The 71700-nt window shown below is 45.3% G+C and overlaps 2 long non-coding RNA genes across 8 annotated transcripts; both read left to right on the forward strand.

Annotated features, from left to right (window-relative positions):
- Positions 1-1205: 1205 nt before the first annotated feature.
- On the forward strand, positions 1206-40421 carry LOC101679792. 5 transcript variants are annotated; one of them, XR_006603887.1, is made up of 4 exons: positions 1206-1375; positions 28410-28593; positions 36301-36413; positions 39881-40421. It is a non-coding gene; the product is annotated as an uncharacterized LOC101679792 (long non-coding RNA). The 5 variants fall into 5 exon arrangements; XR_199993.3 differs by lacking the exon at positions 1206-1375 and adding an exon at positions 26297-26363; XR_006603889.1 differs by lacking the exons at positions 1206-1375; positions 39881-40421 and adding exons at positions 26297-26363; positions 37733-37797.
- On the forward strand, positions 4546-11060 carry LOC123389299. Of its 3 annotated transcripts, none has more exons than XR_006603891.1 (4): positions 4546-7628; positions 7866-8024; positions 9303-9417; positions 10920-11060. It is a non-coding gene; the product is annotated as an uncharacterized LOC123389299 (long non-coding RNA). The 3 variants fall into 3 exon arrangements; XR_006603892.1 differs by having other exon boundaries at positions 4546-6610; XR_006603890.1 differs by having other exon boundaries at positions 4546-8024.
- Positions 40422-71700: the final 31279 nt, after the last annotated feature.

A 71700-nucleotide genomic window follows, 5' to 3' on the forward strand; every position in this document is an offset into this window, starting at 1 on the left:
TGTGTGTGTGTGCGTGTGTGTGTGTGCGCGTGCGTGCGTGTGTGTGTGTGTGTGTGTGTGTGTGTAAGGAGGGGTGGGGATCAGGGGCAGGCTGAGGCAGGAGGAGCAACAGTGGATGAATCAGAAGCAGCGGAATGACACATTTTTCTTCCAGAAACAATTCTTTGGGTGAGATTTTAATCGCCAGGCCAAAAGGAATGAGTTGTCGGAGACAGCGCCCCTCAATAAATGTACAACGAACGACGTGTAGCCGGGTTTTGTTTTAAGACCTTTAATAAATACAATTCCGTCTTCCTGATGCTTCGTATCTTCAGTCATACTAAAAGTATTATTGTCGTTATTTTGCAAACATTTCAGTTCTAGAGGGTCCTTGGAGCAGGGCCGGAGCCACGCCCAGGACCGCGATCACCTGCTGCGCGTCGGCGGGGACTCGGTCCCCTCATCTCCGCTTCCCTCCCCCACCCCCAGGCTGATGGATATTCTTGGATGTGGACCCCTTTAAAAATGACAAATGTCTTGTCAATACAGACTATCCATCCTTTCTTGCTTTCTCATCATTTTTCGGCGCCGAGAAGGGACCCAGGCGCAGGCCCAGCGGCGCGTGTCACGCGGCCTGCACTGTAACGTAATCGCTAAAACCTTGGCCTAATTTACAACTAATGTATCTCGAGTGAAGGAGTCGGCGAGAAATCAGTGGCCCAAGGAGCTAGATTTAAGCTGTGGAGGAATCGGAAATTAAGGAACTGTAAGGAAGATTATCATTCTCCCGTCTCCCCTCCCACACACGACCGTAAGTCTCCCCGCTCCGCCTTCGGGGACGCGGCCCTTATCTCTCCGCGGCCTGCGTCCCTGTGGCTTGCTTCTGTCGCTCCCGACCACTGTGTCTGGGGCGTACTCCGCCTGGCTTCTCCTAGCCCCCGGGAGGAGGCGCTGGCGCCCGGGTCGGCCTCTGGTCCCTCCCAGCCGGCGTCCTGGAGCCCCCATTCACAAAGCCCGGCTTGGTGAAGGCGACACGCACACACACACACACACACACACACACACACACACACAGCGAAGAGGGGAGTTTGATCTTGTCTCATTGGCGTCTCGGGCCTGAAAGGAAAATCGTTTGGGTAAACAGCCAAGCTTCCAGGCTTAACGCCCGGCTCCCGCCCCCGCCCCTCCGCCCCCTCCCACCTCCCCCACTCCCCTTCAACCCCACCCGCCACCCACACTCCGCTCCGCAGCCGGGCCCCGAGCGAGCTCCGCGCGCCCGGGCGGGAGCCGAGGGCTCCCCGGGTTCAAAGGGCCGCAGCCCCGAGGGAATGCCCTCCTCGCTGTGCCCCGGGGGGCAGAAGCGGACTGCAGGGCGGTGGGACCGGCCTGGGCAACGGTAGGAACCGCGAAACCTCCCGCTTCCCTAAGTAGAGCTCGTCCCGGGGGAGGGCGCCGGGGTGTTCGGAGCCCGGAGGGACCTTTCCGCCAAGACCAAGTAGAGGCCGAGTCCGGGCCGCAGGCTGCGCCTCGGCGCTCCCCCACGGCCCCGGCGGGACATCCCCGGCGCACCAGGCTGTCACAGGCGTGTGTACGTGTGTGGCACCACCACCGGCGGGGTCCGTGAGCCTCTGCAGGCCTCGCTGCGCTCCGCACCCCCCTTGGGTGATACCGGGTCCCCACCTCCTTCCGAGCGGCCTCGGCTCCAGGAAAAACCTTTAATCAGATATTAAGCTTTTTTTCCCGAAGTTTGATTCTTTCCAAAAGGACAGTTCTTCAGCTAACAGGCTGTAAACATAATTAGTAGTTATTAACATGAAAAAAACAAAAAACCTCCGTGGTGCTTAGAAGGATATTGGTCTCTCTCTAGTTCATTCTCAAGCTTGGGGAGAACACTGAAATCTGAAAATATCCTGGTCAGATTATTAGACCCGATTCTATGGTGTTTCCCCTCCCCCCTTTCTCTAATGAAATTCCTCTCTCTTCTCCCTTCCTCCGTCTCTCTTGTTCTCACTCTCTTTTTCCTTCTCCCAGTCTCAATCTCACTCTAATCCAGGAGTCATTAGTAACACCCTCTGGCTACATGTTTTGCATCAGTGAAACACTGCGACATAGTTGTAAGACAAACTCTGCCGCCTTGCACTGCATCTTGCGGTAGGAAGTGTAATAGCAATAAAAATCATTTTTCATCTCCGGGCATTATTCTGTGGGAAAAAAAAAAAAAACAGAAAATCTGAATGTGAGAAGAGGAGGGGGTGGGAGAGAGAGAAATGAAAGGATGTAAAAAAAAAGGGGGGGGAGGGGAGAGGAAGAGGGAGAGAGGCAAACCTTTCTAATACAGATTCCCCTTCTCAAAACTGGAGGCAGGTAGATTCAAGCATTTCATTTTCTAATGTTCTACTCTCTTCTCTTTTGGTCCCTGTTCCTCACTGTTGTCCCTCTGTGGTCCCAGGACCCTCTCAGCAGTTGCCTCTGAGCTCCCCAGAACTCTCAACAGTGTCCTTCTCCCCAAGGTAGCATCCCTCCAGGCAAGAAAACCCCAAGACTCCCAGGGTCCAGGCCACCCCTCCTCAGCTGGCCAGGGTGAGGGATCCTCATTCAAGTCCTGCTAAGAAATTGGGGCCTCTTTCCTGTATGGTCTGTCAAGAATCTCTCCTAGCCTGATGGAGAAGGGACAAACCATCAGAAAACCAACTTGTGGTTTGTGTGTGTGTGTGTGTGTGTGTGTGTGTGTGTGTGTGTGTGTTTTTCCTGGCTCAGCCCTGTAGTTTTTGAGCAAGGGTGGGGGGCTTTTTGAGAGTCTGCAAATCTGAAACGGGGAGTGTTAGTTACAGGGTAAAGGAGCACTCCCCCCATGGCCACTCTGTGAACTTAGGGAGGGCAAAGATTCAAGGAACGATCTATATATTGGGTTTGCTCAGGCAGGAAAATGCCCACACTTATACATTACCACGTATACACTGTCCCCCACCCCCACAGTACCCAGTTCAGGCATCATTCCTTGTGGGATCCCCTGAGCTCCTTAAAACCAAAAACAAACTTGTAGTTAAAAGTACATTAGAAAAAGGGCTGTGCCCCCCGCCCCCCAACAAAGAAACCACACAAATCCTTTCAGGACCACAAGATAGACTCCTTGTTTTTAATATCATGTTAGGAATCACCACAGAAAAAAATTCTTGTTCCGTGAAATTTGTTTTTACCTGTAACACTTATCTCTGGAAGGATGCGCTCTGAAAACAAATTGAAACAAAGACTCACCATAAAAGTGAATTAATTGTTATATACATATATATATATATGTATATATATATATCCTGAGGACTTAAGAGTGGGGCAAACCTCTTAAGTTGCCAGCTGGGTGAGATAGGGTCAAAAGTAGTGCAATTTGTACCTCTCACTGTTGCTCTTTTACCTGCCGACAGGTGTATATGATTAGGGGTCTGCATTTTGTGGTGATTCTGTCAGCAGAGCCCAAGGCTGTGGGGGTCCGAGGTTTGGTGGGCTGGCCACTGGAATGGCCTGGCAGAGCCCCTCTAATGTCCCACCCATAGGAATGAATGAATTTGGGTGCAAATGTAATTGGGAAGGGATGACTTCTTAGGTCTCCTTCGAAATATTTGCGTTGGCCCCGACCCGAGTGGCCTGCACTCAATGGCCCGAACCCATGGCCTCCAAGAAGACATCTCTCATTTATTTGATCTTTCCTATCAAAGTAGCTTCACCGCTTAGACTTGCTGAAATTGTACCTACATATTTTTCTCTTTCTCCTATTATTTCCCCTTCATCCCGGCGCCGACATTGTGCAATATGTCGATCACAAATAATGGCTTTTAACCGACTGGGAGAAGGCCTTTGCGTTTCGGCTTCTCGTGAGGTTTTGATGAAGGGGAAAGTCCGGCGACGGTCAAGTTAGGCTGCAGAAGGCTGGGAGTGTGGCCATGCAATTTCAGTTTCCGCAGCGAGGTGGCGCTCCAGGGCACCACAGCGCACACAGCAGCGGGCCGCCGAGCGCTCCGACCGCGTTCCCGCAGCGAGGCAGTGGTCGCCGAGCCAGGTTCCCGTCGGCTTCCTCTCGCTTCCGCACCAAAAGTCGGAGAGCTCTCAGGCCCTCTGGGCCAAGCGGCCCGCAGGGTGGGCGAAGGGCTGAGGCCGCGACCGGGGGAGGCTGGCGGCGGCAGGGAGCCTAGCCCCGGCTGAAGCCGGTGCACACTCCCAGCGCTCTTGCTCCGGGGAATCTGCGAAGTTCTTGGACCCTGGCGGGGCCGAGGCGAGCGTGCGGGGACCTCAGAGCCTCCGGGAACGGCGCGCGGGGCTTCGGCCTCTGCCCAGTTGCGGGGAGGACAGACCCTAACACGCTAGGGAGTCGCCCAACTCCTTCACCCGAGGGTCGGGAGACTTTTCTTCTTTCTTTTTTCTTGTTTTAAGGAAAAATAAAGGAAAGAAAAACCTTACGCACTCGATATTGCTTTGTCCTCCAAATTAGGCCGTTTTCCTGTTTACTAGGTTTTTCTTTTCTTTCCTGTAATTTTCCTCTCCTTACCTTTTCGTTCTTTACTGTTTTCCCCTTCCTTTCTTTTCTAGTCTTTCTTATCTTCTGTCTCTCCATTTCTAAGAGATGGTTCTGTGTGAGTGGGTGGGAAAAAGAAAGAAAAGGGGGTGGCACCAGCCTCAGAGGACCCAGCATTGGCAAATGGCAGCAAAATTGAAGAAGAAACTATTTCGATTTATTGAACGCACTTCCGTCCTAGCGATTTCGTTTCCACACTTCTGCCTTCCCCCGGTATCCAACAAGCTCTAGGTCAACGATGACCGGCAGGTAGTGCCTTTCACCAGGCCATACCCAACCTGTGGTCGGGTTTTTGAAGCATAGAAATAATAATAGTAATAGTCAAAACGAGCAGCATTTCCATTCCGCATCAATTTCTTCCTGAGTTTGCAGGCTGGCTCTGCAAAGCCGGAGCAACTCGAGCCGCGCGTCGGTTAGGCTGGGCCCTTTTTTCGTTGCACCGGAACGCCTTGACCGGGGAGCGGCCGCCCTCCCCAGTGGCCTCAGGCTGGGGCCTGGGCCGTGGCAGCTGCTGGGAAGCTTTGCTGAGCCGGCACCTACTATCTACTCCCTACCCAGCCACAGTCCTTTTAGCCGGTCTTTCAGGCCAGCTTACCTTCCTTGAAGTTTTCTAATGCAGGAATTTTGGGCCCAATTTAGAAGTCTACAGAAACTCAGAGGGTCAGGTCATTAGGAATGTTAACGTAGCAACCAAGAATTATAAACATGATCTAAAAGTCTCTTCCAATTCATTTCTTCAAGTATTTATTTGAGTTAAGTGATGAAAAGTGACAGTTGTGAAATAGACAGCTTTTAAAAGTAATGAAGTCAGATGAGGCTTTAACCTGTCGATTGCTATAAATCAACTTTGAAAAAGACGAATGAAGAATATTATTTAGGCGCCTAACAGCCAACATTTGCTGTGCGGGTGGCAGGTCCCAGAGTCGGCCTGTAGGAGCTGCAGGCTGGGGGTACCCCCAGAGGCCCTGTGCTTGGAGTGTGGCCCTGGGGCGGTGGAGTCCCCTGAGACCCGCGGTCTGAAGTCACATTTTGTTGAGGGCGGGTCTCCATTTCCACCAAGACTTTGATCATGGATTTGGGCCACCCGAGTATGTCTGGGCAGGTAACCCAGCCTTTAGCACAGTTGGAAATTCAGGGACTCAATGCCACGATGTAGACTGGCATTCAGCCTGGATCCCCAGCTGGCTGAGGGTGTCCACGTCCTCCAGCCCAGCAGCTCGGAAGGGCCAGGGCCTGAATGACACCCTGATGTTATTAACTTTTTGGAAATGGTGGTGGCAGAGGTGGGGGAAGGGGAAGGGAGGAAGATGAGCAGGAAATCATATTTCCCTGAGGCTCTGGGGGTGGGGAGGAGGAGTGGGGGCTTTGGGTTATGGGAGGAAACTCCAGGAAGGAGAGGGACTGGAACAGGCATTTCGAGGTCTTCTGATGGGAGAAGGATCTCAATTCTGCACAGAGTCCAGACGTTTTCTGGAGGGTAAACTGGTGGGGTGTTTTAAAATAAATTTTACACACTTTCCTGTGGATCTCATTTCCTCTCAATTTCAATTTTCGTCATAGCAGGACTTGAGGCATGGCCCTCTTCCCAGTGACTTCAACCCCATGTCCCTATCCCATCCCAAGTCTGAACCGGAGAACATGCCCAGGGTATCTGGCCTTCTGGGTCGGCTACTTCTCTCTTTCCTCTAACGCTTCCGGAGGTGGGGAGGATACAGACGATTCCCCTCTCCTTTGCCGCCTACCTTCGTTACTTCTTAAACAAGCTGGTCATCCAGTGTCCTCCCTAGACTCCTGGAGCACGAGCAACAGGTGCTGGTGCATTTCCTCCCTTGATTCTTCCACCCGTTTCTCTCTCCATCCTTCTGTCTGGGTCAGCTGGGAGGGCCGGGGGCACCCCTGGTGCTCCTCCCGTTTGAAGGCGGAGAGGAAGCCCGGGCGGGCGAGAAGGCGGTGCCCGCGTCTTTGGGCCAAGTGCCTGGCTGGCTGGCTCTAGGGACGGTCTGTGACCCCGCATTCGCCTGTCTCAAAATTGGCTGGAGACTGCAACACCGAGGACCCTCTGAGGATGTGAGACCCAGAAGAAAGTGGAGGTGGGGGGAGGGAGAGTGAAGTGGACCACGCCCTCCCCTGGGACAGACCCTAGCTTCTGGGGGGCTAACTGGGCTGCTGGCTCCATTCGGCCCCATCCCGGCCTGCGACGCCTCCTCCCGGCCTGGGAGCTTGGTGCGGACCTCGGGCAACATCCCCGCCCCACTTCAGGTCCGATTTCCCTTTTTCTGGAGACCCGAACGCGGACTGGGAGGCTCTCGCCCTATCTGTGCCCAACTTGCCCTCCGGGTCAGCTGGGGCTGGAACCTGCGCGCCCGAGACTCCACAGCGGGCTGCGCGGCCACCGCCCCCGCCCGCCCGGCTGGCGCCAGGGTGCCCGGAGTCCCAGGCTGGGGCGCCAAGGGCGCGGGGGCCTCCTGGACCCGCCTGGGTGGAAGGTGGGGAGGAGGGACTGCAACTTCCAGCTTCCGGCGGGGCGGGGGAAAACTCGGCGCGGGAGGCCGGTGGAAACTCCTCCTCCACTCCGCCCCGAGGCAGCCAGGACTCGGCTAGCAGCGCGTCTCCGCCCGCCCGAGCGTTTCCATAAATCAGGCCGCTGGCAGGCTGCTAATTAGCTCAGGCCGAAAAGAATAGGAAGAGGGAGAGTCCAGTAGTGCTCGGTGGGATGGGGGGTTGGGAGCGCAGTAGGTGGGAGATCAGAATTTCCCCAGGACCCGCGGGCGACTGCCTAGGGCACCTCAGCAGCCCCCCGCCGAGGCCACTGCAGATCGCTTTCCCCCAGCCGGGGCCTCCAGCCTGGGGCCTCCTAATCACACGCCTTCCGCACTGCGCGCACCCGGGTGTTGGACCCGGCCCGCCCACCCACGCCGAGGCCCTCTCTCCCACTTGCTGGCAAGCCCGGCGTTAATTAACTCTCCCCTCGCCCCCTGCAATACCGAAGACTTTCAAAACTCATTCCCAAATGTTTCCTTCTTAAGCCTGAAGCCTGCGTTTGGAACAACCGCCAGGAAAAGAGGGAGCTGGGTCTGGAAGGAGGGTCAGTCACCTCAGTGTTTTGGGGTATCAGCCACCCCCCCCCCCGATTGTGGGATGGGTTGTGGGATGGGTCCCTACTCCACCTCCCCCAGTGAAAAGACAAGACGGGTCAATCAAGATCAGAAATAACACTAAAGTTGGATTTATTGATTTCCATGTAAATCCGGAGCGGAGGACGCCGCGAGTGAGAGTGATTTCTGTTTATTTTCTTTCGGTTCCTCCCCCACCCTTCTCCCAGCCCGCCGGGTTTCTGCGCCGCTCGCAGTCCTCTCCGCCCTCCGCCGGGAAGGGACAGTGCGATGACATCACCGCGGAGACCCGCGGCCTCCCCGCCCCCGGCCCCGGGACCCTGGAGCGGAGATTGACAGGTGTCGCTCGCAAGGACAATGCCTTCCAGGTGTCACCGTCACAGTCTCATCCCTCCTAACCCACCTTCTCTGCCCCCTTCCCTCACAACGCTCCTACCCACCCCACACCCCTCCTTTTCTCTTTGGAGGGAAGCGCTCTCCTCCTCCCCCAGCTCTGCTCGTCTGGGCACCGGGTCCTGGATCCAGAGATGCGGGCCCGGAGAGGTCGGCACCGAAGGGCAGGGGTGGCGGAGATTCCGCCTGCTGTTTGCCTCAAGGCGGCTGGAAGATCCCTGAGCTCCGGGAAGGGTCCGAGCCCGACCGGGGGCAGAGAGGGAACGCGCGTGTATTTTAAAGGAACCTGCGCGGTCTCTGGGCATCCTACCTTCGCTCTCCACCCGAACCCCCCCCACACACATAATATAACAGACGCTAAAATAATCCTGCCATCTGGCAAATCCCAAATTTGGCGACCTAGCTAGGAAAGCAACGGCGAGGTGTCATCTCGGGAGTTGGTGGCTGGTCCTGCCCGGCTCTTCCGAGCCGGGCCAAGGGCGCCGAGCTCTGCCTGCACCTGCCCCCAGCTCGGCCGGACCGTCCTCCACCCCCATCCTTGCCCTGCCCCTGCCGACTTTGTGGAGCTTTCCTCTCTCTGGGTCTGGGCATCGGCTCGGGGTGGGGCTGGGGAGGCGGGAAAGGACGTGCACGAGTTAGGGCTTCCGCTCTGGTTTCCACCAATACTGCTCAATGAGCTAAAACCCAAATTCGGCTTCATTATTTAACACCGAATGTAATTTATAGCCGGGCCGCCTGTCGGGGGCGATTTACATCATTTGGTGCTAAGGATCACACCTATTAGATTTCTTCAAAACCGATGGGGGTTTTCTTTTACTTTCTTCCTTTTTTTTTTTTTTTTCCTTATTTCTTTCCTTCTCCTTTCTATTTTTTTTTTTTTTTTTTTTTTTAAGGAGGGCATTTGTACTAAATTGCCCAGTGCTGGTGTGATAACTGTCAAAAGTTTGACATCAAAGGAGCTAATATTATTCAGTTACCAGAGAAGCTGTCTGTCTAAATAAGAATATCTTAATTACTGCATCACAAAGGTAGGAAAGGGGTCGGATCTGAAAAGGGGAGAGGCATTCAGCCGCTGCTTTTGATGGGCTATCTGTATTAGACCGATGTGCCTCTCCTAATCAGGCCTAGTCCGATTTCCTTTCCTCTCCCCGTCGGTCCTCTGAACTTTATAACTATATGTAAACACGTTGTCAGTGGGGACCTAATCTTCTCGGGTTCTTATTAGAAGAAATTTCCATCCTCTCTCGTTCTAGATTAGGCGGTGGAGTCCTCTCCGTCAATGAAGGGACTAAGGTTTCGTGGACAATAATGTGGCAATTGTTGATGGTTTGTGACCCATAAAATGTGGAGGTGACTGTTCTGGCTTTGGTATGTAATTATGCAAAACACTTTCCATAAAGACTTGCCATTCGATCTAATGGCAGTCCCTGCGGTCTATTTCAAAAAGGGAGGGTCTATGTACAGAGAGAGAAAAGTAACATTTGTTTTAACACAGGTTTTATGGGGGGGATGGATGAATACAAACACATCGCAACACCGCCCAAAGTATTTTTTGGAGTCAAATTAAAATAATTACGAAGGGGTTTAATAAGTTAATCATAGCAACACGGCCCAGCCAAACACAGGGTGTGTGTGGGGGGTTCGGGCTACAACCCACCACCTCCCGACCTGAATCTGTACTTGAGGGTGGCGGTTCACCTCCTGCTTGTGCAGGGGTGGCTGGTGACACTGTCTCAACTCAGTCCACCTGGGTGCCCAGCTGGGATCTGAAGCCCCAGTTGGGGGCTGAGATTGGGGGAGGGGGGGCCGTGTCATCCACCCCAAAATCTTGTCTGTGGAATTATTTGGCAGAGGGCGGCGTGTTAACAAAGCAGTCCTCTCCCGAGAAGCTCCCCTCTTTCCCTGGAGTGTCCCCAGTGCCCCAGATTTAGGGATTTCCCCAGAAAGGCAGGTAGGAGGGAGTGCCTGGCTGATTTGGGTGAGAAGTCTAAATCCTGAGCTCAGGCTTAGAGACTTAAGGACTGGGGCCAAGTCCCAGCTGCTGAAGCACCTTTGGAAGGCACCTGAGGATTTGCTTTATGTGCTGGTTTAAAAAATAATAATAATGATGATGATGATGATGATGATGTTGTAGTAAAGAATTTAAAAGGGCCTGAGGAGGAAAGGTGGAATAAGGGAGGTCATCACTGGTCCCGACCCAGCTCTGGCTGCTAGTTAAAAGCAAGCCCTTCTCTGTAACCTCAAGGGCCCCCATCCCGCCTGGATCGGTGCCCCCCACACTCGGAACCACTCAGCATCCGGCTCTGCAGCCTCGCCGCCCGGCACACAGTGGCACTGCAGCGTGAGCCCCGCAGAAGCCGGCGAGAGGGGATTTTTCAAGGGGGAAAAATGATTAAAAGAGAGAATCATCTAAATATCAAAGTGACGCATGGGAGACCTGGAAAAAATATTTAATCTAATGAAAAGCAAATAAAGAAGGAGGCACTTAGGCTGGGAAATTAAATATTATGTTTAAGATGGTGCTTTTGTGCGGGCTTGAAGATTTCCGATTCATGTACACATAATAAACACTCAGGTTTGTCATCTGGAGGTGCAAATCTGAAAGATATTCCAACAAATGAAGTGCTGGCAGAGAGAGGAATAAAGAGATCGGCGCCTGTCAGGGGTCAGGCAGCCTGAGATTGCTTCTAGAGATCTTTTGAAAATTTCACACGATTGAAGGCTTAGGGGCTTCACTGCGCTCGCATTTCAAACTCAGATCAGTGGGATCACAATAAAAAAATAGAGGTCTGGAAAATTTTTGATGCAAAGATGGCCACGGGCTGTAGGGTTTCTCTCACCAGTTCTCTCTCTCTCTTTTTCTTTCCAAGACAGATACTCCGACATGGTTGTGATCCTTTGGATGACAGAGTTGTCAGAAAAGAAAGAGAAAATTGCATCTTGTCTCATAACTTCCTTTTAGTCAAAAGGAATTTAGGGTCTTCTTTCCAATAAAATGGGGAGGGGGTTAATGATTCTTTTCTGGCTAGTATAGGACAACATCTCAAGAGTTCGGAATTTCACAATTAATGATTGACTCCTGGACATTTAGGTTTGGCTGTCCTCTTCATTTTTCTGGCTTATTAAGAGGATTTCCCATTTAGTGTGTGTCCCAGCATTACACTGAAATTTCTTAACCACTGTCCATTGTAGGCAAGATCAGGTGTATAGATCTGAGCGTATACTTACATATCTGTACGCACACACAACGCTAATCTCTAAACCTGGAGACAGGCCTGGCTGCCTTCTTATTTTGTGGGAGTTAATATTTTGCCCACCTCCCAAGATGTCAGCACTTTCTGATTCAAACGGGACACAGAAAAATCAATTGTCTCTGTGATTGATCCACCAGGGGAAAGAAAATAAAAGGAACGGGGGTGGGGGGAGCTTCTATGAGAAAAGATCAAACTAAGGAACTCTGAAATGGGAGCAAGCTTAGTAGAGGCAAAAAACTGATTAGACCTCAAGAGCTGGAGACCACTTTCCCAACAACCAGAAGCAATAGGAATCACCTCAAATTAGTTTCTACTGGTTTAGCGAACTTTAGGAAGAGTAAAATGTGGACCAATTTATCATCGCTTTGCCAATTTTAATTTTTAGCTGGCCGTCTTAGACAAGCTAGAGGTATTCGGGGGCAATAATCTGAATCATAGTTGGGTTTCACTAACTCTGAGACAAAGATGAGCAAAAGTAAGATTCTCAAGAACTTCCCTTAAGTGTATATTAGGAGATCTCTCCTGGGGAGTGACCCCACAGTGAAGAAAAAGCCAACAGAAAGAAGGTCTCCTGTTTCCTGGGTTATGGACTCAAACTGTTAATAACCTGGGTCCTTTAACAGGTGGGCAGGAACGGAAAAGTTTAAGAGTTGCACTGACTGGATTTACAAGTTCAAATCCTTGGCTCCTCCAGTGTTTGTCCTTTGGGCATGGGCTGCGAACGCCCCAGAATTGAGCGCCCCAGGTCGCTGGGCAGTGGGACAGGCCCCAGCTGCTGCAACTCTGAAGGGAGAACTCGGCCATGGGTGCCCTGGGTTTGGTGCTCCTGGAAGGAAGGGGGAGAACAGTGGAGAATGTGTGCCTTTCAAGTCCCATATTTAGAGCTTTTGTAGATGCAAGTAGCCAATTCCAGCCGCAGAACTGCCTGCCCTGGGACTTTGGAAAGGGCGTCCCTCTGTGTGCAGGGCGGCCTCTGCCCTCAAAATATGCTTCCCTATCCCTCCTCCTTCCTCAGAACCACAGTACAGGCATAGAGAGCAGGTTCCAAGTATAACTTTTAGAAACTCGAGCAGAGATGCAAACGAAGGGGAGCTTTCTCTTTACAGAAGGGCCGCCCACAGGGCCCTCGATCTCGCTCTTTCTCGGTTTCCCATCACGGACCAAGCCCCCCAACTGGGCTTTAAAAAGCGAGGTTTTGTGCGGTGAATATTCTACCGGGGCCTTTCCTGGCACCCCGGGAAGCGCTTGGAGTGAAAAGGGGCCGGCGGGATAACCGAAGGAAGCCAGGAAGGGGTCCCAGGCTGAAGTGGGGGGTGGTACCCTGCCTCCTCCGGGCAGGAGCCGCGCCCGGGCCCAGCGGGGAGAGGGCGTACGCCCGGCCAGGGTTCCGCTGACACCCACGCCCCCGCGGGCGTGCTGAGTGCCCGGGATTTCCTCTCAACCAGGCCGGAGAAGGATTCCAGGCTCCTCGGGTGGAATGCGGGAGGTCTTGGGAGGGGGGTAATTCTCCCTGCAGAATGCAGAGCTGGCAGGAGCCTCGGTTAAAAAAAAAAAAAAAAAGAAAAAGAAAGAAAAAAGAAAGAAAGAAGCAAAACAAAACAAAATAAAAAACAAAACCCACACCAATAAAGAAGCAGTCTTAAGCGCTGTCCGCTTTGCCCGCAATAGAGGGGTTTTCTCGGACCAAGAGGGGAGGTGAAACTTATGAAACTCACACCTCGGCAGGGACCCGCGCTGAATGTCCTTTCTGTAACCACTTGACTAGGAAATCCAGGGGCGGGGACAAGGGTGACAACTCCAAATCACAGGCTGCCGGTGACCTCTGGTCATATTGATGGGTCCTCCTTTCCTAGCATCGCCAGACCGGGGAGTTGAGGACACGCCAGTAACCTTCCTGTCTCTGTCCCATTCTCGCCTCACATAAAAGGGGGAAAAAAAAAAAAGTCAGGGCCTAGCGGAGAATTGTAGAGTGCAGGTCAGAGGCTTCAGGGAACTGGAGAGGAACTCGAAAACAAAGCCGAAAACAACCCAAACGCCTCTGGCTGCCCGTGGGCCAGAGCTCAGTTCTTCTCCGGCAGTGCCGGCGCCGAGCCCTCTGCTCTAGGATCATCTCGGGCCAAACCTTGGGCTGGGCCCCGCGCGTCTCAGCCTGGCTGGCCTTGCGTTAGGAGACCCTGCGTGCACCCGTCTTTGCAGCTGCTGAGCCTCTCCCGCCAGGCTGACTCTGGGGGCGCCGCCCAGGTCAGGGACGGTGCGGAGCTCAGGTAGAGAACTCAGGGCCACTGGCGGCTGGGCGGCCGCGGCCGAAACCCGTCCCAACGTCTATACCGCGCGCTCTGCCCTCTCCAGGAGTAAAACACTAAAACATCCCCGCGTCTAACGAGTGCTGGATAGGGAGAAGCCGAGCCACCGGAGGCAACTTCCCGCTGCGTTACCACCAGCGCGGAAAACTGAGCATTTCCAGGGTTGGAAACCTCCCGCCGCTGCTGCGGGAGGTCCGCCCCGCAGGGTCGGCTAGAAAGTACTCGAATTCCTACGTTGCCACCTTGGCATGAAACTAAAAACACCAAGAGAGGCAACGCGTTTCTTTCCGTTTAATAGGACATAAATAAAATGCGCTTTTAAGCCATCTTACTTTCTAACTTCAAGGGAGCCAATGTTAATTTTACCTTTATTTAAATGACTGCCTAAGCTGACTCCCGAAGTGTTCCCCCCGCCCTCCGTCCCGCCCTCCAGATTTTAACATATGGAGAATAGTAATGATTTACCACTCTCCTGGGAAGCAAACAGGTCTTTCCCGCCTGGTGCTCACTCCACCCCCCAACACCTTGACTCATTTTTGTGGATATTGTTAATTTCATGGAACTCTATTTAAAGTTTAGCCTGAAATTCCCGTGCCATGGAATGGCCAGTGTGTCTGCAATGAACTCCAAGTGTGATGCCCTAGGATCAGACCCGACCTTTCCTTGGGTGCCTGCAGACGTCCATGCTTCGTGGTTTAGTGGGCACCATCTCCTGGTAGGAGGCTCCCTGACCCAAGTCCAGCTATGTACCCATGCACGCCCAGGTGGCCGCATTCCCAGGCGGGCTTTGCACTGCGGACTAAAACTCTGTTCCTTGGAGGCAACAACTAGAGCGGTGGAAGGCAGATCGAGGAACTTTGGGCGATCTTTTTGACGCCACGTCCAGTTTTTAGGATCTCTTGCCAATTTCTCAGTGTGTTTCTGTCCAGATAGACTAAGCTCTTTGGAGTTAATTAACCTGAGGTCCAGCTACAATTAATAGAGAGCGAAGAAAGGACGGAAAGAGGGGGACTTTGTAGGAGGAGCAGGGAATTAAAAAAAAAAAAAAGTAATGTGCGTTTAGCCGCATTCCTTTGCACCGGTCGGTCACAGTTAGTTACCGACTTTCCAGCTGCGAGGACGATGTGCGCCATTTACTGTAATTGAATTGCTGTTATAACACCTTTCAGGGGCACAGCAAAGCATTTCAAAAAAGTTGCGTGCTTGGTCTGCGACTGCCTGTCCTCTTCCAGCCGTTGCCAGCCCGCCAGGCACGCCGGGACTGGAGGGCATAGGGCTCCAGGCGCCCTGGGCAGAGCTGGAGGAACCTGGCCCCTGGCGAATCCATTCGGGGCAGCGGACGCCCCTAACCCAGCCAGGCAGCCCGAAGAGGCTGGAACTCGAAGACGGGATAGAATGAGAGATGAGGTTAGGACCTGGAATTGCAGAAGCTGGGAAAGTCAATATACGGTCGGTCGGGAGTGAACTCCAAGCTACGAAAGGTCTTTGCCCTCCCGGTTCCATTGGATGTGAATTCTCAGCGCTCCCTGCCGCAGCTCCAGGTGGTTTGGCAGTGCTGCCTCCCCTTCCCCCTTCCTCCCGCCAGCCTTGGCCTGGCCTCTTTGAGTACCAAATCACCCCGAGGAGATAGGAAAGCTTCCTGCCCCCAGGCTAGGAGTTAAAGGTTGGGGCCTGATGCTGAAACTCTCCCTAGGTGCTCCCCGCCCCAACCCTCTCCGACTCTGATCAAGCTTCCCAGCCTCGGATTTCTGCCCTGCAGGTCAGGGCAGGATGTTGGAGCCCCAAGAGTTCATCATCTCCGTCTCTCGGCAGCCTCTGACGTTTCTTGGGCCTGTGGGACCTTCCTTCATCCCTCTCACCCTTGGGCGCATCTCCCTTATCGCTCAGCAGTGTCCTCGCTGTGACCACAAGACCAGCCCTTTTCTCTGGAACTACTCACTCTACGCTGGCCCCTCTTGTGGCCTGCACATGGATTTTTAGGCTCAAAGAGCAAAATTTAGAATCATACGACAACACCCCCCACACCGCCCCCCAATTAGGATCTCCAGGCCTTCAGCGCACCCTATCTGAGCTCTCCAGATGGGCGGCAGGTTGAAAGAAGTGGGGCAGGTGGGGGCAGGGGAATCTCCCTATCCCAACGCTCCAGTAAGATCCCCGAGGCAGGTTTAAAGGCCCAGAAAAGGAAAAGGCAAGTATTGGAGGCTGGAGTGTGCCTCATGTGTCTAGGAGGTGACTAGAGTACCTCTGGGACCAGCGCACTGGGTGCCGATGGACCTGAGCATTCTCTGTCTTAGATGTGCAGGTCAGCCAGAGAAGGCTAAGACGTTCGCTATCACGCTGGGCTCCCCTGTCCCGTCCAGGGCGATGGGGGGCAGAAATGAGTCAGGCTCCAAAGAACTGTCCAGGGGAGGTTGAGGCTGAAACCAGAGGCAAAACAGGCAAGGAGGCAAAGCCTTCCTTGGAGGAGAAATCACCGTGGCTGTCGCTCTGCAAGCCAGATGGGAAAGCCTTTTGGCCTTTGTTCAGGACTCACCTAACCTATGTGTGTGTACGCGCACGCGTGCGTCTGGGGCCGGGGAGGCAAGTTAGAGGACGTGGAGAGGGGGAGCTTGGCATCTACCACATTCATCAATGTGACTCAGATTGAACTTTTCTTTTTCTGAGAGATCTTCAGCCTTCTCCGGGGATTGCTAGACCTAACCTGTCTTCAGAACCAAAAAAAAAGTCTGTTGCTTTTGGAGACATCCAGCAAGGTGAATGAGCATGCGCTCTGTGGGCCTGAGAGCTGGTTGTGCATCCCCTCTCCTTCTCCCAAAAACGCCACAGCCTGCAAAACCAGGTTCTTTCCCTTTCCTGCGTGGTCAGATGAGGTGTACAGTATTCCCTGCCCCTGGTCCTGGTGGTCTTCTGCAGCAGCGAGCAGGTGGGGATGGCATTGGGGAGCTCGGTAATATGCAAAAATCGGGAAAGTGGCTTTGATGGGGAGACCTTGGTCCAAGCTGGGGGTAGATGACTTCAAGTCTTACCTGAGGACAGAAGAAAAGTAGGACCTGGTCCTCATTTGGACCCTGTTTTCTCTGCTTTGAACAGTGGGTTCTTGGCTTTGTGCCTCAGGGCTCCCCACACCAACAATACACCCCCCCCAACCCCACTCCCTTGTCTTGCTCTGCATCTGCATGGTCTTGAGCTTGAAGAGACACCCAAGGGAGGAACAGCTTCAGAGCACATTAAGAAGTCAAGGGCAAAACCTTGTTCTTCTCAGCATGGATCAATAGCAAGACCTAAGTGGGTCTCGTTGACAAAAGACCCTTCTCACCCAGGACTGCAGGCCAAGCTGGGCTTGTGATGTGTGCCTCCACTCAGACCCACTGCTCAGCTCCATCTACGCTCACTGCCCTTGTCCACTGCCCAGTCCTGATGAAATCTGTATGCCGTTTTGACCCCTCCCCCATCCCTAAACTTTGCCCAGCAGTGATTTTCACCTGGCATTGACCTTTAGTGTTAACCAAAGTTGCTTGTCAACCACTAGAAAGATTCTTTCAGAAAAGGCATGGATTAAAATAGACATAAAGGGACAGAAATGCATCACTGATCCCTGTACATGGCCAAGTTCCTTACCTGTGGTTATCTCTTTACATCCTCACACACCCCAAGACACAGGTACTACTATTGTCTCCCCCCGCCCTTTTTTCCCCCTGCTGGGGAAACTGAGCTTCAGGGAAGTTGAGAGCCCTGGCCAAGCTTAGCCAGCTAGCAATACGCAAAGCCTCGATGGAATCAAGTAGCCCTTACTGGAAGCCTGCTTCTCTCCCAGCCTGGACTCAAGAGAGAAATCAGCTCACTTGGAGAGCGAAAACGGAACATCTCTCTGGGACAGAGCAGTACCCTTCCCTGAAATCTGCTCCCGCCTGCAGGGAGCCAGGGAGATGATTCAGTGCCTGAACCCCTCAGCTGAGAGTAGTAAGCAGCCAGGTCCTTGAATCCCCTCCATGGCACAGCCTACTGCTTCTGGGGCAGAGAGTCTTGACCTGGCACTTTCTGTATTTGGGGGGATGAACCAGAGGGGCTTACAGTGTCTTGTGTCCCTGAAAACAAGGTAGGAGATAATGATTCCTTTTTGAGGTCCTATTAAAAGAGCACTTGCTTTTGTATGTGAAGCAGTGAGGGGAGGGGAGGGTGGAAAGAGGGGAAAATAAAAGAAAGTACCTACAACACATGTGGGCGTATTTATTCTGTGAGATGGACACAGCTTAGTGCATGGCAAACAATGTAATTTGTGGCACCAAAAGAAGCAGTTACATTTCAATCACTCCAATATGCTCCCTCTTGTGATGGGGATCAGGGAGAACACTGATGCAAATACAAGAACTTCCCCTTTACCCAAAAGTCCCGTTTCCTCTTGGAACCCCAGAGGCATGTTCGTAGAGTGGAACCGAGGGCTGTCCCGTTATGTCCCCAGAAGGAGCTGTCTGCAGGTGCTAGCGGAAGGACACGTAGCAAGGAGGACATCTTCCCACTTTTTCTTGTCATCTACTTCACCGACTTATTTAATAGCAATGACAGCAAGTCATTAATGATCCGACCAAACTGGGGGGTTTTCTTAACTAAGCGATGTTCAGTGAATTTAAGAAAATGCTCTCCTTAGAACCTCCCCCCATTTTTCTCTATGATGATATATTTATAGTCTCTCTAAATAATATATAGTCTTTCTAAATATATATTTGACAGTCCCTGTCAAATAAATAAATAAATCTTTTTAAAAAAAGATTTTATTTATTTGACAGAGAGAGGTCACAAGTAGGCAGAGAGGCAGGCAGAGAGAGAGGGGGAAGCAGGCTCCCCGCTGAGCAGAGAGCCCGACCAACACGGGGGTGAGGGGGGCTCGATCCCAGGACCCTGGGATCACGACTTGAGCCGAAAGCAAAGGCTTAACCCACTGAGCCACCCAGGCACCCTTAAAATCTTTAAAAAATAAATAACTAAAATAAATATACTTAAAGATGTATTGCTTTAAATAAACACATAAATGTATATGTTATATATCATTAAGTAAATAATATATAATAAAAGCAAGCAAGCAAATCACAAATGAAACCTATGGTGGGTTTCCTGATGATAAGCACGTAGACCCATGCACAGCAAGTGGAAACCAATAGGAGCTATGAGGGTAATTCCGTCTGTATCTTATAATTCTAATGCTAGATCTGTGGCATCAGTTTTTAACTTTTAGCTGAAGAACCCCTCAGCTGTGGGATCCAGGCATGCTCCCACTTCACTCATTTATGTCATTTATTTATTTATTTAGAGTGCAGGCAGTGGCGGAGGAGAAGAAGGAGAGGGAGAGGGAATCTTAAGTAGGTTCCATGTCCAGCATGGCTCTACCCTGAGATCATGACCTGAGCCCAAACCAAGACTTGGCCGTTCAACTGACTGAGCTACCCCAGGCATCCCTTTCTATGTCATTTAACTTGACTCTGGCAGCAAACATAGGACGCAATTAGTTATTTAATCCCCATATGATAGAAGTGGGCCCTAAGGCTCAGAGAGGTTATGTAATATGCTCAAGGTCATACACAGCTAGTCAGTGACAGGCAAGGTTAGAACCAAGACTGTTGCACCATAGTTTCTGGTAATGAAATCAGTATCACAAAGCTGTCCATTTGGGCTATCTTCAGAAGCATGTCTGGACTTCAGGATCTCTTCTTTTGGGGGGATGGCTGGTTCGAAGAGTGGAAAGCGTGAAGATAACTCTATTCCTCCTTCCCACAGTTTCTCAATATTCCATTTCATGATTGTCTTCAAAATTATTACTTCCTTTGGAGAGCTGCATGTTTTTCTCTGTCTTCGGTGCAATGACCCATGTGTAGGTCTCTACAAACTCAGAAGGTTGGCTGAGCTTTTGGTTTTTGCTTTTGTTTTGGGGTTTTTGTTTTGTTTTGTTTTACTGACTGCTTGGGGTCATTTTCTCATCAGTGAGAGAAGTCTTTGCCTGTTTCTTACAGGTGGGTTGTGACTGTACATGCAACCCATGCTAGAAGACTGCCCTTGAGGGGTGGGACTTATTTGATGCTGAGATGCTAAGGAGTCAAAGCCTTGTCCCCTGGGGTAACTGGTGCAGGGGTCCTTCTACCAGAGCCCACTGACTCAAATTGATGTGCCCGCCTTGGTTCACAGAGGTAGGACAGCCCCAGCTCTTTCCCCGTATCCTCTTTGTCAGATCAATGGGGCAGTGGGAGCCCACTAACAGTACACATTTAGCCAAATGGAAGGGAGAGTCCAGAGCAAAACTACTTGGTGATTCGGATGGAAATTTAGCAACCTGGTGCAAGCTGTTAAGTTACAGCTCTAGAAGGCTAAGGCATCTCTAGAAGGCTAGGCATACTATTAATATTTGGGGGACCACTGTAGAATCAATGTACCTAGTTAGACATTATGATGGTTCAAAACAGCGGGCTGACAGTATTCAAATCTTGAGTTTGCGGGAAAAAAAACATCTGAGTGGGTTCCTGGTCTGGAGGGAGGTTAGGTTAGCTTGGGTCAGCCAGTCCTTGGGGAAGGCTGAGAGGCAAGATAGGCTGGGCCTACCTGCTTATTCCCCATTTATACTGCATTTAGAGCTCTCTCTGGCTTGGCAAGTGGGTCCTGGGAGGAAGTAGAAGTGTGAGTGGGGCCATGGGTGTAACATGGAGAATACAGAACCTAGTAGAAAAGGGAGGAATGGTTATTTTTCTGCTCTTCTGGGACTTTTTCTCATATATATTTTTATTTAACACTCACCTACCACATAGGTAAGATGTTCACAGCCTAGTGCAAGACACTCATAGACACAAAGGCTAGCAAGTCATGGGCCCTGGCCTCAAGGCGTTTTCAAGTTTGTGGGGGACAGGCAAGAAACTGTGACCTAATCTACAGACAACTTATACAAAGAGTTTTGGAAGCTTGAAAGAGAGCGTGGTCTCTCCAGCCACAGAAAATTGCTGGAAAAGACTTCATCATGGAGGTGACCTGACCTGAGACTCAGCAGATGGGGCAGGTGAGGCAGAGCTGGGGTGGGAACAAGAGAGAGAAATAGGAACACCATGGAAGGAAGCACAGGTTCTGTTTTCTCTGAGGGACAGTCAAGGTCATTGCTCTCTGGCTTCCTGGCGTTGGCGTGAAGAAGCTGTAGGTTTCTCACACAGTTAGTGTATCTTCTGCCTCCCTGTCTTGTTCATGGCAGGGAGGAGTGGATGAAATTGTTTCCCAGAGGATGGAGTTTCTTTTTAATCCAACCAATGAGCCACGTTGAGATCTCCTTCTAGAGTGAATAAACTCAGCCACTTGGGTCCTGAGAATTTTACTGAAGGTTTAAGACAGAGAGAAGGACCCATAAAAGTAGAAAATGTGGTGGAAATATCAAAGAAGATTAGAACACTAAGCATTGCAGAGGCCAAAAAATCCTGCCAGAATGTAATCCTAACTTTGCAAGTACGCCAAAAAGTCCTGGTGTCATTGACTTCCTCCTGGGTGCCTGGGTTTCTATCAGAACAGATGAAACATGCTCTTTTGGTTAGTCTTATGTGTCTCTCTCTCCCTTGGGGCTGGAAGCCCCTTAGAGGCTGGGAGTTTAGCTGATTCACTTATGTTCTCAGCCCCTGGCACAGTACCAGACACAGGATAAGAGCCCAATACCTTCTGAATGAAGGAGAGATGGGAGTTTAAGGATATTGGTTTTTCTTTGTGTTAATGGTAGTTGGAGCATACGAACTTTTTAATTAAAAAAGTTTTATTTAAGTAATCCACACCCAACGTGGGGCTTGGACTCAGGACGCTGAGATCAAGAGTCACTTGCTCTTCTGACTGAGACAGATGGGTGCTCCTATCATTTTGGGTTTTTCATTATGATTGTACAAAGTAATCACTATTAAAACTAGTTCTTATAACACTAGTTTTTGTTTACAGTGGGGCTAGCTTGTTGAAGTGAAGGGCTTTTTAAAAGCACAAGAGATATTAAACTGTGTCCTTTGCCTTGACCTTGGATGGTCACCTCCAAGAAACTTGAGAGCCACAAGTTTGAAAACCACTGTGCTAGAGGCTTCAAATTCATGTCCAGTGTGTTGTTTTAGTTACTTCTCAGCATGATAGGAAGGCTCGGCCACACTCTCTATGCTGGTCTTTTTAAGGCTCAGAGCAATTAGAAAATGTCATGTGACCAAACCTTAATTTATTGTGGTTGTTATCTGTCATTCTATGTATGTATAGTCTGTACACTGGCCAAGATACTTTCTCAGTTGGGCTAACTTGTGGTTAAGAAGACATCTTGTTCTTCCTATGGCTTTCACATAGCTTGTGTGACCTAAGGAATGGCAATAATTGGGATTCTTAAAAATCAGTACCTTATGGCCACTTGCCCAGGGAAAGGGCAAGTTCTATGTAGGAAGAAAGACTCATCTAAGATGTTTTGATGCCCTTCTTTTTTATACCGCTGTTCTGTATTAACATTCTCTAACATAGTCACCAATTAGATCTTGGAAGCAAGCATGAAGAAAAGCATAAAATGAGATCAAAACATGATCAGCTCCCTTTGAATTCTACCTTATGTTTTAGCCAATCTATTGGCTCCTTGGCTTGGAGAAATTTCAAATTCCCACTGGCTTAGTGGCAAGACATCTTCTCATTCTTCTTTTCCAAATACGTTCTCCTTTACAAAGAAAGAAAAATCCTTCCCACCACCTTGTTTCTCTTGTGAATTCTCTTCTTAGAATTCATATTGTAAAAGAATTCACACGTGAAAGAGATCACATTTTTGAACACTATGTTTACTGTTGTTCATTGCTCCTGGGTGAGGTAGGAATTCTCAGTAAAGATGCTTATAGCTTTTGTTTGCTTTGAGTTGAGGAGGCCATTTTAGCCTTGGTCATCATTTCAGGGATACTGACCTGTGTCTTGGTACCCAGACAACTGAGATACTATAAAAATATCATCCAACCTCCAGCATATGACTCAAAGAAAGACAAAATGTTGAGGGCTATGGGTCTCCAGGGGCAACGATCAAACTTTCCTATTAACAATATTAAAATATGTTCCAGAAAGCCCTTGTCAATTGATTCCAATGGGATTGGACACATAAATGCAAAAGATGGGAATCCAACTTTTGGCTGATTGCCAGCCAGTGGCTCTGTGGAGACCACCAAATGTAGAGACTTCACTTTTGCAAGCCAATATAATACCTTCTTCCACTTTGAAGAATTATGTTCATGCATACATGCCTACACCAAAGAATCTAATTAATTATTACAACAAATGTATTGATCCAATATTCCTAATTCAAGCATTTCCCAGAAAAGGAAGGAAGGAAGGGCTACTACCTCATTATGGAATAATTATAAATAACATTCTTCACCCCATGATGCTCTTTATTAGCTGCAAAAAAAAAAAAAAAAAAGGTGAGAAGAAAATGAAAAACTCAGGGACGCCTGGGTGGCTCAGTGGGTTAAGCCTCTGCCTTCGGCTCAGCATGATAGGAAGGCTCAGGGTCCTGGGATTGAGTCCCACATTGGGCTCTCTGCTCAGCAGGGAGCCTGCTTCCCCCTCTCTCTCTGCCTGCCTGTCTACTTGTGATTTCTCTCTCTCTGTCAAATAAATAAATAAAATCTTAAAAAAAAAAGAAAATGAAAAATTCAGTAATCATTGAATAGTGACTATCTAAATGTTGGGAAGTTTTCATATAATTCATGGAACACATTTTCTACTTTGCAACCAGAGTCTTGGCTTTGTGCATGTAGATCCAATCTGTTTTTCATTGAGGGACAAAGCAAAGGGAGAGCTGATACTAAATTCTGTCTCTTCCTAAGAAAAGCAAAGCTGAGAGCAAATAGTTAATGTTTACCTGTCAGGAAAGCCAGCATTTCAGAGCCATGAGCTATTATCTTGGTGTAAATGTGAAACTGAAAAAAAAATATGGAACTGGAGTGAGTTATAGAAAGAAGGTTTTCTTGGATTTACCAGGTTTGAGGCACAATGTCGGCTATCTAGAGAAGGATTTTGGGTGAAGGGACAGCTATCCCAAGCCTCAAATTATTAAATGTAGAAATGAAAAAGCCAAAGATTGTTTTAACTTAAAACTTGGGCTGTTAATATATTTCCTTTTGTATGAAGTATGACTACCTGTGCTGTCTTTAAATGGTACGAAACGGCTTTTAATAATCTTCCATGGGAATCAATGAAAAAATTCTTCCTATGTTGCCAATTTAGTGAGCATAAATTACCAGGAACTTTATATGGAATAAATTATATTCTTAAGCCTTCTCAGATGTGCAGCCAATAGAGATTTTAAAGCAGAGAAGGAAATGCAAAACTTCGCTCGAAGGGGCATTGGCTGTATTTGGAAGCTTCTCGGGAGCTGCTTTCTCTCTACCCCTCTGAGGGGATCACAGGGGCTGCGTTCCAACCTGAGGCTTTCACAGCCACATGTGGCTCTTCAGAAACCTGCGTGTGGTTTTCTTCTTGGATTTGAATAAAGCGACAAGGAATATGGCAAAGTGAATACGTTCGTGGGCCCAAGGAGAATAAATGAGGACGTCTCCTTGAATCACAGACAGGACACAGAGGGCAGGTGTCACAGACCCCAGATGTGCCATTACCTGACTTCGGTGCTTCTGTTGAGAACCCTGCGCTCTCACCTTTTTTTTTGCAAAACCATTGTAAGTGCAATTCATGGGCACTCATATATGCAAGGTAAGTTTAATTGATTTGTGGCTTTCCACGTTGCTGACAATGAAGTGGTTCTTTGGCTGTTGAAAGGTGAGGGGAACTTGATTTCATTGCGGAGACAAGATGCCACATTCTCCAAACTGACAGATGGATATTCTGCTTCAGAATTCATTATTTGATGTGAAGGACAATGGTGAAAATCTGAATCTGCTAAACAGTTCAACAGGTCAAAATACAGACCATTAAAAGTTAAATGAATTGGAACGTTGAAAATCATTGGCAAACACATTTATGTGGCAGTTTCAAGCTTCCCTGATGATCTTTTTTGATAGTCTTTTCTGTGTCATTTTGAGTGTTCCCCACTCTTTCAGATAGCTACTATGGGGGCACTGACTAGAACTTTAGGTCTGTGTTGTCCCTTGACACTGAATGGAAAATAACATCCCTCAGCCAAAGATACCAAATATCTTAACAGGGGAACTGATGCTTTCTTGGTCTCCTGTAGAGAAAGTGAGAAAGAGGAGGATGCTTAGTCCCTGGACCCATGTCTAATTAGTCTGCCTTCCCATCCCAAGCACATGGTCCTATGCCATTTATGAACAGAAAATTAAGTTTTAAAATAGCACAGGGTAATTGTAGTTAGTCAGAACATGGACGAGTACCTAAAACGAAATTTATCAGTTTCCTCTCCAATCAGCTCCCCTCCATGGTTTTAAAATGATATCCGGGGATTCTCTCATGTTTCTCTCTTTGAGAGGTGGAGCCTGATTTTCACACGTGACATAGAATGACTGTGGAGCCTAGGTGATAAAAAGCCAACTGTGGCTTTTGGTTTTGGATGTATGCTCTTTCTTTTTCTTTCTCTTGGATCTCTGACTCTGGAAAGTCTTACAGAAAGTCCCACATGGCAAGGAACTGGAGTCTTTGGTAACAGACAGCAAGGAACACCTAGGTGAGTGAATTTGGACTCAGATTCTTCAGCTTCCATAAGTCTTTTTTTTTTTTTAAGATTTTATTTATTTATTTCACACACACACACACACACACACATCACAAGTAGGCAGAAAGGCGGGCAGAGAGAGTGGCAGGCAGAGAGAGAAGCGAAAGTAGGCGGAAGCAGAGAGACTGATCCCCTCGATCCCAGGACCCCGAGATCATGACCTGAGTTAAAGGCAGAGGCTTAACCCAATGAGCCACCCAGGTGCCCCCAGCCTCCATAAGTCTTAAGATGACCTCTGCTCTGGCCAATAATTTGACCACAACCTCCTGAGAGACTGTGAACCAAAAGCACCCCTCCAAGCTCTTCTCAGATTCCTGACCCTCAGAAACTGTGAGAGCGTAAGTGTTTGCTGTTTTAACTTGCTAAGTTTGGGGTTAATTTGTTACACAGCAATCGATAATGAGTACATTCCTCAGAAGTAAGTTGCACAGTGTCTGGGACTGACTAGGAGGCTAATAAATATTTGTGGAGAGTATGAATTAAAATGAATAAATGAAAAGTTTAATTTATATCCTTCCACATCTTTCCTTATCTTACAGCCTCTTTAAAAATAGCTTCATGGAAGAGCGTTTCCAAGGGAGGATCTCTTTAATTATTAAAAGTTCAGTCATTCTGCAAATATTTATGGCTGCTACTATTTGAACCACTCTTTAACTATGAAATTCTTGTGAGCCCATTTTGGACATCTGCCAGGCTTTTATAAGGAAATATTTATTGAAGCTCTCTCTGCAAGTCTCTTTGCTTTCATATAAGTTAAAACCTAGATTTTTGGGTTAGGGAAGTAGACACAGCTCACTCGGATGAGTGAAGGGTGAGTGGAAGGACAGAAGCTATTTGTACACTGATATACTTTTTAAAAAAATATTTTTATTCATTTATTTGAGAGAGAGACCGTGAGAGAGAGAGCATGAGCAAGGAGAAGGTCAGAAGGAGAAGCAGATTCCCCGTGAGCTGGGAGCCCGATGCGGGACTTGATCCCTGGACTCCAGGATCATGACCTGAGCTGAAGGCAGTCGCTCAACCAACTGAATCACCCAGGCGCCCCTGTACACTGATATACTTAAGGTATTCATGGGTGAGGATGAGACCCATCACCAAACTGAGGGATATGAATAATGTAAGGCATTTAACAGTCAATGAGAGCAACTTGTAGAGGGATGTGACTCGCCCATACTCTCTATGGTGTGATATGTGACTGCAGTTGGCCTTTGGGTCAGATAATTTGGCTCAGAATCCCACCTCTTTTATTTAACAACTGTGAAAATTGAAGAACTCACTTCATCCTTTGGAACCTCATTATCTTCGTCTATCAATCAAGCAAGCACAGAGTAGGATTTAGGATTTTTTAAAAGACAAGGTATAAAAAGGTTTAGCTTACCACCTGGCATGCAGTATGTCCCTCAGAAATTGTTAGCTACCTTTTATGATATGTTTTCTATTTCCTCCACTGTTAGATCACTTTCCTGTTCATGGGCGCCTCTCTGTCTTTAGCTCTTAGCAGTATGGTGGGATGGTCTGAAAAGCTAGAGATAAGCGTGACTAAAGCATGGTTGGACTTCTCCACCCCAAGAAGAGCCTGGTGAGATGGGATATGTTAACAGTGTAGGACTGGACTCTGGAGAAGACACTGAACCTTTAAGCTACTGTCCTCTCAGCTCTACATGGCCTTCTCTCCAGCTTTGGTTCTGCCTTTTGACTGGTCTCTCTTAATGCATCTGGAGGCTTCTCTTGCACCACTCAAAGCGACCTCAATGGCGGGTCCTCCATATATCTAAGTTGCAATTCTGAGGCTTGAGCTCTATAGGTCATTGCAGGAATGGCTCCACCAGAAGATTTCAAAGCTGTTGAGTGAAGGAGTCAAGTCAAAAAGTGGTTCTCTTGCTCATCTCTCAGTTGCTTCACCTGGAATTGACCATGCTTGAAATTGTATGAGACTCCATGCATAATCTCTTCTCTTTTTTCTTTATCATGTTCACCTTGCTCACTTTGCCAGTTTCTTCTTCTACTCTCATCCAGTCCTGTAATGTCCCTAATTTTCTCCTTCCTCTTCTCCTTCTACCTACCTACCATGCATGATGAAGTAGGGGAGAATAAAGCCAGGAGTAGGTCTGGAGCACTGTGCTTCCTTCCTTTCCTGACTTTTACTTACTCATGTTGTGTGCTCCTGTTGTAAAGGCACACTGAAATTTGCCAAGCAAATGAGTTTGGTTTTTAGGATGGATCCAGCTGTATTTTATATTTTATGTAGAAGTCTATATTTTATGTGAATGTTGATAAAAAGCATATAAGTCTTCAGGTATCATGAACAAAATATCCTTCTTATTTGACTTGCTTCCTTGCTCCAAGTATACTGTTATTCTCAGTCTTTTTATATTTTCCTTGAGTGCATCTTCTGACCTTTTGGCAAAACATGAATACATAAAATTCACTATACCAATAACCAGTTTGAACAAACTTCTTGGCTTTGAGAGTAAAGATATAATGAGCACAGCCAGGAATATGATGATATTTATTAGATTTATTAAAATGTCCTTACTATGCAAGTTTCTTGGGCCACATGTGTAAATAAATATGACTAATACATTAAAGTATCTAATTATGGTAAATCTAATGTGGCTATTCTCTACACATTTACATTAACATGTGTCTTTCAAGTTTGATATCCATTAGTAAGATAACCACTCCTTTTAGTTTAGCCTTTCTTTCTTTCTTTCTTTCTTTCTTTCTTTCTTTCTTTCTTTCTTCCTTCCTTCCTTCCTTCCTTCCTTCCTTCCTTCCTTCCTTTCTTTCTTTCTTTTTAAGTTCTGGTAGGAGAAATTGAAAGATGCACTCAAGTTAATCTTTAGAATGCCCTCTCCAGGGGACAAAGAAACTCCATGGATTCTCCTTATCCCCATCTCTTCCTATAATTATAAAGGAAAATATCCTAGCAGATCTATGGGGTTCATAGCTTCTTTTTGCTTTAACCCCTTATTTCAACATAAGAAACATATATGCAAAGCAACTGTAGCAAGTGAGAGTGGAGACAGAAAAAAGACAAAATTATTTTATTGTTCAGGATAAGCTAGGTTATTCTGCTGTAACAAATTAGCACTATTTGCTCTTTCACAGAACAAAGGTTTATTTCTTGTTCACGCTTCATACCAGTTATAACTTGGCAAGAGGACTCTGTTCCAGATACCCACCCAAGGGGCTGATGATGGAGGCTCTACCACCTACAATTGAATTCATGGCATCCCCTCTGGCTCTAGCAAAGGAAAAGAGTGTTGGCATGTCTCCTGCCCAGAAGAGACATGTAAGTCTTCTGCTCATGTACTGTTGGCAAGAATTAGTCACCTGGCCAAGCATTACTGCAGAGTCTGATAAATATAGTCTTTCATGTACCTGGAAGTGAGAGGAAAGCACACCAGCGATGCCCATCATATTATATAATTTAGTCTGTGAGATCTAGGGATACCTGTGTCTTAGGTCACAAAATAAGGTAATGGCAGAGTCAGTACTAAAACTCAGCTTTTTTTTTTTTTTTTAAAGATTATTTATTTATTTATTTGACAGACAGAGATCACAAGTAGGCAGAGAGGCAGCAGAGAGAGAGGAGGAAGAAGGATCTCTGCTGCACAGAGAGCCCAATGCAGGGATCGATCCCAGGACCCTGGGATCATGACCTGAGCCAAAGGCAGAGGCTTTAACCCACTGAGGCTTTAACCCAGGCACCCTAAAACTCAGCTTTTTTTGGACACCAGTTATCAAAAAAACCAGATATAAAAAACCTACTATTTTTATAGTAATTAACTATTTTTTTGTATGGAAGTTGATAACATAAAAATGTTGCCGAGCTATAGCATAAGCTAGAAAAATCATGAAGTATAACTGAAGAATTATGACTTTATTGTGTTCTTAACTTCTTCTTTTCTCCTTCTTCCTTTCCTTTCCTTTCCTTTCTTTCCTTTTCTCTTCTCTTCTCTTCTCTCTTCTTCTTTTCCTTTCTTTCTCTCTTTTTTTCCTATCCACCCAGCCAAGATTTATTTTCTGGTTGTGGCTTGGGGAATTTCTAAGCCATATCCTCTAGTACCACGAAGAAGGAAATATTCTTACCAGGCAAACGCAAATTTTTGACACTAGTTGTAGTCATAATATCTTCCATGTACCAAGAATTGTACTTCAATTTTACAAATCACTTTTAAATATCTTTTCTTGTTTGCTTCACACATAACATACCAGAGATAAGCAGGTTGAATCACTGACTTGGTTTTATAGATGCCCAGGGAAATGGCATGATATGCTCAAGCTCACACAGCAAATTAATAGGACTACAATCCAAGGCTTTGATTTCTAAGATCAGTGCTGGAGCACAAGCTAGGTTTTTTCCCCCTTCCTATTTCCTAGCATTCTGGATTTTCTGGCATGAAAGAATGATTAGGTGACTTTCTCCAAATTTCAGTAGCTTTCCAGTGACAGAATGAGGCGCATAATTGACTCTTAACCAAAGCCTAACTTAAAAGTTAGACTCTTAACTCTAACTTTTATAGATTCTTATGTTGGTATAGATACAGCACATGTTAACATCTGGAAGGTGTTACATTGAGGCCAAACTTCCACTGCAAGGGCTTGGATGTCTTTTGAAACACTGAAAGGAATTCTTTTTGGTTTCCTTAATTGATACATTGAGGGTAATAATTATACCAAAAACATGGGATTAAAAGAGTACCCATCATTGTGCCTGTGCTGTATAACAGCCTGTTTGCTGTTACTGTCACTCAACACTCTGGAGTAATCAAGAACAGAGAGAGAAAATTAAACAAAAGGAGTAAATCCCAGCTCCACAAATTCTCTTTTGATCTCTTCTTCCTATTTCTGAGAGGTTATCAGAGTCTTGGCAGACAAAACGTGTAATTCGTAGAAACGTTGCACAACTGATAAATCTCATTAGGCTAGTGAGATTGCTTTCTGCTGCAAGTAACAGAACCTCACTAGAACATGGCTTAATCAAGAAGAGAATGTAGTAGCTCACATAATGGAAAAGAACAGGGGAGAGAGATAAGTGCTCCAATAATCCCCTTAGGAAATCTCTCCCTCTCTCTCTCTCTCTCTCTCTCTCTATCGGCTCCACTTTTCTTTGTGTTGGCCTTAAGTAAGTTCTCTTCAGTTGACAGCAATGATGATGACTACCAGCATCTCAAAGATGGTATCTTACAAGTTTAGCCTTTTTCTCAGTAGTTGCACCAAACATTCCAGGATTAATGCCCAGAGTCTTGATTGGGTCCCTTCAAAAAACAGACAAACAAACAAACAAAAAACACCATTACTTTGATTGGTCAGGGTAGGTCACCAGTCAACCAAAGGAAACAATAGGTGGAGTCAGCCCCAGTGAAATCTTCAGACTGAGAATAGAGAAAGAAGTTGGTGTCCTAAAGGAAAATAGAGGCCCTATTATCTGAAGAGGAATGGATATTGAACAGAGAACTACAGGTATCCATTCGGGTGCTCAACGATATGCTTGAGTATGAGAAAATAAATTATTGTAGTCAAGGGTATTATTTTATGGGAAAAGCAACAAGAGTTACGATGCGAAGGATAGGTGGAAAATCTGATGGATGAATTTGGGTCTCAAATTACCTTCTTCTCTTTAACACTACGTTTCCCCAGAAATGTAATAGAAGTGGATAACGTCTTTTGCATTTTCATTTCCTATGGAAAAAGGTATTGGGGGGGGGAAGATGTATAGGTTATAAAACAAAATTTTGACTTATAAACGATCAGTCTTCTCCAAGGAAATAAATATAGAAATGCTGGTCTGTTCTTTAGATGAGATCATTTTTTTTTTAATTCCCAGGAAACCCCTGTTATTCAAATGGATTTGCCTGTGCTTCATCTGTAAACAGCAGCGCTGGTCCCAACACAACTGTGTTCAGAAGAGGAACCTTGTCTTTGATGTTCTACTCTTCTGTAGGGGCCAATTACTGTTTTCCCAAGCCTGAAGTACATGGCTCTAGGACAGATCCTTCCTTTTTCAAACCACATCCATGTATCTATGTGGGCAAAGTCCATCATTTTCATTCAATTGTCATACCTGGTTTGGGTAGAACTCATTTCTGACTGTCACACATAAAATATTCCCTAAACACGAACTAAATTCCTACAAATCCATCAACAGACTACCCTCGTAAATAAAACCTATCAGCTGATAGTTGCATACCACATTCCTATTTCTTAAGTTCTTGCATGTAAACTATTTCACCAGATCATCACAGGAGCTGTGGAAGGCAGGTGGGGCGGATATGATTATTCTCATACCACAGATGATGAAACTGAGATGGAGGGACCCACTCAAACTGATAATTAATGCAAATCTTCAGATTCCACACCTCAGCTTTTCCCCACTACATCTCAGTATCTGAGATGGGGTGAAGGCAGAAGTGTAGGCTAGAAGCTAGTAAGAAAATTCTGGAATCAAATGACCAATGGTTAGTAGACTGGCTTTGCTGATTGTTAGTTGGGTGTGTGACCTTGAGCAAAGTTCTTCATTGCTTACGCATCTGTATCATTATAATTATTCCAAACCTCATAGGATTCCAGTGATTATTAAATGGCATAATACATGGACAGTGCTTAGCAGAGTTTCCATATATGACCCCAGCTTGAATAAGTTAGTTACTGTTAGAGTTGTCATCATGTATCTTGGTAGTTTTAACCTCCCGATCACAAAGAGAGAATCAGGACCTGAATCATTCATCTGTAGTGTTCTAGGCTTCTGCCTCTGTCTCTGTTAATCGCAACTTGCAGATATGGGTGGAATGGGGGGCGTGAACTGCTGGATGAGCCCCTCACTTTCCTATATTTGTTTTCTTCTTCCTTGTCATCTTCCCCTTCTTCTACTTCCTCTTCCTCTTTCCCCCTACCTCCTCCCCCTCCTCCTCTTCCACCTCCTTCTTCTCTTCTCCTCCTTCTACTTCTATTCAAGTCAAGTAGTGGGAGTGAAGAAAGAACAAAGAAATCTGTAACTGGCTGTGATCAATTAATTGTAAACATCATTGCACTCTGATCAGTCTATACTTGCCTCCTAATTGCTTGATTTATTTTTTATTTTCATTCCAATTGCCCACCACAAAGCCAAGTATATGCTATCTGTACTTTAAAGATTATGAGGTTAGGGACACTTGGGTGGCTCAGTCATTAAGTGTCTGCCTTCAGCTCAGGTCATGATCGCGGGGTCCTGGGATTGATTCCCACATCGGGCTGCCTGCTTGGCAGGAAACCTGCTTTCCCTCTCCCACTCCCTGCTTGTGTCCCTGCGCTCATCGTCTCTCTCTCTGTGTGTGTCAAATAAATAAATAAAATCTTTAAAGAAAAAGGTTATAAGATTAATACTCTTTGCATATTCTAGCAGATAAACGTGAACTCTGCAATATGATTGAACAGTTAAGTTTAGACTTACGTAAAAACAACAACAGCCATTTGAATCTTTCTTCTTAGACTAAGCCCCAAAGAAGGCTGCAAATTCATGAGTATTTAACTCTGTTTTGAGCCTTTCCAATTCGGACTGCATTATAGATTTCCCAGTATTTTTTTTTAAGATTTTATTATTTTTAAGTAATCTCTATACCCCCTGTGGGGCTCAAACTCATGACCCCCAAGATCAAGAGTTACATGCTTCTCAGACTAAGCCACCAGGCAACCCCCCCCATATTAGTTTTATAAAAAACAAACAAAGAAACAAACAAACAAACATCACTTAGTTCCACACCACCCGGATATTGGTTCTTCTGGCATGTCAGATCTCAATCTAATAGTGCAGCCATTTCATTTAAGCAAACCCTCATCAACACGTGATTTGGCCGAGTAAAGGCAAATGAAAAACAGAAAGCACGGTTCTACAGAGGGGCAGGCTTCCTGTTGATCTTGGTTGCCTCTCTTAGCCATTTGGGACTTGGAACAGTATGTCAGAAGTGGAGCCCAGTGGTGGGAAGCAGTAGTGAGGGCAACAAGACCCAATCCCTGCCTAGTGGAGCTTGCAGTCTAATGGTGGGTACAGAGAGTAAATGGAGAGTGAGAAGTGGTGATGGGAGCATGGGGCCTGGGAGCAAGGGTGTGAGGAGCACCTAACTCAGATCTGGGGAGTGATGACCATCTGAGCAGAGGGTGCTAGATGATTGTGAGTGAGCCAGATTGGAGTTCAGTGGGGGTGAGCAGACAGAAGGAGGCGTTGTGTGTGTGTGTGTGGGGGAAGAACACCTAGCTGGTGGCAGAGTGCAGAATTCAAGGAGAAATGTGGCAGGAGAGGGGGCAGAGGAAAGGGTGGGAGCAGAAGGGGGAGGGAGTGTAACCATGGAAACGTCTCACTCTCTTACCCCCAAATCCACAAGACAGGAAATGACCTCCACTGTTTTTTCTCTCTCTTCAGGGGAAGTAGGACTTCCCTTAAAACCCAGGCTTTCTGGGGATTGAAGGAAAATAACAACTTCTAAGCACTTACTATGTACCAGGAAGATTTTTTTTTTTCCCCATTTGATATTGATTTAAATTTACAACAACCCTATGGAGGAGGCTATATTGTTCTACCTATTTTCCAGATGCGGATCTCAAGACAAGGGGAGCGAAGTGGTTTTCTCAAGGTAACCCAGTGGATGAGAGGCAGGGCCAGCATCCTAGTGTGGCTCCAGAGATTTTCCCCTCCACATGAATGCTTGCAGCCATGAGGTGTCCCATGAGCTGACTCAGGAATGCCTTGTAGAGCTTCCAGCACCGTGTCATGGCGTGTGATAGAAAACTTTTCTGACATTAACATGGAGATATAGACTTCCACATTTTTTAGTCTTTAGTCAGGAAGATGCTTTAATAAAATTCACTTACGAAAACAAGGATGTCTTTAAGTTCAGATTATAACAACTATTTCAAATTGTGGTGGTTTATCATGGGAAAACTTCCAGATGCCTCTTAACTTTGCGTTTGCTTTTTCTTTAATGCAGGTAATACAACTAGGTAAGTTCTTGTCCCTTAAAGTAGGTAACATTTCCTGGTTCTCAGGAGGGGACAATGATGCCCTTTCAGTAATGCACTATTGAAATTCAAAGACTAGGTTTTATGATGACTCATCCAAGATTTTGTTTTGTATTTTTGCAAAGCACAATTTCCCTTTTTTTTTTTAAGATTTTATTTATTTATTTGACAGAGATAGACACAGCAAGAGAGGGAGCACAAGCAGGGAAAGGGAGAAGCAGGTTTTCCCGCAGAGCCCAATGAGGGGCTCAATCCCCGGACCCCTGGATCATGACCTGAGCCAAAGGCAGACACTCAATAACTGAGCCACCCAGGCGCCGCTCACAATTTCCCTTTTTCATAGACTGTGTGAAATTCTTTTGTGCCCAAACAAAAATGCAGGCCCCAACCTCACCTGAAATATCTTTTTTAGTGTCTCTCTCTGAAGCCCATGAATTAGAATGCCAGAAGTCCGGTGATCTGCTTTGTTTTGTTTTGTTTTAATTTAATTTTATTATTTTTTAAATTTTTAAAATTTTTATTTATTTATTTTTGAGAGACAGCTCGCTTGTGCATTTACATGGTAGGGGGAGGGGCAGAGAGGTAAGCAGACTCCATGCTGAGCAGGGAGCCTGACCCAGGATTTGATCCCAAGACCCTGGTATCATGACCTGAGCCAAAGGCAGATGCCTAACTGACGGAGCCACCCAGACACCCTAAAAGATTTTATTTTTAAGTAATCTCTACATAGAATATAAGGCTCGAGCTCACAACCCCGAGATCAAGAGTCACACGCTATATGTACTGAGCCAGCAAGGTGCCTCTGTTTCTCCTCCTCCTCCTCCTTTTTCAACGTACTGTGTTCTCTTAGTTGCAGGTGTACTGTGTAGTGACTCAGCAATTCTGTACATTACTCCGTGATCGTCATGATAAATGTGTTCTTTAATCCCCATCTCCTCTTTCCCCCATTCCCACCCACCTTCCCCTGGTAACCATCGGGCTGTTCTCCATAGTTAAGAGTCTGTTTTTAGGCTTTTATCTCTTTTTTTCTTTTTTTCCATTTGTTTCTTAAATTCCATGTATGAGTGAAATGATATGGTATTTGTTTTCTTCTGCAATGTTGTTTTTCATACGTATGCTATAGTGCCAAGTGATGTCCCAGAGACTACACATTTCCAAGAAAAATAAGGTAAAAAGGTGAGATACTGATTCCAAAAGAAAGAGATGCTGGATTTAACCTGTGATAACTTTATCAAAGGAGTTTATTGCTGACCATCACGACAACATCAAAGTTTCCATTGTCTTGTTCATATTTCCAGTGTACTCACAACTTTTGATGAAACTCTGCTTTCCATTGGGAAAAAGAGAAGTCATGATTGTTAAGTGTTTTCAGGTTTGGTAGATGTCTTCCAAGAATACTTGTCAGAGAATCAGATTAAAAAACAAAAACATCGTGTAATATTCATATTACCAGAAAAAATGCTTTGATGAAAAGATATTTTAGCAAGACCTATAATTAGTTCCTGGATTGATCTTTGTGTTGCTTAATGCTCTGTCCCTGTCAAAAAACATTTGTCATATTGGATCAGGTCATTTGATCTCTATATCCCATTTCCTATTTCTTTCCAGGACAAGTGAGCATGAGCAAACACTTTTTAATTATCCTGATCAAGAGGGGGGGACATCTTTTCACTGACCCCACTTGTAATCAACTGTGATCTCCTAGAAGCAGGCGAATTGATTGCTTCTATCCTTCCCAACTAGCCAGAAGAGTGGGTCATACATTATCCTGCCCCTTTGAAAAATCCAACTCCGTGATTGATTTCATGACTGCCTGTGGCAGTAAATTCCTCAGAATGAATTCTACCAGGTGAAGAAGTATTTTCCATAGCTTGCTTTAAATTTCCTTAGCATTAACTATGCTGAGGAGCGCAGTCTCTCTTGGGACAATGTAATAAGGATCTGTCAATTTTACCGGCCAGTACCACTACCTTTAATGCCTAAGTAAATCTCTCTTATTTTCCAGCCCAGATTTAATAATTCTAACTTTTGAAATCTCCTGTCATGAGTGAATCTACCCTGCACTCGGTTTCTTGCCCTGCTCTGGAATCCTGCCATTCCTGCACTACCTTCCTTCAGGTGAGGAAGTAAAAGGTGAAGACAAGAACACAGGCGAATGTGCAGTATTTTCCTCAAAGATACTATTGTTTGTTTGTTTGTTTCTTTCTTTCTTTCTCGATTTCTTGCACACTAAAAGAGAAATCTACCAAAAGCAAAGGAAAATTTCTTGGAAATAATTTTATCTAATTCATCTACTGGGGTGCTTATGTGGCTCAGTTGGTTAAGTTTCCCACTCTTGAACTGAATGTGGGTTGTTTTTTTTTAAAGATTTTATTAATTTATTTGACAGACAGATATCACAAGTAGGCAGAGAGGCAGGCAGAGAGAGAGGGAGGAGGAAGCAGGCTCCCTGCTGAGCAGAGAGTCCAATGAGGGGCTTGATCCCAGGACCCTGAGATCATGACTTGAGCTAAAGGCAGAGGCTTTAACCCACTGAGCCACCCAGGTGCCCCTCAGTGTGGGTCTTGATCTCACCATCATGGGTTTAAGCCCTGCATTGAACTCCAAGCTAGTCATGAAGCCTACTTCTTAAAAAAATAAAAAATAAAATAAAATATCTAATTCATATACTGTGCAGGGTCTCATCTTATAGCCCTCTATGGCTTGAGACTTTTTATCCCACAGGAAATGTCCTAAAGGAGTCCGACACAACTCTTTTCCAGTTTGGATATCTTCTGGGTGCAACAAAGTCTACTTTTTACTAAATAAGATAGACATCATTTTATCAAGTAAATGGACATTTCAGGCATTGGTTACTAATAAAATAAAATTATAAGTAAAGTGACTCTCCAAAGACCACATTTTCTCTAGATTTTTGCTGAGCTATGCCTCATCGTCGCCTGCATCCACAAATAGTATGATTTCTGGTGACTTCTTTTTATTAGTTTTGCAATGTCATTGTCAAGGTGGAATTATTTGATGACTTAAAACTTTTGTAAGATTTTCAAAATGTAGATGAAAAATTATATTTTAATAAAACACATCTTGTCATTTATTTATTGAGATATGTGTGTGGGAAAAACATGATACTTCATGCTTGTTGACTAAATTGGCTTTGAAAGATACTTGCATTGTGGGGGCCCACAATGACCAAAAAAAAAAAAAAGGATCAAATTGGGGTACACAGTGAAGCAGGAATGCCTTTAACTTTGTTTGAATTTTGGTGTTTCTGTCTAAAAGGGAAAACAGAGGAGAGAGGCTCATGCATGTGTGTGTATAGTCAGTGGGTAATGACAAATTAGGAATGCCTCTACAGTGACACACTTTTGGCCTTTTTCTTTTTTTCTTTTCCTTCTTCTTTTTTTTTTTTTTAAGATTTTTATTTATTTATTTGACAGATCACAAGTAGGCAGAGAGGCAGGCAGAGAGAGAAAGGAGGAAGCAGGCTCCCTGCAGAGCAGAGAGCCTGATGTGGGGCTCGATCCAAGGACCCTGAGATCATGACCTGAGCGGAAGGCAGAGGCTTAACCCACGGAACCACCCAGGTGCCCTTGGCCTTTTTCTTATTTGTCTTTCCTCCCTCCCTTCTTCCCTTCCATCCTCTGTGCCTTCCTGTCTTCTCTCTCTTATACTCTCATCAAAGATCATTGAGCACGTAGTACATGCAAATATTGGTGCTAAGCACTGAGCTCCAACGGTAAGCGGTAATTTGTAAGCCGAAGTAAAGCTCACAGACGGGGAACCAAGAGCTTGAGAAACAAGGCAGATGATTAACCGACTGAGTCACCCAGGCACAAATATAAGAATAAATTCTGAAACTTGGTTGGGGGATCAGAGCAGGGTCCCACACCATCATTTTTGACCATAACACCATTTCATGACCAGAAAAAAAAAATGAAAATTGAAGCAGAGGTTGTATGCCAAATTGTTAAACAGCCATAATTCAACCGGATCTACACAGTGGCAGACAAATCCTTTGGACGAAAGCAGACAAACTGTGTATTTGGAAGCACCTTTTCCTTAATGGATATCTAGGACACAACTCTCACCTAGATATATTTTAAAGCAGTTGGCAGAGAATATTTTCAAAAGACTTTGAACAGGGGTGCCTGGGTGGCTCAGTGGGTTAAGCCTCTGCCTTCAGTGCAGATCATGATCCCAGGGTCCTAGGATCAAGCCCCCCATCGGGCTCTCTGCTCAGCAGGGAGAGTGCTTCCCTTCCTCTCTCTCTGCCTGCCTCTCTGCCTACTTGTGATCCCTGTCTATCAAATAAAGAAAAAAAAAAACTTTGAACAGAAATTATATTATGAAAATATCATATTGATTTAGGGAGGAGAGGGATCAAGATAATCCATCTATTAATTCATATTCAGAGGTCAGGCTTTTGTTTTGAGGGACTGTCTCCAACTTCACATGACATCACTTCAACTGGACAGCTATGCTGGTGAAATTCCCCTGGTAGTCCAAGTGCTGGTCAGGCAGGGGCAATGTGGTGTTCACCTGGAACCTAGTTCTTGAAATGCATTTGTTGAACTGAATTAAATGGCAGACGTGGCACCACTAGTGGCATCCGAGGCTACTGAAATACCCAGCTCTAGTGTTCATGGCTGAACCCTGCTATGACTAATCCCTTTCCTGCCTATTTCCTGTTTTAGACAGAAAAATATCCATACCTGGCTAGTCAACTCAAAATAGGAATGATGGCAACAGTAATGCAGTAAAAACCTAGACTCCACACTCACTGTGCGTGAGAGACCATGCTGGGCCCTGTTACTTTCCATGATCCTTACAGCAGCTGGAGGGAAGGTAGGATACTGGTCCCATTTGGATTTCACAACCAAAGAAAGTGAGATTCAGAGAAGAAGGGCTCAAGTCTCAGAGCAAGCATGGGATGGACCCAGAGCTCAAGTTGGTTTTTGTTGTCTGATCTGGATACTGTGCCTTAATCATGATCCAGACTCATCGAACTAGACCTTGAGGCATAAAGGGTCCTAGGGGTACCTGGGTGGCTCAGTTGGTTAAGCTGCCAACCAGATTTCAGCTCAGGTTCATGATCTCAGAGTCCTGGGATCGAGCCCGGAGTTGGGCTTCACACTCAGTGTGGAGTCTGTTTAAGGAATCATTCTCTCTCTCTCTCCATCTGCCCCTACCCTGCTCTCACATACTCGCTCTCAAATAAATATATAAATTTTAAAAGAAAAAAAGTGCATAGGAATTTTTAGAACAGAAGAGGGATTTCCCTGGACATGGAGGACCCCTACATGCATACTGTTAAGAGAAAGAAGCTAGTCTGAAAAGGCTACATGCTGTATGATTCCAACTATATGCCTTCTTGAAAAAGCTTATGTACCCAAAGCAAATCTGGAGTGGGAGATCTCTTCTGGGTACTGGCTCTTTCTTTCTTTCCTCTGTTCTTCCCTTCGTTTTCTCATGACCCCACTAAGCAGTGCTGGGATGGTGAGGCCCTTGAGTAGGGTGGGAGAGAGGGACAAGAAAGACCCTGCTCATTCTGACCCTCTGCCCTCTTCCTGTTCTCCCTTCCACAGGACCGATGGGCTGGACAGTCTTAAAACCTGGCTGTGGCCATTGATTTGGACGACTCCAGCAGACCCACATGTCCTACGTTCAACTTTTCAAACCTACCCTGTTTGTAATTCCTCAGCAGGATTCTGAGCTCTGCTGGACATATTTCAGTTTTACAGATAAACAGAAAGATTTTGCTCCCAAATTTGCCCTTAGTGTGGGGCTTTGTTAATGTGATATGCCTCATATCAGTGAATGCCTACTTTTGAGCCATATGCCCTGAATAAGTTATCCGGTTTCATTGTTTGCTCTTGGTTAAAAAAAAAAAAAAATTCCATATACTCTGACCTCATGACACGTAAACCCTGCCCGTGCAGTTAAAACAGGAAAACTTGTCATCTGATATAATGAAGGCAAATCAGCTGGTAGATGCCCTCAAATGTTTCCGTTTCCACCAGTGTGTGGGCATTGTGGGTAGCCATAGATTATTAATCAGGAATGCGCAGGAGAGGATTTCTTGTTTGTGTGTTTGTTAATTTCCAAAATAAACTCAGTACAAAGAGATAGAGCCACAGTGCATTTATTTTTCATTGTTAGCACATATCATTATGTCATCATGTAAGAATTGCCCAAAGAAATAGAAAAAAAAAATTACCACATGGATTGCTTAATGCCACCCGCCACCCGCCCCCACCCAACAGCCCGCCTGTGGAGTTGTCTGAGAAAGGAAAAAACATGAGCATTAGTCAGCCCTCGGGGTGAGGAGGCTTCTTACCGTGAGCCGGTGCCAGGTTAGTCTGGGAGTCTGCAGAGCAGGCTTTGGCAGGCCACCAGAGAGAGGGCATTTCATAATCTAGGACTCACCCCCGAGCGTTCTGAGCCAGCAAAACACTAATGGGAATCCAGGGTGAGAGGAAAGTGAGGGAATTTATTCTGTGGATCAAAACGCTCCACACTTAAAGACGTTGTCTCTCTAGCTTTGATTTCTTTTTATTTTAGCTGCTGCACATTCCGCCCCCCCCCCCGATTATATAATGTATCAAATTGTTTTGTCTTTGGATCCCTTGAATGCACTATTACACAGAATCATCCCTAAAGAGCACTGACTGTTTGGGAAGAAGTTGTGGGAAAGATGGTGGTTTTGTAATAAGATATAAAAAAAATAATGAACAGTTATTGAGCACTTACTTTTACCAAGTGGTGTGCCAAAATGTGTATGGGATATTTCAGTAATTTTCAGAACTCTAGAATCTGGGTACTGTTACCAAGCCTAATTGTAGCTGGGAAAACAAGCATGCCCGAAGTCACAAAGCGAGTATGTAGCCAAGGCAAAAAGTAAATCCTTGTAGCTTGATCAAGTTTATGTTCTTATGGTTGACACTGTTTCCCTGCAGATGGTGGTAGCTCTTGTCTTGGTGTCTACCAGGAGCGGCTGGCGGGGTCTGGGTTTCCGTCTTTGCTAAGTACCTATTCTGCTAACTAATATGTACTTTAAAACTACTGATAACAAAAACAAAACAAAAAACCGCACTGAGTTGGAAGATAGGTTGGCAGTTTCTTACAAAACTAAATATATTATTACCATATGATCTAGTAATCACATTCCTTGGTGGTTCGAGTTCCATCTGAGTTGAAGATTTCTGTCTACAGGGAAACCTACACGTTCTGAGTGTTTCTAGGAGCTTTATTCCTACTTAGGAAGACGGCATAATACCAATCAAGATGTGCATCAGTGGGTGATTGGATAAACTGTTGTATATCAACAATACAATACTATGCATCAGTAAAAAATGAGCACTTAAGCCATGAATGGACATGGAGGACCCTTACATGCATACTGTTAAGAGAAAGAAGCTAGTCTTAAAAGGCTACATGCTGTATGATTCCAAGTACATGCCTTCTGGAAAAAGCAAAAGGATGGAGCAGCAAAAACATCAGACATTGCCAGAGGTTTTGTAGAGGAGGGAGGGATGAATAGGTAGAACACAGAGGATTTTTTTAAAAATATTTTTTATTTATATACTTGACAGAGAGACAGTGAGAGAGGGAAGACAAGCAAGGGGAGTGGGAGAGGAAGAAGCAGGACTTCCACCGAACAGGGAGCCTGATTTGATGCTCCATCCCAGGACCCTGGGATCATGACCTGAGATGAAGGCAGACACTTAATGACTGAGCCACCCAGGTGCCCTGAACACAGAGGATTTATAGGGCAGTGAAACTATTCTATCTAATACCATGGTGGTAGATAAATGTCATTATACATTTGCCAAAACCCAAAGAATGTACAACAACACGAAGAGTGAACCTAATGTAAACTGTGAATTGTGGCTAATAATAATGTATCAGTATTGGCTCATCAAGTCTAACTAATATACTACATTAAAGCAAAATATTAATAATAGGGAGGAAAGGTGGAGAGGAGTGTAAGGTAATATAGGACCATTTTAAACTTTCCACTCAATTTTTTCTTTTTTTTTTTTTTTGTAAGATTTATTCATTTAATTTTAGAAAGAGACAGAGAGAGCAAGAACATGAGTGGAGGGAGGGGCAGAAGGAGAGGGAGGAGAGAATCTCAGGTTGACTCCCCTTCTGAGCACAGAGTCCAATTGGGGGATGGGGGGCTCAATCCCAGGGCACTGAGATTATGACCTGAGCATCCAAAGTCAGATGCTTAAGTGGTTGAGCCATCCAGGTGCCCCTCTATTAAATTTTTCTATAAATCTAAATTGCTCTGAGAGAGTCTATTAATTAAAAACAAAAAAAAGAGCATGGTAGTTTGGGTGGGATGGTCTGGAAAATAGGACTGAAGGAAGATTTTTCACCCTTTTTTACCTTTTGCATGTCTTGATTACTTATTTAAAACAAATTAAAAATTGGAAGCCAGTAAAGGAGAGAATTATCAACTTGGGTATGATCCCAAGACTATGGCATCAAATTTGGCCCATTTCTAGTGGTAGGATCTTGGTCTCTGATATATATATATATATATATATATATATATATATATATATATATATTTTTTTTTTTTTTTTTTTTTTTTTTTTAAAGAGAGAGAGAGTGGAGGGGGAAGAAGCAGGTAGGAGGGGCAGAGGGAGAGAGAAACTTAAGCAGGCTTCATGCTCTTCGTGGAGCCTGACATAGGGCTCAATCCATGACCCTGAGATCATGACCTGAGTTAAAATCAAGTGTCAGAGGCTTAATCGACTGAGCCATGCAGGTGCCCCACTGGTCTCCTGTATTCTTGATGTTTTAGAAATGCCATGGTTAGGCATGACCCACTTAGCTAGAGGGTAGCTGAGGTGAAGTCCAAGGGCACTAGCCTGGAGGTTGCTATAGGTCTTCATGCTGCCCTTTCAGACCCTTCCCAGTTTCACACACTTCCGTCTGTTCCTTAGATATTCAGTGGAAAGCTCACTGTGGTGAGCTAGTTTGCAATCTGAGATTGCTGAGGTGACACAATGCTTGGGAAAAGGGGAAGGAAAAAAGGAAAGAGGGAAAAAGAATGAAGACATAGAGGACAAGAAACAAAGGAAGGAAGGAAGGGAAGGTAGGAGGGAAAATGTAATTTTGATGGGCCGGTCAGAAGGCCAGTAGAGCTACCCATCAAAGGTCTGGTCTTGGCAGATGATTCTGGAGACTGCAAGAAGGGTGCCTTCAGATCTTCTAGCGAAGAATAGGGCTGGAATTGTTCCTGATTCCTCTCTCCTTCAAACCTTGGAAGGAACACTGAACCAAAGAGGGGACTAGCTCATGTCTGCCGCCATTTTCTGCATCCTCACCACCAGGCCTGGTAGATGCCATTAATCACAGGATGTGTCCATCTGTGTGCCTGTCATTTGAGCTGCTCCCTATGGTCAGAAAAGCAGATGACGGGCAAATTCCAGACACTTGGCTATGTGGGTCTTCTGTGGTGACTGGGTAGAGAAGTTATTTCTTCTTGCCTACATTTTAATTTTCGCTAAATCTAATTTATGCTTACAGAATGAGGCAGTTATGTTTAGAGAGAATGGAGTGAACCAAATTCCATTTGGCTTTTGTGCTGAACTGAAGACATTAGAGGTTTTAAATATCACTGGGCAGTTGATAGAGTGGGAACACACACACACACACACACACACACACACAGCAAATCTGATACCATGAGTCAGCAATAGGGTCTATCTGAACAAACAGGTTTTCTTTTTTATTATTATTAGGTTATCAAACTGGTTTTCTCATCATTCAAAGAATGTATGGTTTTATATGTGGAAATATTTTACACATCTAGTACAAGCATTTTATTTAGTAGTGTTATATGTAAATGGTCTAAAATTCGAAATTTCTAGTTCTTGCCAACGGCCCTGGCCTCCAGGGAGATTATATTTATGAACTCTGATGTACAAGAGAATCTCCAAAGTTATGAAATATTATTTAACATGTATATATATTCCACATATATATAGACATACCACCCCTGAGAAACCAAATCAAACTTAGTTATTGGCTTAATGTGAAGGTCCTAGAGAACCAGGACTGATGGCTCCTTCCCAGGCAGAACAAATCTTCCCGGAACTGCCAGGGTCTCTGCAGGTACTGGAGGCTACCAGCTGCAGGGTCCCTTTGTGTTCCTTCAACATGAATCTTCAAATGGCACCTTAGTCTATCCTTATATACGAACTCCAGAAAGGTTTGATCTTATATGTAGAAGTGAATTTATAATACCAGGAAGTAAACAGTATATTCCAATTCTGTATCTATATTCTCCTTCAGCTCTGAAGATTCGTCTACAAATCAATGAAACATATTCCCTGAGTCTCATGTCATCTGTTTCTTCAACAGTAGAGGTAGGCTTGGGTTGTCTACCCCAACCCACTCTGGCTGGGGGTTCTCACCCTAAGCCGGTGGGAGGAATTCATGAGAGGGCAAGGTATTGAGTTATGGTCATGGGACAAAGAGAGATAACTGGGCACTGATCTCGGCTTGGATTCCTTCATGCTATCCTCTACCAACTTAGCCTCTAGATCCAGGCATGAAGAACCACCAGGTGGAACTCCTAAAGAATGAATTTCTTTCCAAAGTGAGTCCTTCACCCACTTCCACGGGGTCTCTGAATGGGACAACCTCCAACCACCACCTGTTTACTGAAGGTCTGCTTTGGTTTGGCCAAAATGTCTATGTCTACACTATGCCTAATGTCTACAACCATATTATTATTTCTGCACCACAGATGAAGCTTCTAATACTTTGAGAGGTTACACTATCATCTGCAACAGCACGATGATGCTTTATACTGATTGAGGACTAACTCCTTTCCAGAAATGTGGAAAACATGAGCCCTCAAACAAGTTTGTAAATTAAAGACTATTAATATCCCCACATTACAGATGAAGAAACAGAGGCTCAGAGAATAGTTGGATGTGCCCAAGATCATAGAATGCATCACACAGAGGTATAAGAACCTTACTCCAAAGGCTTTCACCTTCATTGCTAGAATTTCTGGCAATGTGGAGGAGTAGAAATGAACTAAAAATTGATGGCAAGTTTACACAGATATTTCATTAAAATGAGACAAGTCAGGATAAAGGAAAAGAATGATAAAATCTTCTGACTGGGAGCTTCACATTTTTAAATTTGGAAAAACTAAAAATTGTGGGTGCTTCAGTTTCATTGGCCCAGGAGTATTTTTTTTTTTAATTCTTTTTAAAAAACTATTTTCCCCGACTTAAAACAACTTTAACACTTGTGGAAGTAGAGATTGGACAGTAAAAGAGATGGCAGTTCCTGGGGCATTACAGTGATTGATTTTTTTCTTAAGACTATGACTCGTGCATTGTTTCTTAATAATGTTCAGGATATAAAAATCATTTGCATAAACAGTAACTTGGGAAGGTCAGGAATATATGTAAAGGTGAAAGGAGAGGTGAATACGTTCATGGATCTGAAGGGCACCACAGAGGTATAATGTGATAAAATGGGATGGTATCCACTGAGGTTAAGAGGGAGACTTCTTAATTTGATCAGGTATTAGCAGGTACAGCTTCTTAAAGTTACGACCTCCTCTCATTTGGTATTAAACCCATGTAGTTCATCTGACCTAGAGAGGAGGGGATAACAACAATGAAAATAAATAACATAATAATAATAAATAAATAATTCAAAAGAGTAAAAGGGAAGGACACTTTTCTTTCTTTTGAGAAAAGAAAGATGTGTGAGAATAAAGCGTATTTAAGAAGATGTAAAAAACTCCTATTTTATTTTATTTTAGCCATTGAGACCAATAAAAACATCCTAAGGAAGGCTAAATGCCTTTCATGGACTTTCATTTGTCCACTTAGAGTATAACATGGTCAAGCACAAGATGGGCTTCAGGAGAGATGCGGTTGCATATGGCGCCATTCAGAACAAAAAGGGCATTAGCCTGCTTAAGTTTCCAGGACCTGTATCAATCCTTCTGTTTCCAGTGTCTCCATTTCTGCCCCCTCCCCACTGCCAGCACTCACATGTGTGTGCACAAGCATCACAGGAGGGAGGGAAGTTTATTCTCCATAAACAATTCGCTCTTTGGCCACTCTTTGAGTGTGCCAACCAGGTTGCCAATTCTGTTGTAGACACCTGTCCATTTGGAACAGGAATGAAAACAGCCACTCATTTCCTAGAAACCATCAAACACCCTGTCAGCGAACAACAGCTCTGCGTTAACTGCAATCTGGGCAAGACATGAATGGGTCATATTGATAGCCAATTACCAATCCTCCAAGCCATTCCGTTTTCCTCAGATTGATGAAAATTTCTAATTCCTTTGCTATGATACAATTTGAGGAGGATCATCTTCTAATCACAGCGATAAGCTGCTGAAACTTTAATTTGGGTTATGTAATTGGGTCTTTAAAACGGTTTTAACCACACCTTGCTACCAAGAATCCAAGGTCAATCCATATTTTAAGGTGGCTTTCTGAGTGACATCTCCATTGTTCAAATAACAAGGAAATGGTTTCCAACCACATTGCTATTGGATTCTGGAAAACTTCAATAATTTCAAATAGAAGCAAGTATGTTTGTGTGTGTGTGTGTGTGTGTGTGTGTGTGTGTGTTTTGGGGGCTCTTTAGCTTTTCACCTGTTTTTTTTGTAAGACTCTGGCCCGGTCTTTCTAAGGATGGCATCCTCAATGAAACTTGGATGAAAAATAGTTTAGGTTAGTGGCACTCACCACTTTCAGATGAAATGTCCCCATCAAAGCAAACTTTCTGAGAAGCCTGGGTTCCATGTTTAGGAGTTCCTGCCTGGAGGAGACTGGAGACTAATGTGGGCTTAATGTTGTTGTGAGCCAGGAGGCTGAGCAGAGTAACAATACGAGTCTGTTGGACATGTCTTCTGGGTTGTCACGTTCAATTTGCACATGACCTCCTGGCCAAAAAATGGGAAAGAAGTGGTAGAATGTGGGACTGAAAGCTCATATTATTGCTTTGACAGCTTCACTCATCTAGAAGTAATGCAAAATGCAATTTATATTTATACACTCTGACCTCCTGCGCAGAGAGGGAGAGTATCTAATGATGGGCGGAGGTAGGGGAGGAAGAAACAGATCTCAATACAGCTGGAATTTGTCTACATTTTTGCTTTTCAACCATTCAATTACAGTCAAAAGATAAATGAAACACGAACAGGGCACTGGTGAGGTAGTGACACAATTATTTTATAGTGACTGGGTTCTGGCTTTGAGTCTTGGCAAAGGGGGCTGCAACACGCCTTATTTCACTGGAGACAGATAATCTGCCTGTTCCCACCGGACAGAGGCCCTCTGCTTGGGGGTGCATCATTATGTCCATCAGAGAGGAAAAAAGACACCAGAGAGTCAGTGACACTCCAGATCTGCATTTGGAAATTCTTGAGAGGGGCTGACACGTTAATCCTATTAACCAAGATAAATCAAGTCAGGCCTGGTGGTAACTGGAGCATTATTCACTTTCGAGTGGAAATAGGCAGTGGGCAGAAAGCACCATTTTCTTTTGTGCATCGGGAAATTTACTGGCTTTTACATGCCCCCAAATAGCTTCATTCTGAATAGAGCCTATGAGCTAACTGGGGAGAATGGGCCTGTAATTGTCAGAATCCTCAAATATGTCCTCAGTGTTTCTGAACAGGGTTTGAAATGAATACTGTGTATAGGGTTTATAGCCTCACAGTTTGAACAGAAGTAGGACACACGGGGGAAAGGATTTTGACTTTGTCCGGAGATTAAAAGGGACAGCAATAATCACCTTCATAAAAGTGGCAGTACCCACACAACCCAAGGCCAACTACAGATGCCCAACGACAATGGGGACCATCCTGGGGACCCACACATCAAGCTTGAGAAATAAAACAAAAAGAGAAGCTGGGCATGGCAATCAACAGCACAGGGGAGTCTTTCCAAAACGACTGCTCCAACCCAAATGCATTTTCTGTCTTCTTACTATTTTTCTTTTCTTTTTTTTTTTCTCTTGGGGAAGGGCGATTAAAAGCTTCTATTTCTGAAGTTTGCCCAGATATATGAAACTTCTCCCCACCAGATCTCACCAGCGCCTGTGGGGCAGAAGACAGAAATGCATTTGTTTTTTCTTAACTACACAGAATAGACTTTTCATGTGGAGGAATCCCCAGTAGCCCCTAGTCTCAAATCAAGTGTTTGTATTTTCCTGACTCTTATCAGAGTTTAGGATACAAACTCTTCCTTCTCCCCACCCCTCCCCCACCCTGCAAAGAAAAGGAATTTTTCTGCAGAACAGCTCGCCATTTTCTGCAGGTTTCCTTGAGGGGCTAGAATGTGGTTTGGGTTTTTCAAGTACTGTTTTGAAGGTATTATTACTAGCTTCCGGGTGTAGCAAGAAATTAACCGGAGAGTGTGTGAATTGGGACAGGGGTGGGCACCGGAAGTCGGGAATCTGTCTGCCAGGCTTGAGTCCGGTGACATCTCTCTTGGAAAGGCCCTTGAGAAGGTCAGGGCGACGGGCCTAGGGAGCAACATAAGGGTAGGCTGTTTCTGCTTTACAGCTGAATGAGAATAACTTCACAGCCACCTCCTCATTCAGGCGGGACCTGGATCTAGAGTTCTGGGGCTGGATATGTGGATGTGGGGCCTCAGGGGTCAGGCAGGGGACACTCACACCATCTCCATGACTGGCTACCCTACTTCCTTCTTTCAACAAATACACCAACGACAAAATAAGGCAGCAAGAAGATAGTTGCAGGGATTCTGGTTTGGGTCCTCTTTCCCAGCCCTCTCACCCGTGCCTGCCTTCCTAATCCTCCTCCCCAACCCGGCGACATCTGTCACGGATAGTGAAGGATACCTGAAAAATATTCTATTCCATGTCTCCCATCGGCGACCTAAGGGGATTCCAAGGTGACCTCTCTGGGTGGATGGGTGTGTGTGGGGAGAGGGGGTCCTTCTCAATACAGAACGGTGGCTGCTGGAGACGGGGTGCCAGGCCACCGCGGACCACGGACCACGGGGGAAATTGCGAAGCCAGAGTTTGCTTTCAGGGGCGCTCACCCCTGCGGGGAAGATCGAGCAGGCGGCCCCAGGGACACCCGGGCCCCCCGCCCTTTCGCGCTCCCCATCCCCGGCGAGGTTACATCGCGCAGGCTGTGGGAACCCTTCACCTTCACACATCGGATAGAAAAATCTCGAATACATACGAAAATAACTACAGGATGGGTCTAATTAAGGAAAGGGTTAGGATCAATTAAATAAACAGCCCGGTGAAAAGCTCCCAGGATGCTGGCCGAGGTGACCTCCGTATCATTCTATTTGTCCCCATCCCGTTCTGTTCCTGGGGATCACCGCCCCCCACACCCCTTTAAAAAAAAAAAAGAAGGAAGAAGAAGAAACGAAAAGCGCAAACAGGTTCTTCTCATTTTGTGGAACACGTCTCAGCTGCACGTGTATGCACCGCCTCAGAAGCCCAGAACTTTCTCCGGGATCTGGGCCCAGGGGACCGGAGGGGGGCGGAGGGGCGCTCCGGGGCGGGCACCGCCTCCCCCACCCCCCCAGCCGGGATCTCGGGAGCCCCGGGCCGGCCCCGCAGGAGTTAAAGCCCGAGGCAGACAAAAGGGAGGCCGCCGCGGCTCCTTTCCTCCGCTATCAGTTGAAAATAGAACCGCTGCCCTCTGGACTCTACCTCCCGCCAGAAAGGGCATTTTATTACAGGTTATGACAAGTTGCCGAGAGACACGGAGAACTCAATAAGAAGGAGCGGCGAGCGGAATCACAAATGCTCGAGATGTTTGGAAGACAGAGCGAAGATGACTTCAAATGATAGGTGTGAGCAGGACTCGAGATGGAATGTGTGGGCTCGGCCTGGGTGGGGGCCGCGGCGCGTGGGTGCGCAGGGGGCCGGGGGGGGGGGGGCGGGCGCCGCCGGCCCCGCCCGAGAGTCCCCCCTACCCGCCCCCGACCCGACCCTCGCTCCAGGAGCCCCGCCGCGGCCTGCGATCGCCCCCGAAAATTCACGCCGCCCCCCTCCGCCCAAATTTGTGTTTTAGGTTATACGCAGGAAATCTGCATTTCCCTGTCTCCGGGACACTGTTGCTTCGGGGACCTCTGCGACAATAGGGATGTTCATCCCACAATCTGCGATGTGCCCCATGCACACTCGCGTTAGATTTTCTTTGAGTTGTTCTGGTTTGCCTCTGAGTTTACATCCTGTCGCCTAGTTAAAACCGAAGAAAAATGCGATCAAGCCGACTTCTCTTTTCTCCGAGGTGGGAGATGCGTCTTTGGGGGTTTCTGCTAAGTCAGTACCACAGCCGAAGCGGGGGCTCAGAGTCCCTCCCGAGGAGCTCAGTTTGCAGGGTGGGGAACGTGTCCTCCTTCTCCTTCTCCCTGGCAGCTTTTCAAAAGCTTTTCATCACCCATCGCCAGTGGAAAATAGTTCTGTCTTTGTGAGCGCTCAGACCTGCAGAGCCTTGTCTGCCCTCAACTCAAAGTGGGACAGGGGACCCCAAACGGGACACAAAGCCAGCGCCCCAACTGGAAGTGAGCTGGCAAGTTTCAGGTTGGTCTTCAGATGCCCGCTGAGTTGGGGGCAGGGAGGGTAGTTATCTGAAGTCCGGGAAGAAAAGGTTGGGGGGGGGAACGTTATATCCCCACAAGTGTGATATGTTTATCCAAATTCCATTCCCATCTCTCAAATCTAGAGAAGAGGCGGTTTGTAGTTTCAAAAGGAAGCCTCGGTGTAATATTCGTTTCTTTGAAGGTCTTGAGCTTCATCAAAGTCAGAAAACTGGAAACTTTCTATCAGCAATACTTAGCACACTGCGGCAAAAATGCTTAAAAACAAGAACAAAATCCCCAACCCCTACAGATCCTTCTTTGCCTCCTCCCCACTCCTGGTGAAAAATATTTGCAAATAAAATATGAACCTCTGTCCTTGAGGAGGACGAGAGAAGAGCTAAACTGCAGATAGGTAACAAGTGTCCATCAGTGTTTCCCACACTGGAAAGAGGGCTGGGTCCTTGAGGGGTGTTTGAAAAATGGCTCCAGTGCTTGCCTGATGATTGAAGCAGATAAAAGGTAACAACCCCACAAAGTTGTAAGGAGTGGTTTTTAAAGAGGCAGTTTCTTGGAGTGATGATCTCGGCAGACCTTACCCCTCCCCCGCACCCTGCAACAAGACCAGGGCAAACAACTTAGTTTTTCCAACTTCAACCCAATCTTTTACTCTAAGTTTTTTTTTTCTCCAGAACTGTTTATTCTCCTCATATCAAAATATGCCTGATTTTTTAAAAATAAACCATTGTTTGCTGTTCTTCTCAAACTTTCATTTCACCCTCCTCCCCTCCCCCAGCAGCTTTGTCAGACAGACAGACATACAGCTTTGTCTGTATTTCAGTGTTATGACTACAAGTTGGAAAGATTCGTAGCTGAAAAACAAATCGTAAGTGCCCACGGTGGGCATCTGCCACAGAAACGTGCTAAATTCAAAGAGCCACTAAACTGAGTGGGCAAGGCACCTGGAAAATAGATCATTTTTAGAGCACTGGAGTCACAAAATGAATGGAATAGGAGACCTTGTTTTTCTGTCATGACGTGTGCCATTACTGATCATTGTACCTTGAAGATAAAACTGTGTTTGCCCCAAGGATCGATCGATTTATTGTGTTCCTTTTGTTTGAAAACTCTTCAGAACCGAAAAATGCAAAATAGTTGTTCCTTATGGGACTGGCCATCGGCTAAAAGGTCTGCGGAACTCTTGGGTTCTTTTCACGGAATAAGTCACACGTAGAAAAAGTTTGAGCCCGCAGGACGGAAAACCTTCCTCTGGTGTTTGGCTTTTGAAAAGACTGGGAGGAAGAAATTGTAAACGAAATCAGTCCCTGGCTTGGGCTGTGTGAATAGGAATCCTTACAAATCTGCTGGGGTAACAAGAGCAACAGGGAAAAGCAAAGGCACTGAACAAAATGCTCATTTCTGCACTGGGGCAAAGTCTTAGCATATTAGAATCAATCTAGTCAATCTTTATCATTTTGTTCTCTCTTCCTTTTTGAAATCTATCTATCTGTAGATATCTCCACAAAGACATACCAATTTGTTTTCCAGGATCCAACTTAAATATGCTTAAAACTGCATTGATTTCACATGTCCTTGTCCTTTCAATATACCCTGTCCCTCCCTCTTTCTGGAAACAGCCAATTATTCAGAGTAAAGAAAAATCACACATCTCCAACTCCCCCCCCCACCCCCAACCTTCCAAAAAGAAAAAGGATTGAGATTTAAGTAGAAGATACGTGAAGCTGTCACCAACAGTGCCACGAGGAAAAAAAAAAAAGTTTTAAAAATAAGAAAGATCATCAGTAAGAAAGTTAAAACAAGAGCCATCCTCTGTAACTGAAATTGACCTTGCAGAGGTGTTCTGTATTGTGTCTAAAAACAACAACGACAACAAAACAAAAAACAGGAACAGAATTGCTACTTGGAAGAGAGTTAAGAATGAAGGCAGTGGGGCAGAGGCAAGGGGACAAATGTTTAAGGAGAGGTAAAGGGAAAGAGGCAAAGTGCCCAGGAACAGGCTTGGCTCTCCTATCTTTACACATCTTCCAGGCAGCTCGGAGAAGAGCTGGAAATCAGGCTGAGAGCAAGATGGGACAGAGAACTCTGAGAAAGGTTTAAACTGTTTTAGCCCCTTTGTGAGAAGAGCGGGGGACATCTCTTTTTATGGTTTTCCTCCCTTCTGAGGCTTAGAATAATAACTCAAGTGGCTGCCCGTCAGCCCCTGTCCATCTTCTTTAGCAAACTTGACATAGTGGAAGAAATATGACACGTGAATTATTAAAGAGGAGCTAGTTGACTTCTAACCTTGATTGCTTTTCTCAGACCCCATTACCTGCACATTTATCTAGCAACATACAGCAAGAATTACAGGGCGTGCAGGCTAGAAGAAGAGAGGAAAAGCGAAGCCAGGGTTTGTGAAAATATCGGGGAAAAGCGGGGTGTTTTTACCTTCCCATTTGCCCCACTCCAGGGATGTTAGTTCCAGAAAACAAACCACTCTTCCAAGAAAGAGTTCAGTTTCTCTGTTCAAGGACACAGAGACAGAACTGAAAGGATTGTCACCATCACCCCTGTCATCTGATTCCTGTTCCCTTTACGAAGAACTTCTCAGGTTTTTAATTTTATCTTTAACCTGATGGAAATCAGTTCTTAACTTTATGAGCGATGGCCATATCCAGGGCTCCTCAATTCCTCCTCTCCTTTTCAATTCAACTTGTGTTTTTGCAGCTTACTTGCAAACACTTCTCAAAAAGGGAAGAAACGCATCCTCTGCACTTCGATACATAGCCTCAAGACCCTGAGTTGGGTGTTTCCAAAACTTTAGAAAATATCCAGATCCTGTTTCATTTAGGCAACCGATCATATTATAAAAATCAGCAATAATCATCCAGGCATTCAAACAAATTTTTCTTTGTGTTAATTAAGCACCCATTATTCTGTGGGCTTGAGTAACCGGCAGCTGTTGGTGGGCTAAAACAGGAAAGGGGTATTTGAACACTTAGGGGCTTCTTACTTTAAAATGAACAAGGGAGATGCAGGCAAAATATAATAACAGTAGCAGTAATAATAGCAATAATTTGGTCCTTTAGGCATAGATTTGTATATCCCGTTGCCAAGGTGAAGGTGATAATTGAATCTACCCCAAATCTGAGTGATGCAGTAGTCAGAAATGACTCCATCTGACAGAAGAGCCAAGAGGCAGGTGATGGATACTATTGTCCAAACGTGACCCTCCATTAACACCTCCTATCAGCATCTGGATTCTGTCACTGTGTCCCATTCCAGAGCCAAGAGGGCTGCCTGGCATATTCCAAGTGCTTCAAGGGTTTTCAGGCTGTGCTCAACCTTGCGTCAACTAAATGGGTGGGGAGGCTGACCCAAACCTTGCTTTCTCTATCTGCACTCGCCTTATTACCCCTTTTCCAGGCCCATTGTTGGGCAGGTGGTGGCAATTTGCTCCTTATCGCGCCTCTGTTTACAAGGGCTTTTTTAATAATAACAAAAGGAGAAATGGTATTAATATTAATTAACACAATAGAATGAAACAGTTTTGGGAACCCACCAAATGAATCATCTCCTCGTCTAATTGGAACTGGAGAGAAAGGGGAGGGGGAGGGGAAGGGAGGGGAGGAGGATGGGAGGGGGGAGGGGGAGATACAGATGACCTACTGGGTGACGGGCACAGGTTGGAAGGGTGACATTTTATTGTAAGCCTCCCAATGAAAGGAAGAAAAGGAAGGGACCAGTCAATTTAATGCAGGGACCAAGAGTGCAAGAGTGTTGCTAAGAGACAGAGATGCTGCTAAAGTTCTATCAGAAGCACTACTCTGACCTTATGCAAATAGAGGCGGCCAACTCTTTGTGGAACGGCTGAAAATTCCACCCCCTGTGTCACCAATACCTGGCATCGAGCCTTTTATTCAAATGTTCTCTAAAAACACACACAGAGGATGTGACAAAGCATGACACATTTAGGGGCTGTAAAGAAAAAAAAAGACACAGACAGAATTGGGGGAATAATAATAATAGTAATAATTTTTAAAACTCAGGGAAAAAAAATCAACACCAGATCTTCCTGTGGAAATGTCACCCATCTTTACCTTCTGGTACTGTCATTTTCCTGCAGCTGAAAAGTAACCTAAAGATTCAGAAATTGCCTCCTCACTGCAGAAATAGAAGCCTATTAAGACACCACCATGGCTCCCTAGTATGGCCATTTGCACCCCAGGAACATGGGGAGGGATGGTGTGAGGGAGGGCGGGCAGGAGTGTGTGAAAGCCTCGTGCAACTAGAGAAATTACATAGCATGCACCCCTTAACAAAATAAAGTATGATTTTGCTTCTATTTTAACTATCCCCTCTGGGATATGGTTAAATGCTAGAGGCGACAGGGGTCTGGGGGCTCCCTGGGTCTTTCAGGAAGTTGCCTGTCCTTACACATGCACAAACTGGGAAGGCCAGATGCATTTGGGAGGGTGGCTTGAGGGCTGCAAGGCTGGGGGACAGGACCTAATCCACTGGCCTGGAAGCCCTTGCTGAAGGGGGGGCTCCCCCCGCTGCTCCTCTGGGTCCCATCAGGAACCTCCAGCCCAAGCTCACTTCTTCACTCTGGAGAGAAACCCTGTTCTAGGACTCGGTGTGACCATCTTGGAGCCTCCGGGTTTGACACCGTTTGGGCCACCTAAGGCTGCAAAACTTTGGGGTCGCCTTCCTGCATTATCACTACCAGCAGTTCAGGCCAGCTTCATTCTCTACCTCCTCTCTCCTCCCCTTTTCACTCCAAGTTAGCCCTCCCCTTTTCACTCCAAGTTAGCACGGGTCCCTTTCTGCAGCTTGCACAGCTCTGGAAAAGGAGCCAGGTTTCTCAGGACAATCTACCAGAAACTTAGGGCGCCAGTCCTAAGAAGTTGTCAAACATGATACTCACGGTTCTTGGGGGAATTTTTTTTTTTCTCCCTAGGGTCAGATCGGTGCTGCAGCGTTTTTAATTTCTGGGCCTTAGAGTAAGGAGTGGGGGGACCCTAAAAGGTCAGGGCCGCCTCACACACCTGCCGCCGCCGCCCCTCTCCCATCGCCAGGGGCCTCCACCTAGTAGAACCCGCTGCACCCAGAAATCCACAGGACCTGGAGACTTCTGTCCAGTCCTCACCTGCCTGCTTCCCCAGGGAGGGCTAACTCTAGAGCAGTGGAGAAATCGGTAAGTGAGGGTCAAGCACCAAAAGGCGCAACTTTGCAAACTCAATTTAACCAGAGAGATTTTTACCCACTTTATTCCCTCCCTCACTTTTGATTTCAATATTGATAACAGACTCGCCGTTTCACATCTTTGTGGGAATGGTGGCAAATGAATTCATTTATCCACTTGGGGGGGCGGGTGGGAGCGTTTCCAGCGTTCAGTGGAGGATAACTTCCCAGGGCAACTTCTCCCTAGGACCCTCCCACATCCCCTCTTAATGGCGGGACTTTTCATAATGTGCACAATACTATTAAAATTTCATATTAGCAGTGTGTATGGTGAACTTTGTAATGGGAAATTCAATAGCTGCTGTAAATATTAATGGAATATGAAATGAAGCCACAGCCTCGACCAGCCCTGACAGTAAAACGGAGCGAGCATGTGGCGGCCCCGGGGCGAGAGAGGCCTTTCCTCTTGTCGCTCTCGCTTTATTACATTAGCGCGGGCCTCCCCGCGCCGGCGTGGGCTCAGAAGCCGAGGCGCCGGGTCACCCATGACAAATGTCCCCGTGTCTCGCCAACAGGCCCCGCCTGGCCCTGCCACTCCATCTGCCCAACAGGTCCCCGGAGAGTGCTTGCGGGTGTCAGTTTCAGGTAAAGAGCTCTTGAAAGCGCAAAGTCTCCAAAAAGGTTACAAGGATTCCAGCGCCTCCTCCGGTCCCCCGAGCCCCTGTCGCCGCCACCGCAAGCGGAATCCGCAGCCGGGGGGTGGGCGGAGGCGGGGGATAAGGAGGGAACCCCCAGCTAGTTTTCTGGAATTGAAAGCGCTGTTAGGGCAGCCGGATTTCTCCTTCTCTCTCTCTCTCTCTCCCTCCCTTGGATCCCTCCCCCCCTCCCGCCTAGAGGCCCCGGCCTCGGAACTGGAGGTGGGGCTGGCGGGGTGCGGCGTCCCGATGCGAGACGCGTTGGGAGCGGGTCCAGGCCGGTCGTCCGGGTCCGGGCTCGGTGCCGGGTCTCGATCGGTCGCCTTCAGCGCCTACGAGGCCGGGGCCGCCGGAGCGAGCCTGCTGGCGGCCGGCGAGAGAGAGGGGGCGGGAACCCGGCTGGCGGTGACCTAGGTCGCTCGGTCCCCAGGCCCCGGGGTCTCCAGAGCGGTCCCTCGCCTGCGCGAGTCTTCGGGAACCCGCCGGGGAGGGCGTGCGCGACCGAGGGAGGAGCAGCGCGGGCGGCGGCCGCGGCGCCCGGATTGGATTGGTTCCGAGCTCCGGTCGCCGCGGAGGAAGGTCCGGGGCGGCCCGACGAGCCGACAAACGTGGCCGTCAACACCTCGAGCCGCCCCGGCGGGTTATTTCAACAGGCTGGGAAAGATCGGCATTTTGAGTGGCAGGCGACGCCTTTCCTCACTCCCAGTGTTTCCTTTGCCGCGACGGCACTTAGGGGAGCTTAGTTTTAGATGGGGCATTAATCTTCACTTGTTAAGAGATAGCCTGTCAGCTTTTAGCCGGGGCTTTCCCCCTCTCGGCAGCCGCGGCCCTCCCCGGCGCTCCGCCACTCTCCAGCGGGACCCGCCACCCGCGCGCTCCGGGCCGCAGGGCCACGCGCGACCGCGGAGAGGACCCCAGGCTTAACCTGCGGCGGAGGGAGCGAGCGGCAGAGGCCGGGCGCCAGCCGGAAGTGAACGACAGCATCGACCTAGATCACCAGGCAGGCAGCCTGGGCCGGCGCTCCAGAGGGTCCCGGCACCCACCCCTGGCGCTTTGGCCTGTTTGCAGGTGGGGAGTGTGGAGACAGGCGTTTCCTGAAGCCACGAACACGGCCGCTTGCACCTTCGCTAACTCAGTTTCCCCCAGTCCTGACCCCCCCCCCTTCCCCATGCCAAGTTTCACCCGGAGTGAAGTCATCCGTGATCTCCCCTTTACCCCCAGCTCTACTGCGGTCACTTCTACGTTCACTGGAGCCCCCCATCTTTTAAATGATTTTAAAAATCATTTGCTGTCCAGCTGTTCCCCCCCCCCCCGTCCCCCACCGCCCTCAATAAATCCAGAATAGTTCCCTCATCTGCACCAGATGCAGGCAAACCGCAGAGCTGAAATGAGCTGAACGGAGACCGGCATTAAAATAACTGCGTTTGCTTTTTCCATGACTTCCCTGCAGGAGTATTTGCAAAAGGGTGTCTAGGTTTTCAAGACCCGTGGCAAAGCTTCAGGTGTGATTTGCCTTCTCACGGACCCTCTGGCCGGATCCCCTCACCTCTGCGGGCTGTTATTTGTAAACCCCCTGCTGAGACAGCTGCTTCTCTCTGTTTCCTTGGCTCCAAGAAACCCCTTTCCTCCACCCGAGATCGCGCAACTTCTTCCCCGTACCCTTTAAAAGAGTTACACTTTGGAAGAAGACTTAAAAAAAAAAAAAAAAAAGACAAGAAATGGATATAGGTTTCGTAAGTGTTAAATAACTTTCTCAGCGTGTATTAAAGGAAGATTGTATTTTATCAACAGCTGATTGATGCAGCCGTGTGATCCTGTCGGTTTGTCTATAGTATCATATTTATTTAACCTGCTGAGGGACTGTGTTCAGGGGCAGTCGGCTCATGCTGACAGGAGCGCGCACATTACACACTACCCCAGGTATTTTGATTGATTGTTCCCACCCCAAAGCCTTTGGTTCATAATTTAGCACAGCGGGTTCTGCATCACAGACTAGGTTTCAAAAAAAAAAAAAAAAAAATCCTGTAAGAGATTTCAATGAACAACTACTGCCAAGAAACCTTTCTCCACCTGCAACCCCCAAATATTTTAAATACCTTCTGAGACGTTCCCTTTGTATAATGACAGGGCACACAAACTTTATTTACCCTGGTTTCCCCAGTGTAATCAGATTATTCATTTTAATGTGTGGCTGGACCAATATTTCCATAACTTGGGGATGGTGGCGGGGTGTGTTGGTGGTGAAAATGTCAAATAGTGTGGGCTTCTCTTTTTCTTCTCCCTTGGTCTCTTTTCTATCAATAGCAGGTTTGGGGTGTGGAAGCAGGAGAAAGGCAGACAAATGGTTCTTCTTCTTCTTCTTCTTTTTTTTTTTTTTTTAAACTACAGTCTCCTGAAGTTGCATTGGGGATTAGGTCCTGAAGTCCTTTAGCAGCACATTTTACTAGTCTTCAATGACCAACCCTCCCCCCAGACCCTCACCCCCCTGGGTGAGGAAAGATCCCTCCCCCACCCCACAAGTACAAACTGTCCATGAACTTCCCTAATATTTGGGTCTTTTCAAGTAACTGATATGAATAATCTGGACACAGCCTAGTGGTTCTGAAATTAGCCTTACCTATGACTTCCTATGAGATTTCTGGAGGAAAGGAACTTTCTCCTTGACTTTCTAAAAATTAACACCAACAGAGTACAAATGGGTATGTGTACCAACTCATCTGTGCTTGAAAAATATTTCCAAAGTGGAACACGCTTCTTCTGTGCATTAATCTGGTTAGCAAAGGTTGTGTGTGTGTGTGTGTGTGTGTGTGTGTGTGTGTGAAGGTGTAAAGATTCAGGAGTGCCTGGGTGGCTCAGCGGGTTAAACCTCTGCCTTTGGCTCAGGTCATGATCCCAGGGTCCTGGGATGGGGCACCACATCGGGCTCTCTGCTCAGCAGGGAACCTGCTTCCCTTCCTCTCTGTCTATCCTTCTCTCTGCCTACTTGTGATCTCTTGCCTGTCAAATAAATAAATAAATAATCTTAAAAAAAAAAGGTATAAAGTTTCAGATGTGTGCTATTTTTCACTAATAGAGGTGCTGTTTTTTGTTGTGTTTGGTAATTTTACCTTTATCCTTTAGAAACTCTTGGGATGACTCGTGAAGCCCAGAAAGGCAGTCCGAGCACTGTTATGAATCTCTGTCCATCAGTTTCATGCTGTCATTCTAGATCAGCTGGGAAGGTCATTACCAATGTGGTTAGTTGTACAAGTGTATAAGGCTGCACCAGAGTGTGAGAATACATAGCATTTTAAAAAGATGTGAAGTACATAACTGCCCCCCCATAAGTCAGCACATCTAAAGTAATTATTTTTCTCATCAGCTCTTCAGCTAACATTGCAGAAAAAAAAATCGGTATACCCCAGTAATGGTAGCAATGGCAACATTTGTAATTATTATTATTTTAAAAGATTTTATTTTATTTTTTTAAGATTTTATTTATTTATTTGATAGACAGAGATCACAAGTAGGCAGAGAGGCAGAAGCAGGCTCCCTGCTGAGCAGAGAGCCCAATCTGGGGCTCCATCCTAGGACCCTGGGATCATGACCTGAGCTGAATGCAGAGGCTTTAACCCACTGAGCCACTCAGGCGCCCCAAAGATTTTATTTATAACACAGAAAGAGAGAAAGTGAGAGGGAAAACAAGCAGGAGGAGAGAGAAGGGGAGAAGTAGGCTTCTCGCTGAGCAGGGAGCCTGATGTAGGACTCATCCCGGGACCGTAGGATGGTGACCCAAGCCCAATGACTGAGCCCCCCAGGTACCCCAACATTTGTGGTTAAAATTTCCTTCCTCTTTTCATCCATTCATCCACTCATTCATTCATTTCTCCTCTTTTCTTAGTGTTGTTATTCACAAAAATGCATCTTTGGACTTGATTGTGTACTTTATAATGATGGTAAGGAGATTAATCAGGTGTGATCTATACTTTCCATTTCAGCTAATATTTTCTTTTAAGTGTCCCTTAGATTTGGGGCAGGTTTGGGGGACTTTGATGGTTTACCTTCTGTGCTGATAAAATCATGTTCAGCAATTTTTTTTTAATCCCTTAGTGTTACTATTTATCCCTAGACAGTGTTCAATGGCAAAAAACTTAAAATATTTGCAAAACTCCAGGACATGCATCTTTCTGCAGAGAAAAACAGTCATTATCAAAAGTAAGTACAGACAGAGTATCCAACAGAAAAAGTGAAAGGTAGGCTGACAAAGGAAATATTTACGTTTTACAGATTGTTAGCCAAGGGGTACTAAGGCAAACCAAAGAAAGGTGAAAAAGAGGCCAATTTGTGGCAAACGAAATAAACACATTTTAATTAGTTGAGCTAAGGAGTTTTGAGAAACCATGTGAATCATTTTGCAGCCATTTTCCAAAATGCTTCCAAATAAATAATCTGTCTGCATTGAAAATACACCTTTGAGGGCACCTGAGTGACTCAGTGGGTTAAGCCTCTACCTTTGGCTCAGGTCATGATCTCAAGGTCCTGAGATCGAGCCCCACATCGGGCTCTCTGCTTAGCAGGAAGCCTGCTTCCTCCTCTCTCTGCCTGCCTCCTTTCTGCCTACTTGAGATTTCTGTCTCTGTCAAATAAATAAATAAAACCTTAAAAAAAAAAAAGAAAAAAGAAAATACACCTTTTAAAAGCCATCCACCACCAAGTTTCTTGAATAGAGCACAATGTATATTACTCCTAGTAATGAAAAAAAAATATTTCCACATGTCATCTCCTGGGGAGACAAATAAATTGAATGGGGCACCATTTCTTTTTAGGGGGAGCACTTTATTTTTAAGATTTTTATTTATTTATTTGACAGAGAGAGAGAGAGAGATCACAACTCAACCCACATAAGCAGAGAGCCTGAGGTGGGGCTCGACCCCAGGATCCTGGGATCATGACCTGAGCCAAAAGCAGAGGCTTAACCCACTGAGCCACCCAGGCGCCCCCAGGGGGAGCACTTTTATCCTATTTAATACATATTCACACACAGACACATCTACAAAGGAACTTCTTTGAAGTTTGGCCTCTTCTTAGCTCTATAGCCTTGGGCAAGTTAATTTATTTCTCTTTCCCTTGGTTTTCTCATCTAGTGAAGTTATAATAGTACCTGTTTCAGGGGTTGCTGTAAGAAGCGAGTTAACACATGAAGCTCTTGAAGCCGTGTCTGCCGTCTATTTCCTACTAGATTGTCCTATATGCATCAGGTCTCATTAATGTTATTATTGACAACAGTTATGTTGTGCCTAGACTCCACAACTTAAGCCCTAAATATTGAGTGGTTCTACTAAGGCATTGTCCCTTAAACTTGGGTTGAGTGCAAAGCTGCCTCTGGGGCAAAGTGGTTACTGTCCTTTTCCCTGTCTCCTAAGTTACCTTCTTTGTAAACAGCCCAAGTAAAATGGGACTCCAGGGAGTGGCTGGCACACCACTGAACTGTTTGAACATCAGATCACAGGGAAACTCCACGAAGAGCCTAGAAGAAGGCAAACAGTTATGTGACTGACGTCTCAGCCACGCATTTGGTAAGGACAATGGTACACTCCATCCTCATTTTATTTGGTGTGTCTAAGTCCTTCATGGCATATTTTAAGATCATTTGGGTTTTATGATTTTTTTTTAAAGATTATGTATTTATCTGACAGAGAGATTAGAAGTAGGCAGAGAGGCTAGCAGAGAGACGGGGAAGCAAGCTCCCCACAGAACAGAGAGCCTGATGCAGGGTTCCATCCCAAAACCATGACCTGAGCCAAAGGCAGAGGCTTAACCCATCTAGCCTACCCAGGTGCCCCTATGATACTCTTTTTGTTTGTGGTAGGCACTATTCTCTATGAAACTGTTTGAGTTGAAATTTATTTTTAGCAAAGAGGGATGTTTCCTCCCATGTTAAAATGTTGATTAAAAACTAGGATCTTGATGTGAAAAGAGAAATAATTAATACATCATTTCAGGGTTTGAATTTTTTTTCACACGTTGAGTTTTGAAATTAAGACAAAGCCCGTTTCAATGGGGAATCAAATCAGCATTACTTGAACTATGAGGCAGCCTTCTTTCTGTTTTTGAGCTGCTTTATTGCCTTTCCAGATAGTAACTCAAGATCTGAGCTGAGAGAAACCGGAGTCCTTGAAAGGCGGCTAACGGCGCCCCTCCCCACCGCCTCCCAGTCGCTCTACGTGGATACAGATATGACTTGCTTTTGTTACAGTTGGATCACAGAACCTCAGGTAAGAATAGTTTTCATTTTATGTCACTTCCCAAATGAAATCTTGCAAACAAGCCCAGACAGGAGCTGGTGTTTTCTTACACATGTTAACATTGACCTTGCCACTTGGAACCACACCCCTCATCTCTTTAAATCAGCATTCCACATCCTACTCACATCTTTTCTTTTCAACCCGCTCTTTGGTGTAAGACAGTCTGTTTCCACTCTGCACAAGGGCCAGAAATATGCAAAGTCCTGAGAAGCTGGACTTTTGGGGAGGTTAGGATGCAGAAAAACAGGCATTGTATTTTGCTCCTGTGCTAACATATTGAGAAATATTGCTAAACTATTTCCTCCTAAGTATAATCTGTCATTGCTCTATTTGCTAAGAGAAGTGAGTCTCAGATGTTTCAAATCAGCTTCAGGATTAGATATTTTCTCCCGTTTTAATTAACGTACTCTTTTAAATCAGGAAAAGGTAACTTTAGTGAAATATACATAACTTCCTATGTGTCTTTCTGTGTTTGTTCCATAGGCCTTGAATGGATCCTTGACTTTCTCATATTTGGACAAACAACAGCTTCAAAGTTGCCTACAATGTACTAAACAAAGTTAGGAGAACTGCCCCAGATATGATGAAATTGTTTCCTGTATGTGAATGTTGAGATTTAAGGAAATGTCATGATTCCCCTTTGACTCACATGTAAATTCTTTTTTATTTTTTTTTGAATGTTACTGCCTTTGAGACTTGCAAATAGTTAAACCAGTTTACATAGTTCTTTTTTCCCCTTTCTTTTTAAGTACAGCTCTTAAGTAAGCAGACACTTTAACTTGCCTTCTTATTAGACAGCCTTTTCTTTATTGCTTTTTCATAGCACAGCTATCAAAAATGAGATAATGTGCAAGATCTGGGACCTAATCAGCTTTCTAGCTGAGTTTAAAGAGTCCAGAGCCTGTTTAAAGGTAGCTCTGGTTATGTGTGAGGGCCTACTGCAGTGTTTGTCCTGCCACATTTTGATGGAGAGGGTAATGTGTTTGCTAGATAAGGCAAAAGGGACCAGCCAAAAAAGCAAGGCTCTGTTTGATAAACCCTGACATAGTTAGCCATTTTTCTCCCACATGAAAGGAAGCTTTAAAACCCCAAGGAAAAAAGAGGTGTCCACTCAAGCACACTAATGTTTATCGAGACAAAAAAAGTAAATAAAGAAAATTGGCATCTTTTAGTCTATTAAATTAATGAGCTCTAGAGCTTATCATGGAATTGAAAAGCTGGATAAAATACAAGTCTATTTCTTGTTGCTGTTATTTGATGTGAAAGGTGAGTTCTTTACGTCAGTGTACATTGAAAAGACAGTTACTTTGTTTGGCTTGTCTCGCTCTGGTAGAAGACTTGAACTCTATAGGAAGGAGTTCATGAGCCGAAGTTGCACTTTTATAATGCTGACTGGTGTGGACTTGGGATGAGAACTCAGTCTGACATTAGTGTTAAACATACACGATGACATTCTCTGTCAAGTGATCTATAGCCTGAAAACAGATTTACAAAGCCAGAATAAAAATATGCCACCTGACATCTACTCATAATTAGAGGTCAGTTCTAAAAGTCCAATTAAAATAAGTTCATACATAAAGATGTTTTAAAATAAAATGGCTTTACAATCTAGAATGATGTGAAAGTCCTGGAGGTGAACTATTGGCACAGGTGAGACACTTATAATAATTGTCTTTTTCTAGGAAAAATAAAGGGACAAAATATCAGAAATCTTCCTAAAATAGAGCTGTCTCTCGAAATAAGAATTTAAATGATATAAGTTTGAAGATTATTTGGGGCTTGATTTTTATAATATGATCACTTCCAGTTAATTTAGAAAGAAATATCAATCTTAGGTCAATATCTTAGTAAAACTTTCTACTTTTTTTCTTTAGAAAAGATACTCCTCTAATGTCTTGTTTTTCTAAATCCCAAGTATTTGATAAACCGAAAAAGTGGCTTCAGAAGATCAGTTCATCTATAGGACATTTCATTTTATTTATTTTTAAGATTTAAATTTTTTTTAATCTTTTAAAAATATCTTATTTATTCATTTGACAGAGAGAGAGATAACAAGCAAGGGGGGGGTCTGCCTAGAGGGAGAGTGAGAATCAGGCTCCCCAGAGCAGGGGGGAGCCTGATGTGGGAATCCATCTTATGACCCCGGGATCACGACCTGAGCTGAAGGCAGTCGATTAACCAACTGAGCCACCCAGGCGCCCTAAGATTTTGTTTTTTTAAAGTAATCTCTACACCCAACGTGGGGCTCGAACCCACAACCCCACGATCAAGAGTTGCATGCTCCACTGACGCCAGCAGGGTGCCCTTATAGAACGTTTTAAAATATAATCACTTGAATCTTTAGAACTGTGTTTCTCTTATATATTAATCATTTCAAACATTTTTTATGGCTCTGTGTTAATAATCTATATGAGTGTAGATTTTTAGATGAATTTAATGTCAACTAGGGATTAATGTGAATTAATTAAATTGACTGTATCTTCTTTAATGAGAAAAAAAGGATTTAGTTTTAATACTGATGATCTTAATAAAGCTTCTCTCTACTTATCTGTATTTTCTCAACATTAGGACTTATTTTTATTAGAAGGTGAATTAATTTAATAACGGCAGGGTGGCAAAACTTGGAATAAATCAAGTGATTGCAAACTGACTTTGCCATTGTTCTCGAGGCTGCATAATTACACCAAGTAACTTTCAATTAGAAAAGACTCAGTTTGCTGAAGCTGTTTAAAAATACAAACATAAATTGGAGTTCACACTGACTCTTCTTTTGAAACAGCCATCCAACAGAATTTGAAACAGTATTTACAACATAAGGTAAGTAATTGTTCTTCACACATGACTCCAATCTGTAAATAGCTAACAAGTCATTATCTTCTAAACCCATTTCCAGTAAAAGGATTGTCCACAAAGATGTGGTATCATAGAATAAAATCCTAGGAGAAGTCTGTGAGGTCTCTGAAATGAACTCATCGCTCCGTGACGAAGACACAAAAATGCAAAGAACATTATTTGGAATGTGTAGGTTTCATGACGTCTCCCATATATGGTAAGATGCAGCAAGAAGACAAATGTTAGTCGATCATATTAGACTACTCTGTAGTTTTTATTCTTTATTTTTGGGGTCAGTCACTGGAATTATAAACTACAGTTCTTCTTTAAATTAAATGATCGGGGGTGTCCTATGTAGCTCAGTCAGTTAAATGTCCAACTCTTTATTTCAGTGTAGGTCATGATCTCAGGGTCTTGAAATAAAGCCTGGTGTTGGGCTCTGTGCCGAGTGTGGAAACTGCTCTCTCTCTAAAAAAAAAAAATTTTTTCATTTATTTATTTATTATTATCATTTTTAAAAGATTTTATGTTTAAGGAGTCTCCACACACAACATGGGGCTTAAACTCATGACCCTGAGACTAAGAAGTGCTTTCTCTACCAACTGAGCAGGCCAGGTGACCCCTCACTGATGGATTATTTTTATTTTTTATTTATTTTTTTTAAAGATTATTTATTTATTCATTTGACAGACAGAGTTCACAAATAGGCAGAGAGGCAGGCAGAGAGAGAGGAAGGGAACTCTGCTGAGCAGAGAGCCCGACGCAGGGCTCCATCCCAGGACTCTGAGATCATGACCTGAGCTGAGGGCAGAGGCTTCACCCACTGAGCCACCCAGGCGCCCTGACGGATTATTTTTAAATGGGAGGTGGAGGATGAATGCAGGGAGAACAGGAACCAGCAAAAATAAAACAAGACCCAGACTGAAGGGCAAATAAAACAATCCAGGTTCTTCCCCTACTCCCACCCCGTTTTTCATATTCCCATATACAGCCTCTATTTAATGGTTAAAACTTACGTATAGCTCCCAACCCCTCATGAAGGCTCATCATCAATGAATACTATGCTGTCCTTTTCCCTATTCTGCCAGGACTCCAGTCTTATGCTTAAGGCCCTGAAAAGCTCATTCCCGATGCCGTGGCTCTTATGGGTGGCCTCAGGGATCGACTGTGCGTTTGGCAGGGTGACGCTGGAATCTTACCCTTTCATCATCCAACCAGTCAGAGAGGAGGCGGGGTTTATTTATTTATTTTTAATTAAATTAATTTATTTATTTGAGAGAGCAAGAGAGTGCATGAATGGGGGTGAAGGCAGAAGGAGAGGGAGAAGCAGACTCCCCACTGAGCTGGGAGCCTGACTCCGGACTCCATCCCAGGACCCTGAGATCCCAACTTGAACCCCAGGCAGACGTTGAACGGAGCCACCCAGACACCCCTGAAGCTGGGTTTAAAACAAATCATGCAATGATATGCTTATTAACTTTAAACTGAAAATATAGTGTTCTGGACCAGGAAGCTCCACGTTTAAAACATTTTGTGCCCAGATCTGGTTATCAAACGGTGCCAGGCCAACACAGCTTTGACATAGTACAAGCGCCTTGGACCCAGTTCTGGTTTTGCCGGTGAAAAAATGAGTAATCGAATTCTTTCTTGAGATCCAGTGGATCTCAGTTTGGAAACAAAATAAAGATCAGAGGAGACACTGTTGGGGTGGGATATGCAAAAGGTCCTAAAAGAGCTTCCAAAGGGAATCAGGTAGAAAAGAGGCATTGCAAGGAGTGGATTTCAGCTCAGCTTTCCAATAATTCGACTGGCTTGAAAAGCATTTTAAAAAATGACCATCCCGTCTGTCAAGGGTGACAGAGAGAGGACAATTGGATTATGTGGGGGGAGGGGGGAACAAATGAGTGTTTCCTAAACCTGGTTGCATGAAATGGAATCACCTGGGAAACTTTAAATATCCATGTATACAAATATGTGAGAAATGCCTTCCAGCACAAACACCAGCATACCATTTGTAAGTGTAACTTCTAGTATTTGTTAGAAATGAGACCCTTTGGGGGTACCTGGGTGTCTCAGCTGGTTAAGCATCTGTCTTTGACTCAGGTCACGATCTTGGTGTCCTGGGCTTGCTACTCAGCGGGGAGTCTGCTTCTCCCTCTCTCTCTCTGCGCTCCCCCTACCACTTATGCTCTCTTTCTGTCAAATAAATAAATAAAACCTTAGGAAAAAAAAAATAAGAAATGAGATCCTTTGACTAGGTAATACTGAAACAAGACGTAGTCCATGTAAGAGTGAAACTGTTTGCTTTTTGGACTATTTCCTGTGAAACTCAGCAAATCATTTCGTGTCTTTCTTTTCCAAATAATGTTCTGATGTGGGAGAAATCTCATGAAAATAAACATTAAGGCCAGTCACAAGGGAAGCAGATGCAGAACCATAACATGGAGTGGATCCCCAACTCTGGGTTCTGGTTCAAATTATTTTTTCTTTTAATGGATGACATTATAACAACAGCTACCATTTATATAAGACGTTATTATGTTCTCACATTGCTGGCTGACTTTTCCTAAACTTTCTGACAAAGTTTCCTAAACTTTACTTTTCTGAATGGGGAATGGAGTTGAACCAACTCTGGTCGGGTCATTCCAAAGCACACGGGGGCCTGATGGGATCTCTAGGTGGGTTGTGGGGACCCATGATAATTGGGACTTGTGGGAACCAGGACAAAATGGAGGGCACAGACTATTCTAAAGAGGGGTGCCACTCTTTGATCCCTGTTAAATGTGGCCTCGCGGAAATGCAGATTTAGTTTGATCACAGCTTTTGATTTTTCAAGATCACCTGTCAAAATGTGAAAGTGGCTATTTAAAATATTATTTGCAGTTCTGGATGGAGAATCCTGGAGGTGAGATGTGGCTTATGGGGTCACTGGCTTCTTCCCGTCTGAACTGGTGGATGGCCACAGTTGCCTTCTATCGTTAGCATTTTCTAGAAGTAGTTCTCCAACTTCCTTGTACATGAGAATCACCTGGAGAGCTTGTTAAGTCAAGACTTCAGGTTCCACAGTAAGAGACTCTGATGGGCTTTTCTTGCCAGGTGCCCGTTGGTACTGAGACCCACACTAGCTAGTGACCCTGCAACCAGGGAGCCAGTCATAGTACCGCCCCCTTTGCCTTGATTACTGTTGGCTATTTATTTGATTCATTCCTGACTCCTCTTCCTCTGCTTCTCCTGTTGGTTCATTCCCTGTGTCGAGATGACACCTTAGGGAAGGTCATAGCTGGCACTTTTGCATTAGGACAGGGAAAGACATTCAGTATTGATGGGGTTAGATTCCACCTTGTTAGCCTGGCAGGAAATGCTCCATCCTGTTTATTTATTGTTATTAGTAAGCATTCGGTAAGCTTAAGGTGTACAACATGTTGATTTGATGCATTCAGATATTGCAACATGATTACCACCGCCCGCATTAGCGAACACCTGTATCCCATCACATAATTATCATTTCTCTTGTGGTGAAGACCTTTAAGAATCCAGTTTCTTAGCAACTTCGAAATGCATAATACAGTATTGTTAGTGATAATCACAACGCTGTACATGAGATCTCCAGAACTTATTTCTCTTCCAGCCACAGGTTTTTACCCCATGACCAGCATCTCCCCCCATTTCCCCTACCTCCCAGCCCCTAGTAACCACCATTCTGCTCTCTCTTTCTGATCATACGGTAGTTCTATTTTTAGTTTTTTGAGGAACCTCCATACTGATTTCCACAATGGCTGCACAGAGGTACATTTCCCGCCAACAGTCCACGTGTGTTCTATTTTCTCCACATTCTCGCCAACGCTTGTTACCTCGTCTTCTTGAGCCTAGCCATCTAACAGATGTGAGGTGACATCTCACTGTGGTTTTGATTTTCATTTCCCTCATGAGAGGCGTAGAGCACCTTTTCATATACAGGTCAACCATTTGGTGTCTTTAGAAAAATGTGGTTTTCAGTTCCTCTGCCCGTTTTTAAAATCGGATTGGTCTTTTGGTTGCTGTTGTTGTTATTGAGCTATATAAATTCTTTATAGATTTTGAATATTAGCCCTGTACCAAGTATATAGTTTGCAAATATTTCCCCCTAGTATCTATATACTTTATTCTTTATATTCTCTATACTCTATATTCCCTTTTCATTTTGTTGACAGTTTCTTTTGTTGTGCTGAGACTTTTTAGTTTGATGTAGTCTTGCTTGTTGCATTTGTTTTTCTTGCTTCTACTCAATCCTGTTTAGAAGATGGGTTCACCCCTAAACATTTGTGGACAACCAGCCTCATAAATAAGTATATCCAATGATACATGGGTGATTACTCAGTATCAGGCAAGGTGCATGGTATTTTATCTATGCTACCTTTGGTACTGACAACCTTTTCTGAGGTAGATATTCTCATTTCTAGTCATAGTGACTTTCAGAGAAGTTAAATAACTCATCTTAGATTGCACAGGTACTAAGTAGACAGGAAAGAAATTTAAAGGACGATGGCATGATTTCAAAGTCTATTCTTTTTCTGGGATATGCACACAGAGTAGTGTAACTTGATATAGTATATGCACACAGAGTAGTGTAACTTGATATAGTATAACTAATATAACGAAAAATCATACCTTGCCTCATAAAGGATGCAAAATGATTAATGAAAATGTAAATTATATTGCTAACTAAAAATAAATTAGAAGCAAATAAAATAAAACAAGAAAGAAAGAAAGATGAAGTACAAAATGGCATGCCATAAAGTCTTATTCCCTGCTAGTAGTGGGTCATGACTTGACTCTGAACTCATAAAGTAAGGCTAGTCTCTAAGCGCACCATAGTATAGGGTGATATGGGCCACGTGAAGGCAGGGTGGTCTTTATCCTTAGACCAGGATTCCCTCTTGGGCCTGTGACTGCCTGAGAAGTCTACTGAGGAGCTCAAGGATCTACCCACATCTGAGATCTATGAAGTCATGGGTGATGCTTACAAAGAACAGTCATTGCTATTGACCTACCTATGGCAGCCTACATGGTATTGTAAATATGAAGCCTGGGAGCTCATCCATTTAATTCCATTTGTAATTCCACTGATACAACACTGTACATAGATGGATTTTTGTTAAAACAGTATCATTAGGTTGTTGATAATGCTTCAGATCAATTGCCTTAAATTATATACATAATCATGTCCTTCATACACTTCAACACTGGAAGTCTGTCTTTTTTCTTCCATTTCATTTGTTTTAGAGTTCAGTGCATTTGGTTGGTTGACACGGAGGGAGAGCTTTGAGGCAGATGATTCCAGAAGAAGAAGAAACAAAATGAACCATGGGAAAGAAACAAGATTAACACAGAACAGAAATATGTCTTGTTCAAGGGCAAGGAAAGACTCTAACACAGACTCTGTGAAAGTTTGTAAAGACTCTCACAGAGTTTATTTACAAGTTTGTTTATCTGGGAATGAGGAGGTTGGTGCACTATTGACCTCTACGTTTTTTTCTGGCCATACTACTTTGGAAGGTATGATGGAGACCACAATAAGATGGTGTCAGGGTGGGCACAGGAGAAAGAGGGAGTCATCCTCAGAACACCACAGCTGGCTATCCATCTGAGATGTGGTTAGGCAGCTCATGGGATGAGATGTCTCTCATTCTCCTCTATCGCCGTACACAGTGAAGATCAGCCTGCTAGCTCAGAGCAGGGAGTTCAAGCTAGCCTGGGATACATTTCCAAGGAATTTATATCTTCTGCCAACTGGATGACTTACATCATCTCTTAATATCTCATTCTAATTATAAAGCCCATGTGGTGCTGTCAGGCA

This window comes from Mustela putorius, unplaced genomic scaffold (assembly GCF_011764305.1).
Source record: "Mustela putorius furo isolate JIRA1106 unplaced genomic scaffold, ASM1176430v1.1 tig00003972_pilon_pilon_pilon, whole genome shotgun sequence".
NCBI classification, from domain to species: domain Eukaryota; kingdom Metazoa; phylum Chordata; class Mammalia; order Carnivora; family Mustelidae; genus Mustela; species Mustela putorius.